At 31.9% G+C, this 69,005-nt stretch overlaps 2 protein-coding genes and 3 pseudogenes across 3 annotated transcripts; all 5 read right to left on the bottom strand.

The window, feature by feature from the left end:
- Positions 1-21,211: 21,211 nt before the first annotated feature.
- On the bottom strand, positions 21,212-22,422 carry LOC149878181 (uncharacterized). Its single transcript, XM_090072499.1, has 2 exons — positions 22,353-22,422; positions 21,212-22,206 (listed from the first exon to the last, which is right to left on the bottom strand). Exons 1-2 carry the CDS (start codon positions 22,420-22,422, stop codon positions 21,212-21,214), a joined length of 1,065 nt encoding a protein of 354 aa, XP_089928625.1.
- An 8,937-nt stretch (positions 22,423-31,359) lies between these two features.
- Positions 31,360-39,689, bottom strand: LOC149878180 (uncharacterized). Its single transcript, XM_090072498.1, has 4 exons — positions 39,407-39,689; positions 37,373-38,563; positions 37,018-37,044; positions 31,360-32,027 (listed from the first exon to the last, which is right to left on the bottom strand). Exons 1-4 carry the CDS (start codon positions 39,687-39,689, stop codon positions 31,465-31,467), a joined length of 2,064 nt encoding a protein of 687 aa, XP_089928624.1. The 3' UTR covers positions 31,360-31,464.
- Positions 39,690-40,606: 917 nt separating this feature from the next.
- LOC145180916 (uncharacterized) lies at positions 40,607-45,617 on the bottom strand (annotated as a pseudogene). Its single transcript, XR_016447719.1, has 5 exons — positions 45,221-45,617; positions 44,969-45,111; positions 44,580-44,745; positions 44,104-44,536; positions 40,607-40,954 (listed from the first exon to the last, which is right to left on the bottom strand). The product of XR_016447719.1 is annotated as an uncharacterized LOC145180916 (transcript).
- Positions 41,231-43,819, bottom strand: LOC149878179 (uncharacterized; annotated as a pseudogene).
- Positions 45,618-55,562: 9,945 nt separating the features above from the next.
- Positions 55,563-58,179, bottom strand: LOC149878178 (uncharacterized; annotated as a pseudogene).
- Positions 58,180-69,005: the final 10,826 nt, after the last annotated feature.

Genomic DNA, 69,005 nt, shown 5'->3' with positions numbered 1-69,005 from the left:
GCTGAGACAATATAGTTCATAAAATTAAATCCGCATTTCTTCCATGTACCATCTGCAGAACAAAAATATGATGGATATGGGTAGGTGGACCCTGAAAATAAGCTTTTCTTATAACTGACTTTTTGCATAAATTGCTGTCCATGTTTTCGAAAGTTTTTCATATAATAATTCTGAAATCTAATTTAAAGTTTTACGTTGAATTGAAACCTTATTCTTAAAGCGAAAATCGCTTCCTAATGATTAATGTTCCCTTAGCAGTCTCCATTTTTTCGACCATGAACTTTGTTATTATTGAAACATTTACTGGATAAAAAAGTTTCTGAATTACATTTGCATGCTTTACACATAAAACGAGAGTATCTTGATGAAAGCTGTTCAACTAAACAAATTTCGTTTGAGATACATAGTAGACATAAAAAATGTCATGAAAAAATGACTCTTAGAGTTTAAAGTCAATGATAAAATTAGGATTATCAAAGGGGCAACTTGATTGAGATTCAAGTTCTCAATCAAGTTATTCCAATACCTTTTTCTCCTAAGACTTTTGGTGTGAATTTTATCATTATTTTCAGAAGGCGAGTACTTTTTATCTTTTATTAAATATTCTTTTCATTCCTCTTGATAATTTCTTCAAACTTCTCATTTGTTCACTTCAAAATAGTGAAAGAAACAGTTAAATTAAACAAACTTATTCTAACAACAGCACAACGTCACTGTAGAAAGTAGATTGCTGTACAAAGTTTATATGTTGATATATTCCACACATCAAAAAATAAAATGTACTTCACAAAATACATTAAAAAAATGGTTATAATTCAAACATCTTTAAAAAAAGAAGTTTAGCAATTAGCTAAATTATTTTGATTTTGAGATAGTAAACAAGATGTTGCTGAAGATTTGTATTGCTAATAGGTGAGAGTGTAAAATCCAAAAATACATAAAACACAAGGTAAAACTTCTTTCAAAAGCTAAACAGAATGAAACTTTACTTCTTTTGCTTTTGATTCAAATTTTTAAATTTCTTTTAAATTTTTAAAATCTCCTTCTTCTTTTTTAAAATTCACATTTTTTTTTAATTGACAAATTTGTGATTGCTCATGGATAGCACAATAAACAGCATAACAAAAATTAAATCTTAAATGAACTGCAAATCATCAAAAACTAAGATTGCTTTTACCTTTCTTAAAGCTTAAAGTAAAATGAATATGAAAAACGAAAATTTTGAAAATTTCTGAGCGCTTTACCAGTTTTAATGACAGAACACTAACTAATTATTAACCTTATGAATAGATATATCGTCTTAAATGAAATATACTACACAAATAATACATACTCGTAAATAAGTTTGATTAATACCAACTTTACTGATTCCTGAATTTTTTATGTAAACTTTAAAATCAATTAATGTCACCCTTTGTTTGACATAAACCTTAAATAAATGAGAGACGACCTAAAAAAGTATAAATCTGCTACTTTTGACTATATTGAGTTCAAAGGTACAGCTGATCAATACCTTTTTGGAAAGGAAATATTTCTTGCGAGTGGAACTTTCTTTATAGATAAATGTACGATCACATAAAATGTAATCATGATGTGGAATATATTTCTGAAACGAATACTGTTAGATTTACGTTCTAAACTAAGTATATGAATATGTGCTAAATTATTTGGAATTCGTCGTCATTTAGTTACCTTGCATTTCCAAATAAAATTTGACTCGAACTTTCTCGGAAACTCTATTATCACTTAAACCTTGAATTTCGTGCAAGTAACTTTAAATAAATCAGGTTTCATTAATATTTGTATATTATATGAAGGAATTGCAATTGAACTAACTGAGATTGTGTCGTTAGTTTAGAAAAGCTGTTACTATATAAATTTATTCAAGCTAGTGTAATCACGTTTCTCGATATGATTATGCTTTTCATCATTTGTATTGCTTTTTTACATACAGATATAATCTGCGGAACATCTAACTCAGGGTTTTTCTGGTGAACTGTTATTGTGAGTAAAAAACTTTCTATTCTAACTATAATATTCCCAGTGTTTTTAATATTCCGTGTCATGCAAAAGTTGATCAAATTGCAATTTTCCTATTTAGAAAAAAAAATACTCCTCCATTCAACTTATGCAATTGATATGTTGCTCAAAATGCAATGTTTTAAAATTGATCTTTGTATCCTTCCTATCGGGGATTTCCATAATAAATTCATAACTCTACCATTATTTACTGTTGCGATAAGACTGCATAAAGGATTGCATAACACATAATCCGTAATGTTTTTTGAAAAGATTGGCCCTAAAGCTTTAAAAGACCATTTTTTTAATGTCACTATGTTTCGGAAAAATAAGGTTAAACATTAAAAAAAAGGAAGCATGCAGCTTCAAAAGAAAAATTCAAAAACATTCATGATTAAAAAGTTGTAATGAAAAATGTGTTCAACAAATGTTCAGTAGAGTATGCTGGATATTATCCGAAGACAGCTTCCTCATCATTCCAATCTTACTTTTTGGTAGTGCAATTTCTCTCATGATGTTATTGCAGCTAGCGAAGACTTAGTTGTGCAACTCCTAATGCACAAATAAGGTCGCAGTGAAACAAGTTGGCATGAAAGAAATGACCATTTTGTATTTCTAAGTTTCTTGAAACAAGTAAATCCATCAAGGCATTAATTCTTTTCTATCTTACTTTTTTGTGGTGCAACTTTTGTCATAATGGCGTGACTCGGAAAGTTTTGAAACAGATTTTAAAGTTTAAAATCCGAGACAACAGTCACAAAGTATAATTAAGTTCCGTAGTAAAAAAAATTCCCATTAGTTTTATAGGATTACTTTATATGAAAATTGTGAAAAAATATCAAAGGACATATTAGTAGATGTAAAATGCGGGTTCTGGCGAATTGCTGAAATTCCCATTATAATTTTTATAATATTTTATTTCATCAAACAATAAAGTAAAAACTTTTTTTCTTTGAATGAGGTTTCTGGGGCATTTTTTTGTTGATTTATCTTTTTTAAAAAAATTTCTTCCCGCAATATATATTTGTGTTGATTATTTTTGTTAAGATATAAAACTTTTTCTTCTTATGTTGTGATAAAAATTTCTTCCCGCAATGATTTAAATTTATTTTCTTCTTTTAAAAAAATGTTTCTAGCGAGAACGAAGCATGCAGGTGAAGTGAAAGCGTTGTTTGATCTTTTGTTCAATAACATGAGGATGGTGTGTTTGAGAATAAGCAAAGACGGAATTTTTGTGAAAACCAAAACAACGATAAATTTGATTTTTGAAGTGAATCTTTTTGCAGATCGGTTTGATGAGTACGTTTTTGATTTTGAGGATCCGTTGCATGTGGGGCTTGAAAGTTATGTGAGCAAGGTTTTTAAAACGGTAAAAAGTGGTAGCGAGTTGACTGTTGATTTTGAATGCGGGAAGTTTGGAAATCGCCGTGAGATCTTTAGACCAGTTTTCGTATAATATTAAGGTGACGACGGAAATCGTTCAAAACCTGAATTTGAGTGAGCGCTATACTTTTCGGTCAAAGAGAAGAATTTTGGCTTCTAGGTTTAGTGATATGTGTAAAATGATAAAGCCAACCTCGGAATTTAGAGTGGTTTTAGAGAAAGGAGCGTTGGTATTTTCAATGGAGACAAGCGGCGTTTTTTGGGAGAGCTTTAAGTTTGTAGAAGAAACAGAGGATGAAATGAAATTTGATTTGGTGCGTCAGTCTGATCAGCTGCATCGAGTTTCAAAAATAGTTTCTTTTTCGAGCGTGTTAGATGTGTTTATGGGAGAGACGTTGATGATTTTGTCTGAAGGAAAATTGGGAACGGTAAAAGTGTATTTTTTGTGAGAGATTTTTTATTCTTGTCAAATAAAAAGTTTTTTAGATTCCTGGAAAATTTACGATTTTTTGTAAAATGGCGCCTAAAAAGGGTATGCTTGAAAAGGGTGAATTGGGTCCGAGCAGTAAACCGGATCCAACAGATTCGTAGCCTTTTCCAGTTTTTAAGAAGAGTCCGTCACCGTTTACGCTTTTAGGCCAAGGTCTTAAGGATAAGCCAGAGCCAGCAGCGGTTAATTTCATTCCTTTACCGTTTTTGTTTAAGTAAACTATACCGCGTCCAGCAATTTTGTCGATTAAGGTGGAACCGGCAGAAGCTCCAACACCTAAAAGCAGGCCAGTGGCAAGAGTGCTTCCGAGCATGCCGAGCAAAGGGAGTAAAGCCTCCTTCGACTTTTGTGTTGCGCATGAGTTGTGTTTTGCTGAGTTCGAGCATGATTCCTTTTTTTTCGTCGTATGCTTTTTTAATTTTGATGAGTTGGGTTTTTCTGACAGCAAGAACATGTTCACCGTCTAAATCTGTATGAGTGAGTTTTATGCTGACTTTGGTTTTGTTTTGAATGGCTTTTTTAATTTTTTCAGCTTGTCCTTGCGAAATGTTTATTTTGATATTCTGATACATTTTTAATAGAAAAAGAAAAAAAAAAATTTTTATCGATTGAAAGCGCTTCCGGAGAAAAAAATCGTGTAGAATTGAGGAAATGGTTTCTCTGACGTGGTATCGGACGATGATGTCTTCTCCTCTAAAATCGATTAGTTTTCCATTTTGGTCAACAATTTGCGTTTCCATTCTTGAAATTTTGCTGACAATGATGGGAAGGTTAATAAAATTAAAAGGGTTTATAATAATTTTTGCGCCGGGTACAGTAGTTGGATAAAAGGAATAAATGTCGTTTGTTGTTTTTCCGTCTAAATAAGACGAGCCGATAACGTCGTTGGTGATTCGGATCACCGATGTCTCTTAAATTCTTACAATGTTTTCAGACTTGTAAGTGTCGATGACGCTTGTGACTTTATTGGGATCGGTGGGGTCTTCTTTTTTTTCAACGTAGGTGTATTCGTTTTTATCAAATCCGAGGAGCGATCCAATGATGTTATTTACGTTAAAATCGACTCAGTATTTTGTCGTTGCTGTAGGCTTCCCAAAGGTTAATACGGATTTTAACGTAGACTTGTCTGCCGTAATGCTAACTCCGTCTACTTTGTACAAGTTTCCAGTTTGTTTTTCCATTGCAGTTTGAATGTATTCGTTGATCTCGTTGATTTCGTAGGATCCAATTGGAATGTAAATGGTGTAGCTGTTTGTGCCAGCGTTTGGACTGTATCTGAAAACGTTATTTTCAGAAGTGACGTTTGGGAAGCTGTGATAGGTTTCGAGTCCTACAAGAGCCATTTCGTACTGTTTGTTTAAATCCAGCTCGATGGGTCTTTTATAGTATGTTTTGATGGAGCTGTTTGATACGGTGGGTATATCATTTTTTGATTTTGCAAGCAAATAAAATCCTGACATGTTTTTTTATAGGTTTGGAAAATAAAAATCGTCAAATCCGCTTCTGTATTTTCCCTCGTGCTTTTTGGAAGATAAATCAATGACGGCAAATCCGTGGGGTTGAGACCAGCAGTGTTTGCAAAAGGCTTTAAATTCTTTTATTCCCATGTCGCACGAAACGTGGTCTCGATAAATGTGATCGACGTTTTTATCGTCTTGTTTAAAGAGGCAAATAAAGTTGGAATTTTCTCGTATGGTTTGTCTCGGGAGCATGAAATAGTTTTGAGCGAGATAAAAGCAGTCGACGTTGGAGTGTCTTCTTGCATATAATATGTTTCGCATTTGTTTTGTTTGGCGTCTAGCAAGTCGTCAAAGATCATTAAATTGTTTTTGGTTGAATCGAGATCTTTAGGATCGGGAATGTCATCATCCGTTTTGAAAAACTGACATTCCATGTCTGTTTCTCCGTTCCATTTTTTAGAAATTTCTTCAATGACGGCATCAGGATTCATGTCTTTTTGATCGGTTTTGTTAAAAATTTTAAACAATTTGAGAATGATTTCTTTTGGTAGTTTCTTCTCAAAGGCGCTTTTGAGTATTTTGTATTCGGGTTGGTAAAGGGACTTGCCAAAGACTTGTAAGCGGTTATAGTCAAGCCATCCAGGTCTAAGCATCAAATGGAGAACCATCGTTGTTTTCCCGCATCCGGATTTTCCAACGATGAGCCCTCGAATGCTTCTTGGGAAAAGCTTGTTGTTGTTTCTTTTGATTTTTCCAATGTTACATGACAAATCAAAGAGATCCATTTTTAATGAGCTAAAAAAATTTTTTACTGTATGTAAAATGTACTGCGTCAAATGCAAAAGAGAAACTGAAAACATTCATTTAAAGAATGAGATGACAAAAAACAACGTTGCATGTTCCTTTCAACATATGTATGTTGTAAGGAACATGCAACGCTTGCGAGACGACCAAATGCAAGTTTGTTTCTTCGGATGCGCTCAAGTCTTCGAATGCGATCGGAGGTTAATTGAAAATGTCTGAGAAAAAAAAAAAAGCCTCTGAAATGGACGGATCAGCTTACAGAGGAGCTTCATAAACCGGTCATTCGCCATTTTAAAGAAGAAAAGTGATTGTAAACGGCGTCGATGAAATATGGGCTGCAGATTTGGTTGACATGCAATCGTTTTCAAAATTTAACAACGACGTGAAATATTTGCTTATGGTGATTGACGTGTTTTCAAAGTATGGACGGATTGTTCCGTTAAAAAGCAAAACGGATCTTGAAGTGGCTGAAGCGTTGAAAAAAATCTTCGAAGAGAGAAAATGCGTCAAAATGTGGGTGGACAAAGGAAAAGAATTTTACAACAAGCACGTAAAAGCGCTGGGTTTTCAACTGTATTCCACTGAAAACGAGGAAAAAAGTTGCGTCGTCGAGCGATGGAACAGAACGATGAAAGAGAAAATGTTTAAATATTTTTCAGCCAACAACACTAAGAAATATGTTGACATTTTAGATGAAATGGTGAAAAATTACAACAACACAAAGCATTCTTTCATCAAAATGACGCCAGTAGAAGCCAGCGAAAAAAAGAGCAAGATCTGGCTAAATGAGTAAACAGAAAGAAAAGATCCAAAATTCTTAATGGGTGACAAAGTGCGTATCACAAAAAAGAAGTCCAATTTTGAAAAAGGGTACACGCCGAGATGGACCGAGGAGGTTTTTACCGTGTCAAAAGTTCAGTATACTGATCCACCCACGTATAAAATCTCTGACGCCAACGGAGATGAAATTCAAGGCACTTTTTACGAGCAGGAAATGCAAAAAACGCATCAGAACATATTCAGGATTGAAAAAATCATTAGAAAGACCAATAAAAACTCGTTGGTCAAATGGTTGGGATACCCGAACTCGTTTAATTCGTGGGTGGAGAATAAAGAATTGATCAGTTTGCTTTCGAGCGACATTGGTCATTTCCTCATTGAAAAAAATTTTCAGGTTCATTAAAATTTTCAGGTTCATTAAAAATGAGCAAGATGATGGTTTAGTTTGAACCCTTTATAAATGAGTACCTTTAGACGGAGGATTACGAGGAGTCATATTATTATTCTCCTTATGAAGAAAAGTATCATTACAAGATTTACAGCTTTGAAAATGATTTCGATTTTACCATTATTCGTCGAAGGGATGAATTTGAGTTAAAAATAAAATGCGGAGGGGTTCGTTTTGAGAAAAGCGGCATGGTGATGGAAGACGTGTTCAAATATGCTCGAAGAAAAATAAATAAAGTCAAAGAGCAGAGTCAAAGCGTCGGATTATGAAATAATCTAAAAAAGTTTCATTTCCATTAAAAAAGATGAATTTTGTAACGATTGAAAATTTTGACGAGAGCAAATTATAGGCTGGAGAAATTTATTCTGCAACCAAACCCATTCAGTACCAAAAGATTCCGTTGTATTACGAGTACGCAAATGGAATAGGTCCTTTTATTTTAAGAACCCCCGTTTTTTTTTCTCTGGGTGTGTTTGAAAACCGCAGTATGGAAACGAAAGAGCTGACGGGATATTCCATGTCTTTTGTTGCTTTTGACGATAAAAAGGGAATGACAGCAGCAGAAGAAAAGTTTATGGAGGTGACTGAAAAAATATCAAAGTTTCTTCGCGAGCAAGTCATCAAATTGGCACCGTTGTTGAAAAAAGGAGGGAGAACCAAAAAAATACTGACAGAATATTTGTCCATTTTTAAAAACAAATCTGAAAATCCAAACGCATCCCCCATTTTTTTCGGAAAGTTGTATACAAAAGAAGTGAACATCACTTCCTTGTTCTGCAAAAAGGAGAACAAAAAGCTGGTAAAAGCAGATCCATCGGCATATGTTCGTCAAAGGTGCTTTACCGTTGCGCCTTTGAGAATCGAAGGCGTTTTTATTAGCTCGCAGATCGAGTCCATTCTAGCCGAGCTTTCAGAAGTGGCGATTGTTAAAAGCTCTCCTTCAGTTCAAAGCATCATGGACGATTTGGATTTGGGAGAGGCTGAATCTGACGAAGAGATTTGAGCAATAAAAATGATCTAAATAAATTTTCTTTTCATATAAAAAGATGGATTTTGTATACCGATCAGTCATTGAAAAAAACGCGCAAGATAATAAAAATTGGACGTCGCTGCACTTGGCATCTGAAAATGGACATCTTGAAGTGGTTCAATCGCTTTTGCAAAAAGGAGTCAATGTTCGGAATGTTGAATATTGAACACCATTGCACTTTGCATCTCAAAACGGTCATGTCGAAGTGGTTTAATCGCTTTTGAAAAAAGGGGCTAAGGTGAATGCGCCAAATATTAAAAATTGGACACCGTTACACTTGATATTGATATTGTCAAATTGTTGGTGCAAAACGGAGCCGATATCAACGGTCGCATGGGTGATGATTTGGAAGAGTCTGAATCTGACGAAGAAATGTAAAGTCTTTTTTATATTTTTAAGATCCTTTGGATTCATGGAAATTCATCGAATTTTTAAATTTTGCACGAATTTAAAAATGATCAACGTTGAAGGAGTAAATTTACCCAACAAGGCTTTAACCAACTTTCAATTGATAGAGGATGTTAAAAAGCTAAAAATAAAAACTTTCGAGGCGTTTTTGAAAGAGACACATTGTCGAAAAAACCGAGAAGAAAAGAATGCGGCATTGTCAACACGGGAGATTCGAGCACGGGAGGTTTTCATTGGGTGTGTTGGTACAAAGAAAATGATAAGAAATGCAGTTTTGATTCTTACGGTCAGCCACCTCTCGTCGAGCTCGTCGATTATTTAAAAAGCCCTATCTTTTACAACAGCGACAGGATTCAATTTGGTGACACGACTTTTAGTGGTCACGGGTGTCTTTACGTTTTGAAAAAATTAGATGAAGGAAACGACTTTCAAGACGTCGTCAATAGCTTGTGGTAAAAAATCAAAGATTTTCCAGAGATCCTTCGGATTTAGTCCAAAAATAAAATCTTGAGCATATAAAATAACTGATAAATTTGGTAGATCAGAATTGGGTCGGTATTTATACAATCCTTATTGCAGATCTAATTTAAGCAACGTTTATGTTAAAACGGATGGGTCCAGCACCATCACTGCAGATTTAGATTTCAATTCTCAAAAAATAATCAATTTGGCAGAACCGACCAACTCACACGACGCCGCCACAAAAAATTACGTCGACACGCATGCTTCAGGAGGAGGAACCTCAGTGGGAACGGCTGACTTGGATTTAAATTTTCACAAAGCGATCAATTTGAACGAGCCGACTAATCTTCACGACGCCGCCACAAAAAATTACGTCGACGTCAGCTCGAACATGCTCATCTAAACAGACGGGTCGAGCACCATCACGGGAAGCTTGAATTTAAATTCTCATAAATTGATCAACGTCTCTGATCCAACCACTTCTCACGACGCAGCGACAAAAGGGTACGTGGACACTCGAGTGGCTTAATCCAACATTTTGTACACAGTCGTCAACATGACGTCACACAAATTGACTAACCTGGCAGAGCCCACTTCGTCCACAGATTCAGCCACAAAAAATTACGTGGACACGCATGCGTCAGGCGGGACCACACTGGGAACCTCCGACTTGGATTTAAATTCGCATAAACTGATCAACGTGCTCAATCCAACAAGCGCGCAAGACAGAGCAACGAAAAGTTACGCAGACGCTTTGTCTCAAAAATCCAACTTTTTAGGTTTTGTTCCAAATTCAAGCTTTTCATCTTTGGGATTAAAATCTCAATTTGTCGCAGGATCGACCACCGCGCCGGTCTTCAGCTACGTAAACGGTCCTGGCGTTCTTCGAAGATTATGGTTGGCTCTTTACGGAACCGGAACTGGTGTTCCCGGAATGGTTTTCCTTCAAATATTGGCTGACGGAGAGCTTGTTGTCGAAAACAGCTCAGCATCCACGGAAGGAATTGGAATAAACACCACTGCCCTTGCTTGCGACTTGCTTTTTACCCCTCTCGGCGGACCGTTTTACTCCAACTCTTTGCAAGGATGCAACGCGTACAATACCACCTCGTTGGGAGGATATTTCACGCTCGACTTGCCGTTCGCATCAAACCTAACCATCAAATTGGTCAATAATAATGCTGCTGCCATCACGCACTGGATTCACCCATTCATTTCCACATTCGCCACCATCCCTCCTCTCCTTTCCTCCGTTAAGTTATACTCGGAGACGTTCAGGTACCTCAACACCACTTACTGAAACGAATATGTGCTTTTGAACACCAATGTAAAAGGAAATGGCGTTTTTCTAAAATACATCCGGATGCACATCATCGGAGCATCTGGAAACTGGTGGGAATCCAGAGTCAGAATGTACGACGGATATGCATCTCCAGGCAACGTCCTTAGCCCATGGACGCCATACAGCGCAAACAATTACAACACCTTTCCTGGTTATGACGGAAACAGCACATGCTTCTTTTCTTCGTCTGGATTGGAAGATTTTTATTTGTCCTCGTGGAACGGATCAAACGTGTCTTCGTTCAACAACAAATCGACGGGACTGCTGTATCAATCCAACGCTTCCATTGGCTCTACCACCACCATTTCGTTTTACAGAAATTTTGCAGAGTCAGATTCCATGCCCGGTGTCACAGCCGGAAGAAGGCTCGTCGTCACGCTCAACTCGGGTGACGCGCAAGTCGGTCAATATGGAAGCTTTTACCTTCTTCTCGAACAAGCGTTTTATTACGCTTAGCTGAACTATGAAAAATATTATGCAAAATGAAATAAATAAATTTCAGCACAAATGAAAAAATGTTTATTCGAGAAAATTATTGCGTTGAAGAGTTTGAGCCAGTGCTTCAGAGAAATGTCTTTCGCGTTTACCCGACAAAAGAAGGAAACCTTTTGCGAATGATGAGCATTAAAGAAAGGATTTTTTATCGACATTTTCTTGAATGCAAAAAAGAAGACGAAGAGGAGGAAAAAAAATTCCAAGAAAGAAGAAAAAAGTTTCCTTCACTGTTAAAAAGATGAGAAGAATCGTTTATTATGAACAAAAAAAGTTGAAAGGGACAGTTTTTTTTAACGAAAATTTGAATCATCCTCCTAGAAAGGTGCGTTCCAAATGCGAAATATTTGCTCAAAGAGACATTAAGCTGAATCGTTCATCAAAACAAACGATTGTTTTTATGTTTGGAATTAAAGTGGACAGCGGGATGGCTTTGGTAAATTTGAGGCACGGTTTGAATTTAAAGCTGAATTATTTTAGTCACTTTTTGCTTTATTCTAAATTGGTGGATAACGTCGTCATCGAAATTTACAACAGAAGCGACAAGGACGTCGTGATAAAAAAAGGAGAAAGTCTTTGCCTCGTGAGCTTTATTTAGATTACATCTCCGTGGAAAAGAAATTTTTTTATTTTTCCTTAATAAAAAAATGGATCAAGAGAGTTATAAAAAATTATATCCGGTTATTCCTTCTGCTCCTGCAGATGAAGGAGGACACGTTTACCGTCTTCAAAAAATAAGCGAAATCCAAAAAGAGATGGATAACGAGAGGAAAAAAAGGGTTCATCTTAGCAAAAAGTACCATCGCGTTTTCAGGATCATTTTGAATGTGGACAATACGATGCGAGGGCTGTGCATTGTTTTGGGCGCAACGGGAATTGGGCTTTTGTCAACCTTTATTGCCAGCCCAGTGGCGATTGCGTGTGAAGGCGTGGCTATTGGAATGGGTTTTTTATCCATTGTCGGAGGTCAAGTGAACAAAAAGATGTCGTTGAAAGCGGAAAAGGATGAAAAAAAAAAAGTGTGTTGGCCGAGTCGAAATTGAACACGATCAGCGAGCACATTTCGAAAGCGTTAATGGATGGAAGAATAAGCGATTCAGAGTTTCAGTTGATTCTTGGCGAGCTTCAAAAATTTAAAACCATGACGGAGGAAATACAATCCAAAAACAAAAGCAACATGGACGAGTTGGCTAAAGAATCGCTGATCCAAAAAGGTCGAGAAGACGCCATACAAGCGTTCAACAATTTGTTTAAGCAGGGATCCACGGCGATGTAATCGGAATCTTAAAATTTTTTCTAGCGTATTTTAAAAACCATGCACTTTTTTAAAATACAAGACCCGAACAAAAGGTATGAAATTGCGAAAAAAATTAATGAAAGAAGAAAAAGGACTTATCAGAACAGCATCAACGACAACATTTTGGATGCAGATTTTCAGACTGATTTGAGCAAGCTGTACAAACCGCTCATCGAAAGCAACGAAAAGCTGATAAAAAAAATAGAGACCAAAGTGGTAGAGCCTGTTGATGAGCCAAAAGAAGAGTCTATGAATTTAGGTGATATTTCAACTAAATATTTGAGCATGTTCGACAAGGAGGCTTCCAATTGAAGAAAAAAAAGATATTTTGAGGTGAATAAAGTTGGAGGTAAAATGTACATTGGAAAATCGGAAATGACAGTGGACGGAAATGACATCACTGTTGGCGGAGAAAGCTATAAGGGAACCGAAGGCCTTTGGGACCTTGTGATTAAATTCTCCAAAAGAAGTCACTGAGGAAGATTTTAAAAATTACAAAAAGGTACTCATAAACACTGGTGCTATAAATCACGGACCCACGGGAAGCAGAAAATTCAAACAGATCATTGCGCCCATTTGGGAAAAATTTAAGAGTGAAAATAGAGGAAAAAAAGGTTCGGGAGTCGTCATTCTTCCAAGCGATCCGGATGCGTTGGTGGAAAAGCTTCAATTGACCGTGGCTGCTTGTCGTGCGGGAAATACGGGATCGAGAAATGAGGCCGTGAGCATTTTCGATGAGCTGTTGAGACAAAAAAAGATTAGCAAAAACCAGTACAAATCGATGATGAAGAGCATCGATGGATAAAAAAAATTTTTTTCGCATGTTAAAAAATGATCATTTACAGAAACAGATATGTTAAGAAACACGTTGTTGGAGGAAGTGGAATCTTCGACACGTTGCGAAATTTTTTTAAAAGAGCGGCTGCGTCTGGCGCATCGACAGCAGCGTCGACATTGGCTGGAAAAATTGCAAAACGCGAGTTGGGAAAAGAAGCGATTACGGCAGCAAAATCTTCTGGAAAAGAGCTGGCTTCTTCGGCGATTGTGACTGCCAGAGACGTGGCCGTTGATCAAGGAAAAAAAGCGTTAGGAAAAGTTTACGACAAGATGGGAACTCCGAAACCAACCATTCAAAAACCCGTCGTTGCTACAAAACCTCCCGTCGCTCCAAAACCAGCCCATTCAAAAAATCCTATTCCGCTCACTCAAAAAAGCAAAGGCATTATTTCTGGAATGGTTGCAGCTCCAACGATTAACAGTGATTATTCTTCGCTCGGGGGTTTTTTGCGGTTGTCCAGGAAAAACGCCATCCGAATCCAAGACCTAGTAAAAATATCGCAACCAAAAATGGGAAGCGGTCTGAAAATTGCATGATGATCCAAAGACCAAAAAATTTTTCTTCTTTTGTATAGAAAAATGGCAAATTACGATGTTTTAGACATTACAAAAAAAATTATTGTTGATGAAACAATTGAGAGACATGAATTTCACGAATATGAACCGATCAGCACCAATTTAAATACGCCCGGGGAGATAAGAATCAACATTGAGCAACAAGATTTATTCACGCGATGGAACCTCCTATGCTGATGCGGATGCGGTTTCTCTTGCAAACAACGGCATCATGCACCTTTTCAGTCAGATTTCTTATCAATTGTCAAATCAAGAGATGGAAACCGTATACAGCCCAGGTCAAGCTAGCACCATGCTGGGTTTCCTGAAATATCCGGTGGAGTTTCAAGGGGGGGGAAGGAATGAATCAACTGTGGCAAAGAGACACCACTGCCCTTGCCGATCTTGCAAATAACAGCGGTTTTAATCAAAGGCAAGATTATATCATTAAAACCCTGCCGATAAAGGCACATTTTCATTTTGCATTCTTTTGACTCACATTTTTGGCTTTTGCGAAGATTAAGAAAAAGTTCTTTACGGATTCAAGCACACCGTGACCCTTGTGAGAAAAAGCGACGTTGACGCGATTTTTAAGAGCGCTGAAACAGCCGCAGGAAAAGTGACCTTGAGCAAACTGTCTTTGTTCATGCCTCATGTTACCCCATCTTTTATGGCAAAAAACAACCTTTACAAACTGATCGAGGCAAAAGTGGACGTGCCGTTACCGTTCAGATCTCGACAGTGCGACACCATTGCCGTGCCAGTGTCCAATACGTTCAGTTGGAGGTTGAGCACTAGATCTGCAAGTTAACGACCGAGGTACATCATTGTCGGATTTCAAACCAATAAAGACGGAAGTCAAGATTTAAACCCATCCGTTTTTGACCACTGCAATTTAAAAAACATGTACGTCACCTTAAACAGCGAAAGGTATCCTGCCGTCGATTACGACTTGAATTTTAATAACAACAAATTTTCGAGGATTTACAGGGATGCGTGCAAGTTTGACAACAAGATTTTTGGAATCAGCGAAATTATCGCCCAGCCGAATTTGACAGCGCTGAATTACAGGTTCATTTGCCCTCTTTTCGTTTTTGACGTGAGCAAGCAACCCGAAAGGTTAAAATCGACCGTTTTGGACGAGCAAGTTAAAGCCACTTTTAACGCTGCCGTTCCTGCAGGCACTCAAGCCTTTGCGATCGTCATTTCTGACAAAGAGTTCCGAATCAAATCCGACGGAAACAAAATGAACGTTATTTACTAAAGTGCGGAGCACCCCCGAAGGATAGAAAAATAAATTGGATCCTTAATAAAAGGATGAATTTTACAAAAAAGGATTTGAAAAATTTACTTATCGAAAACGGCGTTTCAAAAACGTCGAAAAGCAAAATGGGTTTGGCGATGATTGCGTTGGAAAACCATTTGATCAATAAAAACGCGATGATGGAGGACGTCAAGCCGATAGATTCAAAATACGAAAGGCTCCGTTTGATCCGAAACAATCCCGTAACCATAAAAATGACACACGCTGAAACGGGGAAAGTGATCGAATACGGATCCCTTTACAAAGCGATGAAAGAGACGGGACACGGCAACAATTATTTGGAGAAGCGAAACGGTAAAGTCGATGAAAATGGATTTAAAATAGAAATTTTCAAATAAAAATGACGTTTCACCCGTTTTTTCTGGAGTGTAGCAAAAGAGAACCTGATGCGGTTAAAAAAAGACAGCTCTAGGCACTTGCGTTTAAGGCTGAAAGCGGTCCGTTCAAAATTCCAAAAATTTACAGCGATGAAAAAAGAGACGAGCTTTACGCGATTTTGTGGGAAGAAAAAGAGGATGATTTTTCGCGAATGGAAAAAGAAATCAAAGAACATAACAAGGAATAGAGCAATTTGAAAAAGCGAGAAAAGATGAGAGCGATCGACAGACACGTTTTTGCATTGGACTGCGATTTGGAAGAAAAGAAAAAAATGTCTGGAAAAATGAAAATGGACGTTCTGTTAAAAAAAATCGAAGATTTTCCACATCCAAAAATTTGCTGAAAAATAAAAAAAAAAAATTGAATTTGAGTTAAATAAATTCCAGCGAATAAAAAAAGATGGGTAATAATCAAAGTAAATTTTCAAAAGATGAATTTTTTGGCGGATATGAATTTTACAAGCCAAGTGATGAAAAAGAAGAAAAATATATTATTCATGGCAGAAAAGAGTTGCCATTGAATAAATTGGGGCGCTTTCATCGAATAATTTTTTATGAAAAGCGTGAAGGACAGTTGGAAGAAGGTCTGACACCCACTTTTAATTTAAGGGTTTAAGATGTGAATTTTTTAAGATCCCGATTACATTGCCATGGAAAATCTTTGATTTTTTAATTCTTTTTTAAGAATCGAAAAAGTTAATGAAAATGAAAGATTTTCCAGTGTTCAAAATTGTCCACATCCAAAAAAAAAATTGAATTTGAGTTAAATAAATTATTTCCAAATAAAAAAGATGACAACACTGGAAATAAAGCAGATAAAAAGAGAGATGGAAGAATCGAGAATAGAAATGGAAGTAGCGAGAATAGAAATGGAAGTAACGGAAAGATGGTATACAAGAGAGATGGAAGAAGTGGAAAAACGGATTATAAGAAAGATGGAAAAAGCGAAAAGAAAGATGGATATTTTTGAAAAAGAGGAAATAGGGACAAAAGAAGCGAGAAGGCTGTTTGAAATAGATATGAAAGAAGCGAAAAGAAAGATGGAAAAAGCGAAAAGAAATTATAAAAAAGCAAAAAAAATGTTAAAATATAATTTACCGGAACACGATTGAAGATTTTGCGCTCCTGCTGCTTAAAATTTTTAATTCTTTTTTTCGAAGAATTGAAAATAAAAAAAGATGACGCTCGACGTTGATGAAAAAATTTTTTTTTTGCTGAAAAAAATAAAAAAATTGAATTGAAGAAAAATAAATTCCATCGAAAAAAAAGATGGGCGAAAAAAATGATAGTTATAAAATTTTGGAAAATGTGATAGTTATAAAATTTTTGAAAATTCTAGCAAAACGGATGAATGGTTTAAAATAAAACAAGAATTGAAAAATTTGCGAAAATTGTTAGGTTTGCTTAGATTTAGTAAAGAAATGCGAAAAAATTTGAAAGAGAAAATTTTTAAAAAATTGGAGGAGGAAAAGGGTGAGTTGGAGGAGGAAAATCGTGGTTGTAAAGAAAGAATAAAAAATATGAAAAAAAATAAAAAATTGTTGGAAGAAGAAAAAATTGAATTGGAGGAAGAAATTATTGAATGGAAAGAGGAAATGAAAAGAAACAGAAATAAATTGTCGCAAATAAATAAAAAATTAAAAAAATATCAGAGAATGAGAGAGGTAATTAAAATGAAAAGATTGATTGAAGAAAAAATAGGAAAGTTGGACGATGAACAAATGAGAGAGACAAGTAAATGGTGTCGGTTGAATGAAGAATTAGAAAAATGAAATGGATTGAAAAAATGATTCAAATTTTTTAAGGTCTTTGGATCTTAAAAAGTTACTGAAAAATTTAAAAAAGTTTCTGAAAATAAAAAAAATGAATTTGAGATAAATAAAATCTTTCCAAATAAAAAATGCATTACAAGAAAGGTTTTGAAAGATTTGCTGGTTACAAACGGCATTACCCAAACGGCAAAAAATTTGATAGCTTTGGCACTGATCGCGTTTGAAAACCATTTGAATAATAAAGACGATTTTATGGAAAAGGTGAAAGAAAAGAAACCTGTTGGGAGACCGAGATTGTTTGAAAAAAAACCACCAAAAGAAAAGAAACCTGTTGGGAGACCGAGATTGCTTGAAAAAAAACCACCAAAAGAAAAAAAACCCATCGATCCAAAATGGCAAAGACTTGAAAACATAAGAACCAACCCTATCACCTATAAAATAACCCATGTTGAAACGGGAAAAGTAACCGAATATAATTCTCATTACAGATTAAGAAAAGAGACGGGGCACTATTGGAAAAATTTTAATGAAAGACACGGACTTAAATTTGCTTAAAATTTTTTTTATTTTTTTTCAGATAAAAAAAATTGAATTGAGTTAAAGAAATTTTCTTTTGTATATAAAATGGAAAAAATGACTGATTAAAAATTTAAAAGAGATGGCTAAAGACCGAGCCTTCTGTTGTGATCCGCTTAAGCATATAACCCTTGTATATGTTTATTTATATATATTATTTTAAGATAAGTCAATAAAGATATTTTTATACAACTTTTAATATAACGCGAATTCTAATCTCCTTTAATGTCTCTATTTTCTATTTTTATGCACGTTTTTATAATGTGTTCCACCTGAACGCACTTACGTAATTTGTATTACATAACTACGTAGTTATCATTCTCAACAGTTCCCCCTGTTTGGGAAAGACTTTTCTTATCAGATTAGTAGATCTTGATACTTAATGATAAAATTTCACAAGTCTATGATTTCGCTTGGGATACGATTTTCTATCAGCTTTTGTTCTTTCGTTATCATTAACTTGTACTTCCTTTTGTATAAACTCATCAGGTTTTAAAATCTTTTTTATAAATTGTATGTTACGCGCCAACTCGTTTCCTTCTTCATCTACTACAATAACTAAACTTTGCCTTCTTTCTTTAACTATGTATTTCTTGTTTAGATATTTTGAATCTAGTTTTCCTCCACGTTCATGACGTTTTACGAGAACCTGGTCTCCTACTTTAACATCATATCTCTCCTTTGCGTTGTGTTTCTCATCAAAGTATTTTTTTACTTTTGCATACTTCTTATTTTGACTCTCTCTCACTTCTTTATCGTATGGTGATTTTTCAACTATTATTGAAGGAAATTTATTTTTGATGTTTCTATTGAATAACAATGTGGCTGGTGGTTTTCCGGTTACAGCATGAGGAGCACACCTATAATTTCGAAGCATACATTGAAGTTCCTCTCTCCAGTTTCTGCCCATAAAGTGAGTTGTTTTTATTGTTTTCGCTATTACTTGCATGAATCTTTCTACTATACCGTTTGCTTGCGGGTATCGTGGTGTTATTTTAATATGCTTTATATCAGCATTTTCAAAATACAATTTTAAAGCCTCACTTTGAAATGGTGGACCATTGTCACTTCTTATTTTGTTAGGATAACCAAATATATAAAACAGTCTTTCTAGTTTATTTATGATACTTGGCGCTGTTGTGATTTTCATTATGTCAACAAATGGGTATCTGGAATATATATCTTCTATAACAAATAAATACTCTCCTGATGGTAATGGTCCAAATAAATCCATTGCTAATTCATCCCAAACATGTTCTGGTAGAATTGACATTTTAATTGGTTCAGGACCTGGCATGCGTGAGTTGGCCTGACATCCAAGACATTTTTCAATATGTGATTCAATATCACTATTCATAGTGATCCAATACACTTTTTGACGCAATAATCCTTTGCATTTTTCAACACTTAAATGTCCTTCATGTGCAATTTCTAAAGCTCTTTTTTGAAGAGACTTTGGTAAGACAATTCTTGTTTCTCTTAATATAATCCCCTCATGATCAGTTAACTCATTTTGAAATCTACGATATGGTTCCAATATTGGGTTGTCATGCCATTTACCAGACACTAATGCATTCTTTACTGCAACTAAACTGATGTCTCTTGCTGTCTCCATTTTTATATCTTCAATTGATATTGTTTTGGGTGCCATTTTTGTCACTAAAAAGTTTACATAAGCCGTCACTTCATTTTCATCTGACTCATTGGGTACCTCATTTGGGATACAGTTTCTGGATATAAAGTCTGCAATGTTCTCTTCTCCCTTCTTATACATTATGTCAAAATCATATGCCTGCAATTTGATTTGCCATCTTGCAATGCGTGCATTTATTTTAGAACTGGATGAAAAAATAAACTTGAGCGGTTTGTGGTCCACTACGACCTTAAAGTTTTTTCCATACAGATACAAATGTAATTTTTCAATTGCCCATACCAAAGCAAGAGCTTCCTTTTCTGTAATGCTATATTTTAACTCAGCTGCTGTCAGTGACCTACTTATGTAGCAGATTGGTTTGATTCCAATACCTTCTTTTTGTAAGAGTATTCCTCCTATAGCATGATTACTTGCATCAGTAATTAACTGTACTTCTTTGTGCGGATCATAAAAAGCCAAAACCGATTCACTTGATAATTCATGTTTAAGCATATTGAAAGCATCATTATGTTTTTTGACCCACTTAAATTTTGTATTTTTTTTTAATAGTTCACGTAATGCTGTTGTTTTTTCACTAAAGCCTTTAATAAATCTTGACACATATGTGCATAAACCCAGGAAACTACGAAGCTCACTTAAAGTTGTTAGTGGTCTTGCATTCTTGATAGCCTCTAATTTGTTTGGATCAGGATTAATACCATTTTTGGATATTTCAATACCAAAATATTTTATCTTCTCTTGAGCAAAAATGCACTTTTTTTTATTTCGCTTTAAACCTAATGCACGTGTTTTGATAAACAATAATTCTAACTTCCTTAACAAATCTTGTTCATTTGATGCATATATTATAATATCATCACTAATAAACTTTACTCCATCTATTTTACCATAACTTTGTTCCATCGTTTTTTGAAAAATCTCGAATGAATTGTTAATACCATATACTAATCTTTTGTGTCTATAAACTCCCTCATCTGTCTGAAAATTTGTGATCTTTCTGGACTCGACATCTAACTCTAATTGAGTATAAGCTTCTTTCATGTCTAACTTAGCAAATATTTTTGAACCGTACATCTCATCTATTACGGAATCCAATGTAGGTATTGGGTATCTTTCGCGTTTAATTGCTTTGTTGATGGTTCTAGCATCAAGACATAATCGTACTGTTTTACTTGCTTTTGGTACAATTACAAAATTACTAATCCATTCTTGCGGTCCTTCAACCTTTTCAATAATGTCAGCCTCTTCAAGACGCCTTAGTTCTGCTCGAATATCTTTTCGAAGGTGATAAGGATAGCGACGTAAATTTTGTGCAACTGGTTGTATGTTTTCATCTACATGCAGTTTGCATTGAAAGTTTTTTAGCTTACCATGTCCTTTGAATATATCTTTATAATCTGCAATCAACTTTAATAAATCATTTTTGAATTTCAAAGTCACTTTACAATTTGCATCAAAATAATGCAAACTATTATCTTTTTGATTTAGTGGAGATTTAATTTCATCATCAATATTTTTACACACATTAAAGTGCTGCTTGGTTTCATTTGATTTAGCCACTGAATTTACACCATTATCTTTGTTGAGCACAAAGTTTCCATTTTCATCAATTTTTAAAATATTCAGCTCCTTTGCCGTTTCAATTCCCATGATATTTCCAACATTATTTTTATTTACAACATAGATTTTGTTGGTAGTTATTTAGTTTTTTGTTTCAATTTCAGCCTTTAAACAACCTATCAACTTTAAAGGCGTTGAAGCATAGGGAAATATTACTGTTGATGATTTTTTTAGTAATAAGTTTGGATTGTGGTTTTTAATCCTTTCAAAAGTGTTTTTGTCAATCAAATTCACACTAGAACCTGAGTCAATAACCATTTTTATTATAACATTTTCTACCAGTACATTTATTGATTTTGTTTTATAGGATTGCCCTCTTTGTTTTGAACTAAATGTTAGGGCAAGAGCTTCCTCTAATTCATTTTCTGAGCTGCTTTCACTTTTGTTTTTATTATTTATCTCTTTAACTTGCTGTATTGCCCTGTAAGGCGTTTTTGAAAAACTTCTGCAACAAATGGCTAAATGATTTTTCTTTTGACATTTATAGCATGTTTTTCCATTAGCTTTGCACTCTTTTTGATGTCCAATAAAATATTTTTCCCCACATCGAAAACATAACAAGTCATTTTCTCTTTTACCTATATTTTCACTTTGATTACTTCCTGATTTTAAATCTGTTGCTTGTTTTTGTCTTCTGGAAAAAGTTAATTTTTTTAAATGATCTACCACATCACTCTCCTCTGTGAATTGATTTGTTTTCTTATTTGACATTTCTTTTGCTTGTTGTTTTGATATTTCCATGTTGCGACCTATTTCAACACATTTATCAATGTTTATTCCTCTATCCTTGAGAAGTTTTTGCTTCAGTTTCACAGATTGACATTCTGATATAAATTGATCCTTTACTGCCTCAGCGACATCTGAAAACGCACAATACTCGGCTTGTTTTCTTAACCGAGTAACAAAGCTCACAGTACTCTCCTCTTCATTTTGTTTTATGTTCTTAAAAATATATCGTTCATACGTGATGTTTTTTTTTGGTTTAAAATATTGATCGAGTTTTTCACACATTACATTGTATTGATCAGTATCGTTTCCTTTTAGAGTTTTGTATATTTCTTTTATATCTTTTCCAGCTAAGTGCAACAATAATGCCTTTTTTTGCGCCTCTTGCGTAACTCCTGTTGCCAATATATATATATATCAAAATCTTCTCTCCATATTTCCCAGCGTTTATCTATATTTGTTGTGTCATTTTTGTTTATAATAAATTGTTCTATACCTGGTAAATTACTAATTGCTTTTGCCATGTTTTTATCTTCGTCGCCAATTGTTGTGATCCGCTTAAGCATATAACCCTTGTATATGTTTATTTATATATATTATTTTAAGATAAGTCAATAAAGATATTTTTATACAACTTTTAATATAGCGCGAATTCTAATCTCCTTTAATGTCTCTATTTTCTATTTTTATGCACGTTTTTATAATGTGTTCCACCTGAACGCACTCACGTAATTTGTATTACATAACTACGTAGTTATCATTCTCAACACCTTCAAAGGCTACTCAGAAATGAGAAAAGCCGAGCTCATTGAGGTTATAAAAAATACAAAACCCATCATTGCGTATGGACCCACGCCAAGGCCGATAGGTCGTAAAAGACCGTTGCCTTTTCCTATTAGACAGACCCCAGGTCCGAGGACGCGTGAAAGGCTGACAGATCGCAAAAAACAGCGTGAAAGCCCCGTTTTGAAACAAACCGTAGTTAGGTTTGTTCGACCACCTGTTAAAATTTCTGTGAAACCTACAAAAGTGCGGTTTGTTGTTGGACCAGATACGAAACCGAAAGGTCGTGAAAAACCATCCATCGCTCCAAAACCTGCCCATTTGCAAAATCCTCGTCCGATTGTTCAAAAACCTATTCCCGCTCCAAAGCCTGATTGGTTTTCAAGAATTACAACGGCTGTCTCTAACGGTTTCAACCAAATAAATGCTCTCGTTGATCCATACGTTCCGGCTGCTGTAAAAAATGCAGTGGAAAAAACGATAAAGTCTCTCAAAGACGTTGTATTTGGTAAACCCGAGTCGTCTCCTCGTCCGGTTCCTGCTCCAAGAATAAAGTTTGTATTGACTGAGCATGCGCTAAATCACATCACTGAGCAATTTTCTTACGCTCCATCTGTTATTAATCAAGACCCTGACGCCTTTTTAAACATGGTCAAAGAGGCTGCGATCAAAGTCATAAAAAAAAACACAAAAACAAATCTTGCATTAACCTGCGAAATGACTCGCGTAAATATTGCCACTGGAGAAGAAATTCTTCGCACTGTAACCTTCCTGTCAAAATACGACGTCGTTCTCGAATCGACCGACAAAAGAGAAAGTTTTGAAACATGGAAAGAAAGAATTCTTGAAAACATGGTTGATTACAACAAAGAAGGATCCAATTGGAAAGTTTCCAAAATTTTGAAAATTGAAGTCAACATGATCGATTACACGCCTATCACCGGCTTATCCTACATCGATCTCCCTTCAGAACTGAAAAACAAAAAGTCCATCATCAACATGGAAAACGAAGACAACCAATGCTTTAAATGGTCTGTCACCAGAGCACTAAATCTAAAAAATAAAGACAACGAAAGAATTGACAAAGACTTGATTAAAAAATCAGAAGATTTAAAATGGGAAGAAATTGAATTTCCAGTTTCTCTTACTAAAGGTATCGACAAGTTTGAAAAAATCAACCCAGACATCAGCGTCAACGTCTTTGGGTATGATGAAAAAAAAGTTCATCCTTTAAGAATATCCAAAATTTTGGATCGAAAGCACGCTGTTGACCTGCTGCTCCTTTCAAACGAAGACACTAACCATTATTGCCTTATTAAAAATTTCAGTCGGCTTGCCGGTTCTTCAGTAACAAAAGGAAAAAGAAAACAACATTTTTGCAAAAACTGTCTCCAAGCTTACGATCTGGAAGAAAAGCTCCAAAAACACCAAGTCGACTGCTATAATCACAGATCGGTCCGAATCGAACTTCCTAAAAAAGGGACAATCGTTGAATTTAAAAACTGGAAAAACACCATGAGGGTTCCGTTTGTGGTTTACGCCGACTTTGAAAGTTTTATCAAACCTATCAACACTTGCGATCCTGACTCAAAACAGTCGTACACCAAACAATACCAAAAACACGTTCCGAGCTCGTTCTGTTATTACATCAAATGCTTTGACGAAACCATTTATAATGGAAAACCTGTCACGTACACAGCAGAAAGCGATGATGACGACGCACAGTGGAAAATTTTAGAGCAATAGCATATCATAAATGTTTTTTACTAATGTCGCTACTGTCATTATATTTCAGTTTTATTTAACAGTTTAATAGTCAATCATTAATATAATGCAGGAATTTCACATAATTTTATGTAAAAATAAAAGTTTTGAAGCCCTACTGTTTATTACTTTTGCGGATGTTCATTTCAAAACTGTTCGCTTCATCACTTTAAAAGTTAATTTTTTATAAAACTTTCTAGGAATAAATATAAAGTATTATACATTTTTGAAAAGCTTATGTTATGGAGATTAAAAGAAAATTATACATTTTTACTTAAATGGTTCAGTTTAGGAGTAATTATTTGAACAATAAAATAAATGAAAAAAAAAAAAAATTCTTTAAGTTCACTGAGACTTTTGGCAGTTACCCACGCTTCCCCACGCTTTAAATTTAATATAGTATTGTAGCCTTGGTGCTTATTAAAAACATGTATAAGAATCAGTTGCAGAAACGTGCGGTTTCCGAAATTATCGAGAAAAAAGTGATAAAAGTAAAAAAAACAGAAAACCGCTTTTTATCGTGGTTTTAAATTTTGTTCATTTATAACAATAGCTTGGTATATGTTTTTTAATTTATTATCAATTTTTTATTGATACCATGGCATTCTTGTATTTTTACACTCATTTTGTGGTGAATGTACACTGCCAATATATAAAGAGTTGAAACATTTATATCAGTATAACAAATTCACAGTGGAAATTAAACCGACACTTTTGACTATTGAATGTTATGTACATTACTTTTGTGACTTGTTAAAATGACAAATTTTAAGTGTTCGAAACGTAAATTATTGCTTTCCTATATTGATGGAGGAAGGACAGTTGAGTCACTGTCAACATTTTTAAAAGAAAATTATCAACTTTCTGAGGACAGCTTGTGTTTCATCATTAATGATATTCAAAGGCACATTATTCCGTCGTTTAATAAACGATGGATACAGGCGTCACGGAAAAAGGATGCTTTTTTATCTAAGAACAGTGATTGGTTAGATTCTGAATATTGTATACCTTTACCTAGCTCAGAAGAGGCAATTACCGACTCCACGCCATCTACTTCTATTGAAAAACGCGGAAGACCGTGCGTGTCTTATGGAGATTCGTCAGAATCCAGCAAAAAAAGAAAAAATACCATGTTACTTAAGGAATATGGATTTGATCACATCTTTAATACATATCTTCAGGCGTTGCGTTCAATAGGAGAAGAAGCAGAAGCAAAACTTGTGGAATCATTAAGGATGGCTGATAAAGACAAAAAAAACTTAATATCGAGTTTTATGCAAAACGCAAGCCAGAAAAATATGCTAACGGATGAAGAAGCACTCAGCGTGTTTATTGACTTAGATTTAACAAAAGCACAATATTTGTACATGAGGAAGGTGACAAATGAACGAAACTGTTCCATATTCCCACCATATTGTAAAATTCAAGAAATTAAACAGACCTGCTATCCACCATCTTCTGCAATAGAAATTACGAACACGCATGCGAAAATTCTGGAACTGCAAGATTTATTGGATCACACTGTAGCTAGAGTTTTGACCATAGATTCCGTGTACAGTATTGAATTCAAACATTTACTTTTATATACTAAATGGGGCTGTGATGGTTCTTCTGGCCAAAGCCAATACAAGCAGAAACTTCCAGAGGAACCTGAACTTATTTCTGATGCAAATTTGTTTACTAGTTCTTTGGTGCCTATCAAACTAATTGATATAGTAACTGGCGCAGTTGTTTGGCAAAATCCGGCACCTTCATCAGTTCGTTTTTGTCGACCTATATGCATAGAGTTTTGCAAAGAGACTCCCGAGAAAACTAAAGCCGTTGTAGATGAAACAAAGAGCCAAGTAAACTTTTTGCGGCCGTCTATAATTAATAAAAATGGTAAAAGTATTCAGGTAAAACATGAGCTTTTTCTAACAATGATAGATGGAAAAGTGGCTCAGATATTAACGGATACGCCTTCTGGATCTACATGTACAATATGTGGAGCTACTCCACGGCAAATGAACGATTTGACTAAAGTGGCTACTAGGCCTGAAAATGAAAGTTCGTATCAATACGGATTGTCTACATTACATGCCTGGATTCGTTGTATGGAAATGATATTACATATTTCTTACAACCTTTCTTTCCAAACATGGGCAGCCACAAGTGAAGAAAAGAAACGGCTAAAGCAAGAGAAGAAGATCTTGGTGCAGAAACGTTTTCGTGAAGAGCTAGGGTTGATCATTGACAAACCAAGACAAGTAAGTGGTAATACCAATGACGGTAATGCTGCTAGAAGATTTTTTTACAATGCAAGCTGCTCTGCTGAAATCACTGGAGTGGATGAAAGTTTGATTAAGCGATTTTACATAATTCTGCAAGCTCTCTCCTCAGGTGTTATGATAAATGCTGAAAGTTTTGGTAGTTATGCTGTAGAAACTGCCCGAATCTATGTGACCAATTATGGATGGTACTATATGCCATCTTCAGTACACAAAATCTTACTTCACGGAGAAAACATCATAAAGCATTTTGCAGTACTTCCTATCGGTCAACTTTAAGAAGATGCCCAAGAATCCCGTAATAAGGATTATAAAAAATTTCGCCTTCATCATGCCAGAAAATGTTCTCGATCAGTTACAAATGAGGATGTATTTCATACCCTTCTGTACACTTCCGATCCGTACATCACCAGCATTAGAAAACCGTATAACAAAAATGTGCAAGAACTTGATGAAGATACTCTGCAGCTTTTGAAAGTCAACGAATTGATTTCAGGAACTAAAAGTCCTTATGTAGTTGTGATATAGTACCTTTAACATACCTATACATTATTTCATAAAAACAACTATTTAAAAATTGTTCTTTAGAAACTGTTTTAAATATTTCTATAATTAGTAGGTAAGCATTTTATGTACTTTTCGTCGTTTCTAATAACTTTAAGATATTTTCATATATTTGTAAAGAATTATGTTAAAGTGTAAATTATTAAACTGCCAATTTTGAAGTTTTTGATTTTTATTTATTTATTTTTAATATTGTATTACAAAAAAATTCTTACAAAAAGTATTTCATTAGAAGCGTCATATACTACTTTACATTTTTGCAAATTTTCAAATCTCTATTTTTAGTAACAAAAAAGTTATCGATTTTTGGTCCGAAACATACCTTTATTTTCCACTGTGCGACGTCGTGCAAAAGTTTGTCACCATGCTTGAAGCAGACATCACAAAAATTTGGAACAAGATTGATTTTAAGGAAAAGGTGGTCATGACTGATGAGGATAAAATAAATTTTGAAGCTTCAATACAATGCCACATTTGCAAAAAAAATCTTGAAAACGATAAAGTGCGCGATCACTGCCATTTTACTGGAAAGTATCGAGGAGCTGCGCATGACGATTGCAATAAAAAATATCAAATTCCAAAATTTATTCCCGTTGTCTTTCACAACTTGTCTGGTTACGACAGCCATTTATTCATCAAAAAGTTAGGCGGAAAATTAAAATGCATCCCCAACAACGATGAAAAATTCATCAGCTTTACAAAAAGCATCAAAGTGAGAGAATTTATCGATAAGAAAACTAAAAAAATTCGGGAGGTGTGGAAAGAATTGAGGTTTATTGAAAGCGTCAGGTTCATGTCTAACAGTTTAGAAAAACTGGCTAAAAATCTAACCGATGACCAATGCAAAAACGTGGCTGAATATTATCCCGAAAAGAAACAGTTCGACTTAGTAAGAATAAAAGGCATTTACCCTTATGAATGGGTGGACTCCACTAAAAAGTTTTCTGAAACGCAATTGCCTTCTATCGAAGCATTTTTTTCCAAATTGGATGATGAACCAGCAAAAGTTGAAGACTATGCGCATGCTCAAAACGTTTATAAAGAATTTCGATGCAAAACGTATAAAGATTACCACGAGCTATACAACGTTTCAGACGTTTTAATTCTGGCGGACGTCTTTGAAAATTTCAGAAACGCCTGCATGGAATATTACGGTCTTGATCCTGCTTGGTATTACACCTCCCCTGGTTTGGCTTGGGATGCAATGTTAAAAGAAACTGAAATTAAATTTGAGTTGTTAAGCGACCCTGACATGCTTCTCATGGTTCAAAAAGCAATACGAGGTGGAATCACCATGATCTCCAACAGACATGGAACTGCCAATAACAAATATATGGGCGACTCGTACGATCCAAGCAAACCATCCAAATTCGTTCTGTATTTAGATGCCAACAATTTGTACGGATGGGCGATGAGCAAACCTCTTCCCGTTGAAGGATTCAAATGGATGGCCGAAGACGAACTCTCCAATTGGAAATCGGTTCCGTGCATTTTGGAAGTCGACTTGGATTACCCCGATCACCTTCACGACAAGCACAACGATTACCCTTTGGCGCCTGAAAGAATGACCATTGGGAAAGTTGAAAAACTAGTTTCAAATTTAAACAATAAAGAAAAATACGTCGTTCATCATGAAAACCTAAAACTCTATGAGCGAATGGGACTAGTCATCACCAAAATCCATCGAGGGATCACCTTTAAAAAAGAACCTTTCATGAAAACGTACATTGACCTCAACACCGAGAAAAGAAAAGACGCTAAAAACGAATCTGATAAGGAATTTTTCAAACTGATGAACAACTCCGTCTTTGGAAAAATCATGGAAAACATCGAAAATCATGTCGACGTCAGACTTTTCACTACAGAAAAAGAAGCTCTAAAATTATACAAAAAAACTCAATTCGAAAGTCGCACCATTTTTGATGAAAATTTAATCGCCGTTCAAATGAAAAAAACAATGTTGGTTTACAACAAACCCATTTATTTAGGAATGTGCATCCTCGACATCAGCAAAATTTTAATGTTTGAATTTTATTACGACTACATCAAAAAAAAATACGGTGACAAAGCAAAATTATTAATGACTGACACTGACTCGCTCTTTCTCAAAATTGAAACGGATGATTTTTACAAAGACATTGCTGACGATATTGAAAACAAATTTGACACCAGCAACTTTCCAAAAAACCATCCTGCTATTAAAAACGGGTTCAAAGTGGGCGTCAACAATAAGATTATCGGAATGTTCAAATTCGAGACTGGCGAGATAATAATTATAGATTTTGTTGGGCTTCGACCGAAAATCTACTCTTTCAAAACCCTTGAAGATGAAGAACAAAAAAGATGCAAAGGGATCAAACAGAACGTTGTTAAAGATCGCCTCACTCACCAAGACTTCTACAACTGCTTAATGAGTAGAATTGAAAAACACACAACCATGAACGTTATCCGATCCCATCTTCTCGACATGTACACCGAAAAAATCAACAAAGTGGCTCTCAGCGCTAACGATGACAAAAGAATCGTATTAGAAGACGGCATTCATACCTTGGCTATTGGACACTACAAAAACAGACCTTGCCATGAATGGATTGATAAACCATGTTTTAACTTGATCAATTATGACTAGTTTTTCGGTACAGAAGAAAAGATTTAAAGAAGAAAATAAATTTAAATCATTGCGGGAAGAAATTTTTATCACAACATAAGAAGAAAAAATTTTATATCTTAACAAAAATAATCAACACAAAAATATTTTGCGGGAAGAAATTTTTTTAAAAAAGGTAAGTCAACAAAAAAATGCGCCAGAAACCTCATTCAAAAAAAAAAAAATTTTACTTTATTGTTTGATGAAATAAAATATTATAAAAATCATAATGGAAATTTCAGCAATGCGCCAGAACCCGCATTTTACATCTACTCATATTTCATATTTCAAGGACATATATATAATTCATAACTTCTGCATCAATAAAAGAAACAACAAAATGTTCAACATTTCAACTTTTTTAAAATAAATTTTCATTTTTACTTAAAAACATTTTTACTTTATTTGTGATCCATACAGTTAACTAAACTTGAATAATATGTTGAGATGTAAATGTACGACGCGATACTTTTTAATTGGAGGATTCTATACACAACCCAGTTGCTTAACGTAATAAATTCATTTAGCCTCCAGACAAGTGCAAACAAAATCAGCTTTAAATAATTTTTTTCCCATCAAATTTCAAGCTGCATAAATTCAAGTAAATTTATGAAACGTTTTACTTTGAATTTTTATATTTTTCGATTATTCCTCTCAGATTAGTTAAACACGGTTATTGAATTTTGGCTATATATAGCATATATATGGAATACTTCTAGTCAAGTGTAAATTATAAAAGTGTATCCCTGATTAAATGAAAACTCATTAATAAAGACAGTAAAAAAAGGGAGTATTTCTATTCATTCTTGGATTTGTTTCCACATCAAGCTAGAACCTGTAAAATCAAAGTTACATTTGAACTGAATTATTTGAAACAATTACAGACGCAATACCTCTTTCAAAAAATGTTATTTAAATGGTAAATGCGTTAACTAATACTAGATATATCCAATCATGCAAAATAGATTCTACAATTAAGAAATTTGTTAAATCAATAAAATATTATTAATCAATAAAATATTATTAATCAATAAAATATTATTAAATCAGAAAAATATTATAAATAGATTCTACAATTAAGAAATTCTGATGAGAAAACGAACTTTTTAGAGGATTACATACATAATTGATATTGGAATATCTCCAATATCAAGTATTGGCAATACTTGATATTGGAGAGGCATAACAAGACAATGTTTTATATGTGTCGCTTTCACGGAATAATTTTTCATATTTCCTTTGATAAATTATCAACAGGTAAATGCATTTCACGCATAAAGTTTTAAAATGTAAAACTTTTACAAAGAAATTTGAATCTAATCCTCTTTCCTCAATTAAATTCCTTTTCTAAATTTAAAATCAATTTTTCATCTTTGCAACCAACTTTTCAAATAAACTATGAAAAGTTTCAAAACTGTTTATACTATCCGAGTCACAAAAAAATTTTCAAGTTTCTTTAATCATATTATTTCGCAACACAAAGACATAGTTTATCAACCAACCATTTAATATCGAACAACTTTTTTATATTCGATATATCAGCACAAGCTTGGAGCGTAATCTTAAACTAATTATGAGCTTGACTAATATGTTTTCTTCACAAATGATTTAAAGTCTTTAATGCTGTTAATTCCTTCATCACAGTAGCGGACTTTCAACTTCCTGATATTTGAGCAATTTTTAATTGTTTCATAAATACATTTGATGAATGGAATTTTCCTGGTAATGTGAAGACGCAACTTTTTGCACTGCTTAATCCATGGATAAAAGCATTCGAAGTCCGTCTCTGTGACGTTGCTATCTATAAATATCCACAAGAGTTTAAATTGATTGCTTGGTGTCCACCCTTCGAACTTCACCGGGGATTTTAAGATGACCCTAGAAACATTTGTCGAACACTCTATGATTAAATCCATTTCATTCGAAGATAAACAAACTTTCTCAACACACAAATACTTCAACTTCATTTTTTCAGCAAAAAAGTTGCTGAAGAAATACTTTTTTTGAACTATTTTCCATGGTTCGCTTTCATTGGATATGAGAAGCAACCACTCTCGCTGTTTCATCGCTCTCTTCATTTTATCGGAGATGGTAGCTTGTGCTTCGTAAAAGCATTCTATGAAAAACTCACTATCGTCGTTTTCACCTGTACAAGATCAAAGTTGGAGGAAAAAGACCTTATTATCCAATTCTATTCTAGCTTTTATTAAACTTTTGCTTTATATAAAACAAGTCGTAATTATATGTAAGTTGTAATAAAATTATAAGAATAAGTTTTGTTGATAATTATCTCACATTAATAATATTTTATTGATTAAACAAAAAATTTAAAAAAAATTTTCAATTAACAAAAAAAAATTACAAGTTCGTTTAAAGTATGAAAAAAAAGATGATTTTATGTAAACGATTGAAATCAATTAACCAATAAAAATGCTATCAACTTTCTACCAATCAAAAGTTTAAAAAATATAAACAACCTTGGTATTTATAAAGAATCTAAAAACTCAACTTGGTAAGTTTTTAACTTTGTTTTGATATTTGTTGTCATTTAATTATTCAAAGTTTAACCATTTGACTTACTGTATGACTTTAAGGATTTTGTGATAAAACACATGGAAATTTAGAAAGTTATTTACAAACTACTGGCATGCTCGAAACAGATACTTTTTTTCCACGGAACAGATGGCACTACCTCTTAAAGGGAATTAGACAAACTTTAAGACTTTTAAAGGTCATTAAAATAACATACTCTTTTTAAACGTTTTCATTCAGCATTTATTCAGAAATATTTCTGTTTTGTCTGTTTTTACTATGGAAATAATAAATCTTTACAACCACTAATAAAAAAGATTTTCTTTTATCATTTTCTGAAAAGTTTAATCAATATCTTTATTGTTTTGTTACATGCTATAAAACACTTTATACAAAAGTGTTTTATAGCATGTAACAAAGATGAGACTTAGTCTACCATTTGTTTAAAGTCTTAAAAAATGGTGCACTTTTTCTGGTAACCTATTATAAAACTTAAGTTTTAGAGCTACTTTTTGAAGTAATTCGTCCCCATTACTTCCGTATATATCAACTGTAAGAAACTTGTTTTGACTTTTTAACTTTTTTAAAACTACCAATGTGGATACAGTATCGTAAATTAGATTGGTTCTATCGATGATCTAAAACTCAATTAACAAAAGAATTGAATGTAAGAAATTCAAACCTTTCTAGTTGGTATGTCGACGATCTCAGTCGTAGAAATAGCATCTAATCTGTTGTTTACATTTTTATCTAGGGGAGATTGTGGCCATTTGGCAATTGGAGTAAGTTGACAAACTGCTTTGAACTTTGGATTTTTCCACCAGATGTTTCGAAACTCTCATCGAATATTCCTAACTAACTAACTGATCCTCCTGTGAAGTGTCAGGGCTGTGAGCGCATGCGGATAGAAGTTATAGCGGTTTTAGTTTTTTTTTTACTAATTTGATTACTTTTGTGACTATATTACTTTTTTATTTTAAAATGTAATAACATTAGCTACTAAAAATATTGAACAGATCTGTTATATTTTTTACTCTAATTATTGGCCGTAATTTCAATTAAGCTGCATGATACTGAAGATCTACTGATATGCTAGTTTATAAAAAAAAGCAAAAAACTTCTCAAAATATTGCAAATAATGCTGTTGGTGGTATTTTGATAGAAGGAAGGTCTATTCAATCAACTTTTCAACTTTCCACGATGTTCAAACTTAAAAAAAGTCTTTCCATTTCCTTGAAATGCTGCAAGCATGGCATACACTTTCTTACTTTTTGTCACTAAGGCTTAAATGTTTTTAGCTAAAAGTAAATGTCATCGTTATTCATGAAACTAGGGAGCATGGGTGCCCTTCATTCCCAAATCATTCTCACAAATTAATTGTAAATCACTTTTCACATAAGTCTTCACATAAGGCTGATTTTTAAGGTCCCAGTACCTTAAAATTCAGACTTTGATTTGTGTGCCGGGATGTTGTGGTCTCTCGGGCTATTCCAAAAGAGACTTGTTAGGAAAATCAATTACTTTAAAATCAGTAAAAATTGTCATTTTTTTTCTCCTAAAATCTCTTTGACGTATTTGGTTTAACAAACTAAAAGTATTATTTTATAGATCTACTTGCGTTTGCTTCTCTTTCTTTTTTCTTTTTCGCATCATCTATCGTTATTTTTTTGCATTAAATAATAACAAACGACTCCGGAGACAAAACGTCTTATTTTTTACTTAAAGAATTTAGAGTTTAATTACGTTAAATTTGAATTATTTATATTAAGTCGAACGTGTGAACCACGCAAACAAATACTTGTTTATATTCTCGTCTCTTTTGTCTCTACATAAAAATATTGCAAAAGATATCTTTGAAAACATTTATTATTGAAACTAATAAACTCTAAATAGCTTAAATTAAATTTGAAAGATTTTTCGTTTTATTGTTATATTTCGATTAATTAATCTCAGAGTAGGTACGGTAATCAATTAACTTCTTTTAATCGATTAATCGATTAAAAAGTTAATCGTTAATCGATTAATTTCCGAACGATTAATCGAATAATTTCAAAAATCACTTTAAGCGTTTTAATTTTTAAAGCCGTTCTAAAAGTCAAAATAATTTGGCGCTTTTTGACAACAAACTTTTTCTCGTTCTGCTGTGAAACGTAAACAAATAATATACAGTACAATCTCTCCAATTCGAATCTCCATAATTCGAAAAACTCCGTAATGCGATTAAATGTTAAGTCACCGTGAAATGCGCTTAGGAAGACTCAACATTCTATAAATCGAAAATCTCTCTAGTTCGAACTTTTCCCCGCAAAATTCGAATTAGAGAAATTGTACTGCATTTTCAGTGCGGTAGTATAAATAGCCTGGTCGCCATTTACGATGTCTAAAAAATTTTGTTCTGAAGTTTGGAAGCATTTTTTATCAGAAAATAAAGACAATTCAATATTCAAGTGCAAATATAGTTGAACTTAAATTCCATTCCTCAACTTCAAGTTTCTTGTATCATTTAGAGCACAAACATAAAATTTTGCGAACCAAAGCTGTTTCAAAAACGTCAAAAACCATCCAGCCAAGTTCTGCTGCCTACTTTAATAAAATAGGTAACAAAGCTGAAGAGGTATTAGCTCGTTTAACAGCTGTAGATCGTATCTCTTTTCTAACTTTGGCCAATAGTAAGGATATTAAAAATGGCTGGAGAGCTCAAGGACTAAAAATCCCTGATGATCGACATGCTATAAAGGCAATTGTTATGAACCATGCAAACTCAATGAAATTAAAAATTACTCACGAGATACAGCAAAAAAAAAATTAAACGGAGAAAGATTTTTAATTTCTCTTGATGAGTGGACTTCAGGTGGAATTAGAAGATACTTGTGTCTTAATGTACATTGTTCAGATAATTGTCACTATAATCTGGGAATGATTAGAATAAATGATTCTTTGCCTTCAGAAAGAGCAGTTATTATTGTTACTGACAAAGTGAAAGAATTCGGATTGAATTTGACCATTGATATCTTTGGATGTGTTACTGATGGTGCCTCAGTTATGAAGAAAATGGGACGAGAAATGGGGATTATTCACCAACTTTGCGATTGCCATGGGGTTCATCTTTCAGTATGTGATATTCTTTATAAGAAAAAAAGTTCAGCAATGGAAATAACTCAAGATGAACTAATCAATCATGAGGATGATGAAAATGAAGAAGCTGGATCTGATCCTGGTGATGATAATGACAATGAAGAATGCTGGAATGAAGAAAATAATAGTTTTGTTGATGAGGGAACCCAGTTTAATGAGGAATATGGTATTTTTGTATCAAAGGTTTGTAAAACAGTCAAGATGTTTAGAAAATCGCCATTTAAAAATGATATTCTTCAAAACATTTGTAAAGCTGATTTAGGAAAAGAGCTTAAGCTTATTCTGGATATTAAAACAAGATGGAATTCTCTAATCAGCATGTTACAACTATTCTTGGAATTAAAAAGTGCTATTGGAAAAGCTCTTGTGGATATATCCAGAACTGATTTGATTTTAAAAGAAGAAGAAATAAAACAGATCTCTGATATTGTTTAGGCTTTTCATATTGTAGAGCTATAGTGTTATAGCATTGGGAAATAGAGACTGTAATCTGATGATATCTGAAAAAATTATTTTGTTTTTAATCTTAAAGAGCAAAATACTAATAAAAGTCAAAATTTATTTACTGTTGTCTCTGAGAGAATTAATAAAAGAAAGTGTAATATTGTTGGTTTACTTTGCTATTTAGATAATCCGGATGACTATAAGTCAGATTCAGAATCACCAGGTAATCTTTTAAAGTACCCAAACAAAAATGAAATTGCTAAAACAGCAAGAGAAATATATGTACGCTTCTTTCGACATGAGGATAACCAAAGGAATAGTGAATTAGAAATAGCATCTGAGTTTAAATCCACTTCAAAATATGGAACCAATCAGAAAAAAATTAAAGCTGAATAACTAGCAGAAATTCTATCACCTACATCTTCATCAGTACGAAGAGCTAAAGGGCTTGTAATTCATCCCCTCAAGAAATTTTGAGTTGTATTAAACGTGAAATGGCAGTACTAGAAAGCACTGGAAAAAGGCCATGGTCTTTAGAAAAGATTTACAACGCCATGCTAAGCCTTTCCCCATCTTCTATAGAAGCAGAAAGAAGTTTTAGTGCTGCTGGTTTATTTATTACTAAGTAACGAACGAAGTTTAAATGATGATACTACTAATAACTTATGTTTTTTAAGATCATATCTGACGAAAAAAGAGAAATAAAGCCTTTATGAGTAGCAATATACTTTTTGCAACTCGTAAAAATTCATTTTTAAAAGTTAATTGAATATTAATCGATTAATTTAGCTAAAATTATTCGTTAATCGATTAATTCAAAATACCGAGTAATTTACCACCCCTATCTCAGAGTTAATCTAAAGATGAAACGCACAAAATTGAGTCATAAAATCTTATATCGAACCTCACAATGGTTGTAATTATTCGTTGGAATCAAAAGCAATTCTACTTTTCACAAAAATACAGTTTTATCTTAGAGTTAGGATTTTATAACGGGCAAAAAGATAAATGTAAAAGTTGCATACCGAAAAGCGCCATCTTTGGAAGAGATTCTAAATATATCATGCCAAAAGATATACATAAAAAAATTTACTATAATCTTACTGTAACACAAACTTAATAAATGTTATAAAAATAGTAATATTTAGTATTAGTAAGATAGCAAGAAAGAATGAAGATATTAAAAAAAAGATAAACAGTATAAAGTAAGGAAACCAAAATATAAATCTTTTGTGTTCGTTTATCTTTTATTTTGCTTTAAAAAGGTCTACTGTTCGCTGAAGTTTCTTACCACAAAATTTCAATACACAGAATAGCCATTATAAAAGATTTGAACTTCTAAGAAATTTTTAGCCGATCATTAAACAATTACAAACTTACCATAAACCATGTAAAGCAACTGATTCTTTTTTTCTTCATTTGAACCCGTCGTTATGGATTGAAAATAGTCTCCAATACCTCCTTTAACTTTATCTTTTAAACTCATTATTCCACAGATCATTGATACGCAAACGCGTAAGTTTTTGTTGCCTATAACATCCTTAGGACTTAAATGAATGTATGCATGAATAGAAGCGCAAAAGTTAAAAAAGGAGTGGTTGGCAAGCTGATTACCAAAGAATGTTTCAAATTGTTTATAATCAACTTCATTAAAACTTTTCAACTTTTGTAATTCAGAATTAGAAAAACTAGCTTTGCCTAGATTCAAATCACGAAAAGCTTGTGTACAAACTTCTGATAAAAACTGTTTCGCTACTTCTACTGGTTTATTAACATGAGTTTGCAAAAAGTATAAAAAGATATCACTGTAAAAATCGGTCATGCTCTTAAAAGAATATTTGCCGTCCATTGAAGAAGCACTAGTAACTTCACATATTCTTTTTAAACAAAATGGTACAGTTGTTAAGGCTTTAACAAAGTGAGACACTCTAATAAAATCGTTTATCGTTTCCTTTCGATTATTTATCGTGTTACTTTCGACATATTTTTTTATCTCATCATCATTAAGACCTGTTACATGAAATGATGCTATGTGCGTGGATTCTTTTTTTTGTTTAAGTATAGCATTAATTTTATCTTTATACAGTTTTATAGCTCTAAATTTACCGGCAACAATACATTTGTTGTTCGGACTTTTCAACGTTTCTGCTACTGCATTGATAAAATGGGATTCGTTTGAATAATCATTCAATCCATCAATTATAAACAACTTTGAAAAGTTTGAAAAGTTGTTCCAGTCTTTTGAAATTTTGGTGTATAATTTTTTAGCTTGTTCATCTAAACTCATCTCATGGCACCAATTTAGTTGGCTAAACTCTAAATAAAACACCAAATTAATATCGCTCCATAAAGAATAATTGGCCCAATCTAAGAGACACATATTAAGAAAAGATGTTTTTCCAATACCAGTTGCGCCAGAAATCAAGAAAAGTTTAGTTTTCATATGAAGTTCTTTACCAAAACCCACATAATTTGATTTTTCTGTATTAACAATGGTTAGTCTTAAAAACCGACTTTGCATTGACTGCTTGTAGTTTTTATGGTAAAACTTCTTGAGTACTACGCGCTTATCTGAAAGAAAATATACTTAAAAAATCAGTAAAATTTGATTGACTTAAAAAGTTTATACTGGAAATAAAGCAAACATACATGGATCCATCCACTGATACACATCAACATGGTGCAGACATTTATACATACTTGGAAACATACATAGATACATACATAGATACATACATACATAGATACATACATACATAGATACATACATAGATACATGCATACATACATACATACATACATACATACATACATACATACATACATACATACATACATACATACATACATACATACATACATACATACATACATACATACATACATACATACATACATACATACATACATACATACATACATACATACATACATACATACATACATACATACATACATACATACATACATACATACATACATACATACATACATACATACATACAACTTTTTTGAGATAATGTTTACCTTAAAGTTATGACCAAAAAACTATACAAATGTCTAGGAAGCAGCAGCTATTTATGGAAGAAGTTTATGAGGATCGCAGAAAAACTGTTTCCTTTTTATTTTAGAAAACTATTTTTGAGCTGTATACATCTTTTTTTATAATGAAACTGCATATTTGCTGAGTCGGTACATAAGAGAAAGAGCTTAAAGAGTTAATCTTGTCGTACAGCACGTGGAGAAACAAAGATTGATAAAATGCTGAACATTTATCCATTTTCAACTTCTCAAAAACTAACACAATGCTTTTGGATGAGTTCTAATGGATTGCTAATATTTGACTTCTCTGAATGGTTATTTCAAATTGAATATAAAAATACATGCACAAGAAATGAAAAAGTGAAACCTTACCAAGACCTAATTTATCAAGGACATCGTTTCTTTCCAAATATCTCAGCGATTTTTCAATTAAATCCATATAGTCAAATGGATGAACCTGGTAGAGTTTATCAAGAAAACCGCTCATTTTACTTTTATAATCATCCAAATCATTTTCAAGGGAATCAATGATAGGGCTAACATCACAAAAACCTGTGCAACGTGCAAATACTTGCCAATCTAACGAAATATCTTCTTCTAATATTCCCCTTATTATCTCACGTATATCTAAATCAAGATATAACTTATAAAACATATATATATATATATATATATATATATATATATATATATATATATATATATATATATATATATATATATATATATATATATATATATATGTATATATAATTAAAGTATAAAAGAAAACGCAAAGTTAAAAATATGTGACCTGAGTTTCTTTGGCACTACCCGGTGGGAAATCGGCTAGCGAATAGCTAACGATATTCGTAACGATTAAGACAGCGATTTGGCCACGAGGATCGCTAGCTTTTTAAGCTAGCGAATCGCTAGCGACAAGTCGTTACGATAAAGACAGCGATTTGGCCACGAGGATCGCTTGCTACAAAAACTTGCGACTAGCTAGCGACAAGTCGTTACGATAAAGATAGCGATTTGGCCACGAGGCTCGCGAGCTTTTTAAGCTAGAGGATCGCTAGCGACAAGACGTTACGATAAAGACAGCAATTTGGCCACGAGGATCGCTAGCTTGATAAGCTAGCGAATCGCTAGCTAAATAAGCTAGCGAATCGCTAGCTAAATAAGCTAGCGAATCGCTAGCTAAATAAGCTAGCGATTCGCTAGCTAAATAAGCTAGCGACCCGCTAGCTAATTAAGGTAGAGAATAGCTAGTGAAAACTCGTAACAATAACTACACTTTTAGGCTAGAAAATATTGGTTAGGCTAGAAGATATTCCTGAAAAAATCGCATGCTATATTTTTCAGGGGAATGAATTATAACCATTGAAATAAGATGGCATTTATAACAAATTAAATACAAAATGTTAAAACTGGTTTCAATAAAAAATTATAAATGTTTAAGTCATAATAAAATGTTAAAAGAAAATGTATGAATTGTTTTTAAGTAAAAAAAGTCATTGACAACTAAATGATTTTGCTAAAATTAAGTTAATAATATTAAAAGTTATTTAAAAATATGGTAGAAAAATAAAATAACTAAAAAAAAGAAGGTGAATAAATAATAAAACAAATTTAAAAAATAATTTAACTGGAATCACTACATGAGTCAGTGTTTAATTTTCGAATTTTTCTAACAGGACTGTTTAAATCACTTGTTAAAGAAGAATTTCTCTTTCTTGTTAGAAAATATTGATCTTTAGATTTTTTCAAGTATTTCGCAATTAAGGTAGTCATACTGGATTCAATGGCAGTTGGAAATAAACAGTAAGCTGCATCAAAAATCAAACTTTCGATTGGTCCTATAAACCTACACTTTTTATCTGCTCCAGTTTTTAAAGTGTTTTTTAAAAAGTCACTTACATTTTTCCCACCAATTCGCTTCACACGGTTTGTAGATTTAGGGTCCTAATATCAATGAAATACCCTATGGAAACCCTTTTAAAGGATGATAGTGCATGGCATATGGAACACAAATAGAGTGATTTGAAAATCCTGGATTAAAATCCAACAGAATTATTTAGCTTTGAATGTTTTACTATGAAGTACCCATACATTTAGGCTATGAGTAGCCCAAAAAGTTTGTTGAAAAAAAATTTTTTTTTGCATTTTTTTTTACAAAACACAACATACTAGCCTGTAAAATTCAAACCAATATTCTTTAACTAATTTATTTTCTAAGTGAGTTTGTTTTCAAGTTCTGTTACAACCTTGGATTTACATTAATGGATAATAGAGAAAAGGCATGTTCTGAACAAAATTTTCTTTTCTAAAAAAATTAAATTCTCTTGCTGTTGTAGTCAATGACACATTTTAAAAAGTGACTGACATAATCTGGGTGCAATCTCTCCCAGTGAGATTTGAAGTTGGAATGTAGAGCTTCTGTTGCCTGTTCACTGAAGAGACCGAGTCCAATTTGTTTCATCTTGATGAACTGTGGCACGTGGTAAAACACTGCGTGCACTTTGGGAGTCACAGAAATAGGAAGGTTGGTGTAGCTAAGTTTGAACTGTTCAATCTTGGATTCTTAGTCAGGGTTCAGGCTTTTTCCAAAGCACGAAGTGACCACTGTCTTGAATAGTGTGAGTGTTTGAATGAAGCCAAGAGCTGGACTGAAACCTTCTTTTTCTGAAAGCTGTTGAAGCTTATCCAGACCTCTTAGAAGCTTCATGCAATCGTTCCCATTGAAATGCCCCCCATGGTATGGCTGGATAGGGATATGAAGTGATGGAGGCCATTCCTTGGCCCTTGGCCACAGGTCGTAAAGATTTTTAAAGATGTAGTTCACAACTCCAAGTAATAAGTGGAGCTCCATTGGTGAAATAGCCTCAAGGACAAACTTGTCATCTTGAAATTCAATCAAAGGCACATGAATGACATTTTTGAATTCCTTCGACTTTCTTGAATCTCCTCCTGCCTGGATGTATTCAAAATGCTGTCTTCTGATCTGGCCAAAAGTCCGAAGTTGTCCACAATTTTCAAGACCTGGAGATGCAGCATCACACCATCAACAAGGGTGTTTGCTTCTGTGAGACTGAATGCCACAAAGAATGTTGGCCAGCTTTAGGTCACAAGTGACAACCAAAGAACCTGTTTGGCATTTTTCTTTGATTTGAATGAGGTCGAAAATGGCCTTCACATTCTGGTAAATCTCTGGAGTGTTTTGTGACAGTGCTATCAGCATCTGCTGCTTAACACTCGTTTTTTTGGTTGATCCTGGTGCCATCAGCTTGATTGTCTTCTGTACTGGGCTGTGTGGAGGAGTCTTATCTTCTTCCAACACAATGTGAGTGAAGCTCACTTTCAGAAATGATCCACTACCATCAATCCTGAGTTTTAAAATGGAAGATTCTGATAGTTTTCGTGATGCTCTGAAAACATCACTGAGATTGCTGAGGCTCTGGCAGTGCACAACTAGACAAGTTTGACCATTCTCAGCCAATCTGATGTTGCTGACCATGAACTGATCATTAAGTTTCTGGCCGGCTTGAGCAAACTTCAAAGGAAAACTTGGCTCCACCAATCTAATTGGGCTGATTTGATTTAGTGCTGAACCTAGTTTTCGCATGCCATTGTTTGAAAGTCCTGTATTTTGCTGAATTTGAACCATATTTTCTGTTGTGAGTGGTTCTTGGAATAGCTGCTGAGCCGATGACGGACCTTTAAAAACAATAAAATAACATCCATTAGGAAAAAAAAATTTATTCTTGCAATGAGAATGATTTAAAGTAAAATTAGGTTGATAAAATAAAATTGAAGCAGGGTAATTAATTAAGAGATGAATTTTCAATAAAAGCAGTTGCAATTAGCATTTTAATTAATATAAAAGCATTCTGGTTTCTTTTTCTCATAACTAATTATTACAGGTCATAAATTAAATGTTTGTGAATCAACATTTTGAGTGCCTTTAATTTAGCATAATAATACTATGATAATTAACTAGACAATAGAAGTAATTACCTCTCCTCAATGGCAAAAGTTTTCCACAAGGCTGACTGAGTCTAATAGTGCCTTTGGAGATGCGCTTTTAGATGCTAAGACTGCTGCAGCTACTTGCTCTGCACCTACGGGATCATCTGTGGGCATTCTTCTCAGGTTTTCATGGCGAGTTCCAATGGTGCAGTTGTGAGGAAGTCCTCGGCCAACAATTGACAAGCACTTTGTGCAGCGCTTTTCAGAACTCTGAGAAGTTTGCTTTGGAATTTTTTCCTCGGATTCTTTGACTTTGTCAAACGGATGCTTCTCCTTTCCTTTGATCTTGGCAATTTGGCATAAAAGGCACTCACAAACTGATGAAACTCTGGTTGTAGGTTTGATAGAAATTGACTTGAAGTCAAAAAGTTTAGGCACATGATTGATTTTTCCAGCATGGAAAAATCAATCATGTGCCTAAACTTTTTGACTTCAAGTCAACTTCTATCAAACCTACAACCAGAGTTTAGGCACATGATTGATTTTTCTGCATGAAACACAAGTAGCCAAAGGCACTCTTTCATCACTGAAATCTATGTCTGTTTGAATCAGTTGAAAAATTTTCAACTTATAGTTTTCAGTCAACTCTTGATCACCCTTTTTCATGCATATAACACAAACAAATTTTCTGCAATCGCTGTGTTTAAATTTGCTTTCTTCTTTGAATAATTATTGCCATTTCCCGAAAATTATTGGCCGGTAATTTTTTAACCGAGGGGCAAAGTTCGAACTTGAGAATTTCTCATGATACATCGGAACAGCAATAAGATGCATATTTGGATAAAAGCTTTTAAAATAAAAAAGTTTTGTTTTTATGCATTACATTTTATATTATATATATTGTTTAAACAAAGCATGTCTTGTAGCATTTTAAGCACTTAAATAGATCGCATTATGGTATGCAAAAGCTTATAAACTTCTTGACCAAAATTATGCTTTGGATGTTAATGAAGGATTTCAAAACCCTTTATTTTGGGCTCCCATAGACATGCACTATCACCCCTTAAAAGGATTTTCATAGGGTTTTTCATTGATATTAAGACCCCAAATCTACAAACCGTGTTCATCTTTCTGCAAATGATATCTTTATCATTAGAGTTTTTTTTTTTTTTTTCTAGTGAGTCAAACTCTTCAACTGAATTTGCTGGTAAATAATCTATTTTTATATTTTCGCTATTACCACGGTTAGTGTTTAAAAGTGAATGTATGGTATGCATTTCTGTTTCCAACCCACAAACTTTTCTGTACATGGCATTCACTATAAATTGAATGCCTTCAACCGTATTGGGTTCGACATTTGCTTTCAGAATAAAGTTATTTATTTGGTCTATCCCATTTTTTTTGAGATAGTAACGAAAAGGAAGAAGATGAATGCAATAGTGGTTAAATTTGTGAAACAGACTGCAACTCTGATGGAAACACTGTCTGTGTAACTGGAGAGTCATCTACTTGATCCATTGAGGCAGAGACAAATAAAACCAAATAAAAATTCTTATTTTCACAAATGGGATAAAAAATTGTTAAAAATGTATACTGAATTGGAATCAGGGAGCTTTGGTGGCTCCCACGATGGCCATGATGATAACGACGGTTCTTCTAAAAGGCTTTATCTTTTCACTCTCTGTTTTGTAGATTTATAGGAGTTGTTTTTTTGACGTATTAAAATCAATTTCTACTTCTGATTCTGCAGAAAGAATGTGCTACAAAACAAACAACTTTTTTAGTATACGTACAATCATAGTTTTATATGTACAATAAACATTCACAAAAATCTATATTAATAAGAAAGCACACCAGAAATCAAAATAAATACAGATCATAAAAATTAAAATACCTAAATTAAATACTGAACACATTTTCTGCAATACTTAGTGTATTGATTACAATATAAATAATTTATTAAGTTGGTTTAAAAACACTCACATTCAAAGGTGGAATGCTCTGCCTTTTGCTTTGACCCACACGAACAATTAGTCTAAGGAGCCCATTAGTAGGAGTAAAAATTTTTTAACTACAAATTTTTGAATTTTTTGAATAAGCGATTTCATATCAATTCCAACTGAAATGTATAAAATAAACAAAAAATACAATTTTGTAACATTAATTTACTTTTAAAAAATGTTAATACTGAAACCTTTTTTACCTTTTAATTGCAACAGGGTATAAAATACTTATCTGCAATATGCATGCCGCATTTACATCATCCTTATGCATTGCTTTTATTTGAATGTCATCTTCTGTTAAATCGTCCATAGACCAATTTTTTAGTTTCTCTGACATTTTTATGTCGCAGTTTTTTAATTCCAGAACTTCACTGTTACAATACAAATATAAAATATAATTCATTTGAAATAAAGCATTTGTAATATGTAACAAAAATTGTACATAATATATAACATAAAAGTCAAAAAACTTTTGATTTATGTTGTTGCATTTTGATGTCACGCAAATGTTATTGTCTTTATCAGATGACTCATCTGAACTCATTACATCGCTAGACTCAAATAAATACCATTATTACAACTTGCCTTACATTCACAATCATCAAGTATTTTATTTTCAACTGCTTTAATGTTATCAGATGACTCATCTGAACTAATTACATCGCTAAACTCAAATGAAATAACATTATTACAAATTGCATCACATTCTTAATTATCAAGTATTTTATTTCAACTGCTTCAATGTTAGCATCTTCAATTAAAGATACTCTAGCATTTTCAAAACCTTTTTGACGAGCTGTTCTTAACGACCTGATGAACTAAAAATGTAATTTGTTTATTTCATTATAAGCCGGGTGAATAAAAACGAGGAAATGCTTTTATTTAGTAATTGGTCAGCTTTACGTGAAAAAAAAATTCAAAAACTTATCTTAAGTTTTTACTCACGTAAAATTGAACAATTACTGAGTAAATTGCTTACTTTTACGCGAATAAAAATATGAAGAAAACTGCTGAAGTTTTTATTCACGTAAAACTGACCAGTTACTGAGTAAAAGAAGTTGCTCATTTTTATTCACCCGGCCTAATGCTTTACATTTATGTAAAGTGCATTTTTGCAACAGTGCGCCGAAACTACAACTGTATAAAACATTTCGACTTAAAATCGGTAGCTAAAAAGCTGCGATATGTCGCAATCAAATCAATAGCTACAAACTGCGATATGTAGCTATCATTTTGTAGCTATCATTTAGCTAGCTACAAAGCTACGATATGTAACTAGCGATAAATCGTTGTTAAATCGATAGCTAAAAAGCTGCGATATGTAGCTTTCAACTAGCTATCGATTTGTGGCTATCATTTAGCTAGCTACAAAGCTACGATATGTAACTAGCGATAAATCGTTGTTAAATCGATAGCTAAAAAGCTGCGATATGTAGCATTCGACTAGCTATAGATTTATCGCTATCTGGTAACCAGCTACACAAATGCGATATGTAGCTAGCGTCTTATCATAACAAAATTGCTTTCTTAAAAGCTGCGATATGTAGCTATCAACTAGTTATCGATTTGTGGCTATCATGTAGCTAGCTACAAAGCTACTATCGTAGCTAGCGTCTTATCATAACAAAATCGCTTTCTTAAAAGCTGCGATAAATAGCTATCAACTAGCTATCGATTTGTGGCTATCATTTAGCTAGCTACAAAGCTACGATATGTAACTAGCGATAAATCGTTATTAAATCGATAGCTAAAAAGCTGCGATATGTAGCATTCGACTAGCTATAGATTTATCGCTATCTGGTAACCAGCTACACAAATGCGATATGTAGCTAGCGTCTTTTCGTAATAAAATCGCTTTCTTAAAAACTGCGATATGTAGCTAGCGACATATCGTTACAAAATCGACATGTTTAAAGTTCAATTATTTTCATAATTATAATAGATCCAACACTAAAAATCGAATTTTTGAAAATGTTAAAGACATTACGAAAGAGTAAAATAAGAAAAGAAAAATCGCTAGAAAATCGCTATAAACCTAGCTAATCGCTCGCTAGTCGCTAGCTCACTTCCCACCGGGTATTTTGACCACTTGGATTATAACAAGTTTTTAAAAATTTATGCAAAGGTTTTATTTTCTTATATGAAATTTATTTAAAAATTAAAAATAAATTTTAAAATAGGTTTTTTCCATTAGTAATATAAAGCAGGGAACTAGTTAGCGAATTCTTTGCATAAATTATGAGTAAATAGGTCGTTTAGCAAAGTATAGCAAATAACTTCACGTATCACATAAATGATTTATCATAATATTACATAAATCCAAGAAAATAAGCATAACTTAATGAATTTATCTGCCGAAATGCTAAGGCCAAAATACCAAAACTTAACTTATAAACATACCAAAAACATTATAAGATTTCAGCTAGAGTTATCTAAAAGTTATACTCAACCATAAATAACCCAATTCCCCACGATTCAAGTAAAGTTGTAAGAAATTAGTTGTCTGAAAATAGTCGGAGAGATTTCTTTAAATTTTAAATACCCACCTGCCGCCTTGGTTTAGATTAGAAGTTAGCTGGTCAATACGACATGTCCTTGATTGAAAGAATCTATAGTGACAGTAGCCATGTGAGGCTGGAAATATGTGGCCCTGCTGTAATAGTATAAGTCACTACCAGTTGATTGGTTTGAGAAGGAAATAAAGCCTTTGTATGATTATTGTAAATATGTCATGAAGTACATTGGAGACTACATACATGGAAATAACACTCTTATGTTATTTCTATGTAATGAAATCCTAAGATTACGTAACTTCAGTTTATTTTTAAGTAAACTGTCATAACTGTCTTTTTAATCTTCAATTATATCAATCTTTGAAATACTTTTAAGCACAAGAGTAAGTGAAAGCAATATAAAGATTTTGAGCATCCACCCTTGTTAAAAATGAGAAAGTTCACACTAAAAAGGTTCTCAAACAAATAATTGCTTTGTTTTTCACGGAATTAAAAAAAGAACAAAAGCAAGAAAAACTAATGAGATCGCCTAGAGACAACTGATAGCCACAGATTCACTCGAAATCTATCCGTAAAATAAATCTCCATAAGCAATGAGCAATGCTACGTTATTGCTAAATTGTTCATCTTAAGAAAATACTAAATTAAAGTTTTACAGCCAATAAAAACTAAATACATTAATTGATCACAACAACACAACAACAACAAAGAAATCCTTTTTTAAATGAGAAAAAAAAGAATCTATGCTGGAAATATTGGACATATTAATGGTGTATATACTGGACATACTAATAAAGTAATAGAATTAATGAAAGCCGAAATGATAGCAGCTACTTACTTAAAACTGAAACTAAAGTTATATTAAAATTAGATTAAATTTTTTTTAAGTGGAAGGAACCATCTCCCTGAATCTCTTATCTTCTCTGAACGATTGGAGAAAAAATTTGACCGAATGAATGAAAACTCTTAATGTGGTTGGTTTACACAAAAGTGAGCTTTAAAAAGCGAGTTTAGTCATACTCAACTCCAACCTTGTTTTCGAGCCGGTTGATAATTTATAAATCATCCCCCTATCGCAGTGAAACTCTATATGCGAGTTAAGAACAAGTTACGTCAACTCGTGATAAACTAAAAATACAAATTGCTTTCTTAGAAAGAATTCAAACTCAATTATTCTGTGATCCATACAAAACTTACCTTTGAGACGATTTCTCAAAAATCCTTTTCCAATACGTCTCTCTATTGCCATCATTATTTTAGTCATGTTATTTTCTTTATCTTCAAACAATTTATAACATATCTCGCCAGCTATATATAAACGCAATTCGGAACCTTGGACAGGGTAGTACTTTTCCACCTGTATGGGCATAATTTTTTTCTTGTTGTTATGAGCAAGTCTGTATTCCGCTTTACAATAATGTGAGTTCTCATACTTTTCTGAAATCAGGAATAAAATAATTTCGGAGTTCGCAATAGCGTTTGATGTTTCCACTGTTAAGTTACTCTGTAAAACATTTTCATCCATCCAAACTGCATAACCATTAGCAGTCAGAACCTTGTACAAGTCATCTGCGTAACTTTTACCTCTTTCCCAATGATAGGTCACCGTTACGTCCCATTTTTCATTTAAAATAGCCATTTTGAATAAACAGCAATCATAACCATATGTTATTTGTACCAATCTAGGTAAATAAAGTAAATTAAAGATTGCTTATTTCAGTTGCATAAACATTATATATATAATTGATGTTTTTTGGGTTAAAAAAATAGCTAAACAATAAATATTGGTGTTTCATCTTTAAACTCTCAATCTGCGTTTCCAAATTGTGTTTTGGATCTTTATCAAAACAGCATTATCAGAGAAATGTGAAATTTAGAAATGAATGCATTTGAAAAAGAATTTTAAATGAGAATTGAACTGTTTGAAACTAATTTAGTTAGAATGAAAGGTATTTAAAGCAGCCGTGGTAATTATTTAGCATATATATTGATCATTTTTAGGTTTAGATAGGCTTTTACAGCAGAAATAAAACAATAAGTCGGCACTGCAACTTGATTTATGTCCAGCAGAAAACGTTAATGCATGCAGCACTGAGTTTGAGATAACGTACCTAGTTTGGGCTTAATGCAAGCGCAGTGATACTTACTGCATTCCTTGATGGTTGCACAGTTGCTCTAGCATAAGATATTTACACCGCATAACAATTTGAAGCAGCACCACAAATAAAAAAAAACACTTTTATATTTTTATATTTATAATTAGATACGTTTTAATGCCATTACTTGTCAAAATTCTTGATTTTTTTCTGTTAAAATAAATTTCAACTGCCATTAAGATTCCATTTACACAACTCACTTTAAACCTCTATTTAAGCCGTTAGATAGTAAAAGCTTGCGTTTCAGTAATTTCTTATCATGAAGAACATATATCTCAGTCCTTTCGCCAATGAATGAAATGAAACTTATAATTTAACTTTTATTCAATTTATAAAATATAGAAACTTGATCCCTTGCGCCCCAACCACAACTAAAAGTAGTTTGTTAAAGAAAACTATCGAAAAAGTGATGAAAATTCAGAAAAGCTCTCTTCCTTTATCTGTTAATGGCTGTAAATTAACTTTTTTCAAAATAAACTTCGTTATTATAATAATGATTCTGTTTTTCAGTACTATTCTAATGCCACATATCAAAATACCGTATTCAAAATAATTTCTGAAAACTCAATATTGAACCAGCAAATATCATGGTATCAAATCTAAACTGATGATATTGACACAAATAACTGCACAAAGTTAGGAAACAAACATCAGGATTTAAAACGAAAATCCTTTAATTAAGTTGAAATGGAGGTTTGAGCAGAATGCATTCATTTTAAACAATGCAAAAAATGAACTACTTTAAATGAGTAAATCACTAATACTTGCCATCTTGAGTAAAGTAACGGTTGGTTTTGTTTAAAAAAAGCAAAACATTGCCAGCCAGGTTTTTTTTAAAAAGACTTGCTTTTTTGTTTATTATAGGCGCGAAAGTTCTATCGAGTGTAATCAGACAGACAAGGTATAAAACTTGTTACTCTAGCAAAACGTATGATTCCTTCTTTCAAATATTAGTTTTCCAACGGAATTCACGACTATTTTTCCAATAAACATTCTTATTATTATCAGAGAAAGAAAGTAATTCAAAAAACAAACCTTCGCAGTATAATAAAAAAGGAATTCGGTTTGTTCTATGCAAAAAATTTGTATGGCGATGATAATATTCTTTTTAGACTAAAAAAAACTTTGCGTAAAATAAAACGTACGTTACGAGCGATGCGCACAGAAAGCCAAACATGTTTGTTGTCAAACAAAGTATGATAATACAACCTAATCCATACAGTCTCTGCAGCCAAATAACATCGTATAGATGATAAGAAACCGTTTCGCAACAAGTTAGCCTCATCATTTACCTTTGCTTGAGCTCAACACCGCATAGTTCCACGAAATTTGTTGTCGCGCCTATCTGCGGATCTAAAAAGTTGAGGGTGTGGTTAACGGTGCCAAGTAAAAATGCAGGAGCTCGGAATTCATCATACACAAACAAAATTACTCTAAGACAATAATACCGAGAAGTATCGAGTTATGTATGATCGGAATCAATCTTGAAGCGTCGCGAATATGGACAGAAATAAAAGAGCCTCTCTGAGTTGCAGGTTCGTACCAACCAAATATCCAATTCTGCCGGATTATTCTACCAATTAAATACTTTCTTCGACAGAAAACAGATTCATCTCTATCAACAGTTTACCCGCACTTCTACTCTTAACGTAAGGAAAGTATTGTACTTGCCAGAAATGTTGGTAGGATTTCTTATAGACATTTCCGTTTCTTTAGCTGAAGGTTTTTTTGCTGCGCCTAATAAGACATCTCCAAAATGATTTGAGCAATTGATCCATTCTTTAATTGCTGTGTAGAGGGCATCTTACATCCACTACATTTCGTATTAGCGACGAGTAAACCATAAGTTCTGCACCAGCGAATTGTACCTTCTTTATCGTTCTTGAACTTTTATCTTTTTTTTGTCAGAAGAAGAAAGACAAAATTGTTTATTTCTAATCTTCGAAGAGTCACGGTATGTAGCAAAATGAAGAATCATATACTTTTGTGAAATACTCTTTTTTAATATGACAGGTATAATAAAAATGGATGTTGACGGGGGCTTAACTGAAAGTAATAAAAGAATGTAATTATTTTTAATCAAATATATTTTTGATCATATATATCATCAATATTTAATCAATAAATGTTTTTTTTTCAAACAAATATTTCAAACAAATATTTCAAACAAATATTTCAAACAAATATTTCAAACAAATATTTCAAACAAATATTTCAAACAAATATTTCAAACAAATATTTCAAACAAATATTTCAAACAAATATTTCAAACAAATATTTCAAACAAATATTTCAAACAAATATTTCAAACAAATATTTCAAACAAATATTTCAAACAAATATTTCAAACAAATATTTCAAACAAATATTTCAAACAAATATTTCAAACAAATATTTCAAACAAATATTTCAAACAAATATTTCAAACAAATATTTCAAACAAATATTTCAAACAAATATTTCAAACAAATATTTCAAACAAATATTTCAAACAAATATTTCAAACAAATATTTCAAACAAATATTTCAAACAAATATTTCAAACAAATATTTCAAACAAATATTTCAAACAAATATTTCAAACAAATATTTCAAACAAATATTTCAAACAAATATTTCAAACAAATATTTCAAACAAATATTTCAAACAAATATTTCAAACAAATATTTCAAACAAATATTTCAAACAAATATTTCAAACAAATATTTCAAACAAATATTTCAAACAAATATTTCAAACAAATATTTCAAACAAATATTTCAAACAAATATTTCAAACAAATATTTCAAACAAATATTTCAAACAAATATTTCAAACAAATATTTCAAACAAATATTTCAAACAAATATTTCAAACAAATATTTCAAACAAATATTTCAAACAAATATTTCAAACAAATATTTCAAACAAATATTTCAAACAAATATTTCAAACAAATATTTCAAACAAATATTTCAAACAAATATTTCAAACAAATATTTCAAACAAATATTTCAAACAAATATTTCAAACAAATATTTCAAACAAATATTTCAAACAAATATTTCAAACAAATATTTCAAACAAATATTTCAAACAAATATTTCAAACAAATATTTCAAACAAATATTTCAAACAAATATTTCAAACAAATATTTCAAACAAATATTTCAAACAAATATTTCAAACAAATATTTCAAACAAATATTTCAAACAAATATTTCAAACAAATATTTCAAACAAATATTTCAAACAAATATTTCAAACAAATATTTCAAACAAATATTTCAAACAAATATTTCAAACAAATATTTCAAACAAATATTTCAAACAAATATTTCAAACAAATATTTCAAACAAATATTTCAAACAAATATTTCAAACAAAACAAACAATATTTTTTTTTAAATTCATTAAGTAAAACTTTTTACTTAGTGAAGTCAAAAAAAAGATATTCTAAACAATAAAGTAAGAACCAGGCTAAGATTAATTGCCGTGATAATAATTAAACGCAATAGAATACAAACAACGTTCCATTATTCGAAATCTTCAATAAAGTAATAATAAAAAAAACAGAATGTTAATACTTTTGAAAAAAAACAAAAAAAAAACAAATGATCATTACTCAAGATATCACAAATTAGCGATTTGTTGTTTGTTCTGGCACTTTCAACTTCAGAATAGAATACGTTACATTAATTTTAGACCTGAGTTATTTATGCAATTCTTACACAGCATAAAAGTTCTAAAATTACGCAGCATAAATTTAATTATGTGACCATCCCAATATAGTAAATGAAAAACTGCTTATTTTTTACCGCGCTCAATTTAGGAATTAAATTTAATTAAAAGACCAATCTAACAACATATCAGGTTGGAGCCTTGAAGCTTAGAGGGGCAGTTTTCACCAACACTGGTTATGTAATCTACAGCATAAATTGGATTGTAAGTCATATAAAATGTGCTTCTTTAGATGAATCCTTCTTGGACTTTTAAATTTTCAAGAATTAAAAATTTTAGATTCTTAAGGTCACAAATCACTCGCACTAAATTGTTTTCGTTTGAAAGAAAAGATATTTTATGATAAGCAATTCCAACATTTCGAAAACATGGTTTCTATTTCTTCGATCACTATTTATATCGACAATTCTGAAACAGATACGATGCTAACGAGAAATACAGAAAACCAAAGACTCATCTGCTATTGCTGAGTTCATACATGACAAGCATGCATTAAATCATTAATATGATTCAGAAAACATTTTCTCACTTTACAACTATCTTTTAAAAAAACTAAATTTTTAATTTAATCCAGTTTAAGTTACTCGCAGTTTTTCCATATCACCTGTTAGTCTGACAATGACTACTTAGACAAACGGATACGGAAATTCTCACTCGCATTCAAAACAAAAGACAAAGACATTAAAGCCATATCAAAATAATTTTTATCCCTAGCTTCGGGTTCAGATCTTTTTCCACAAAAGTTTTGCGCTTCGCACATTCCTTGCAATTATATTTTGCAAATACTTTTGCCATTCTTTCAAACGCTTCAAATTGATCACGTGTTTCATGAAAGTGTTTTTTGAGACTGACTTACACTTTTATGATAGTGCACAACACTGTGACAGGTTGCTGGTAAGTTTTGCAAGTTGGGGAACAATATTTGCTCTAACTATTTAAATATACAATAAATATTATATGAGAGTTTTCATACAACCTTTTTTATAAATCATCGAAGCGTTAACAAAATTTATAAAAAAAAAAAAAAAAAAAAAAGCCAAAACAAAAAGAAAGTAACAATGCGAAACAAAAATGAAATAAAGTTAATGCAAACATTTGATCAAATAAAAATGAAAAACTCTCGACAAAATTTTCAATAAATTAAAACCCTAAAACCCCAAAAATCATTTAATATTTTTAAATGGACTTTGTTTTCACGAAACAAAAAAACTGATATTTATTGAACTTTGATAAGGGAGTAAAAATTTTTCAAAAAACAAAGGGTTGCACCCTACATAACCAAATTCGTTGAAATTTGGCACAAAAATGTAAAGATGGGTAAAAATTTTTCAAAAAACACAAAAAACACAAACCTGCACCCTATATCACCAAACTTTCTGAAATTTGGCGCTAATGTTTAGACACATAACTTAGGAAAGACTGTAAATTTTTTTTATAAAATTCTTATCTGTTTAGGATTTACAGCAACTTGAAGTTTGTTAGATTTTGACTGAAAAATGAGGGGGGAAAAGTGCTGGAAATGTGTCCTTTTCTTATTACCCTTATAAGGTGCTTGTAGTAATTTTGCATAGCTAAAATTTGGTACCAAAGGAGTTTGAATCCTGTTTAATCTGAAAATTATAGATTTGCATCTCTCAAAACAACAAAATATAGTTTATTTCAAGATCTACAAAACGCACCATCTAATTATAATAAAAAAGAGCATTGACAACTATAACTCTAGAAAAAATCTGACTGATAGAAAAAACTTTTGGTTTTAATTTTCTTAAAGATTAGACATATATCTACTTTACAAACCAATTTTGTTTTGGCCTTACGTTTACTTGAGGAGGTGTTAAGGATTGATATGAACACAAAATTTTTTGATATTTTAAAAATCAGGCAATCTATCTCAATTTTCTACAAATTAATCAAATTAGAAATTAATAGTTTAGTGACTTAATTATTTTTATTATTTTTTTAGAACAAAATAATAAGGTATAAAAAAACCTTTTGAAAAATGAATACTCAATTTAAATGATTTTATATATGCTTTTCATTCACATTATTTATAGATTGTACAAAAAATAAAAGGTTAAAAAAAAGTATGGATAGGACATATCAGACTCAACAAACTTGAAATAAGTTTAAATATAAAAAATCTCTATTTCCTAAGGAGAACAATTTTTTTCAAGTCGTCTTTGGCTAAACCCACCACTTTTGCTCATAGGAAACACAGGCATAATCACCTGGTACTAAGTATACAGTTGTTACAGGGATGTTTCCAAAATCATGAAAGCAAAATCTTCATCAACACTGCATAGCTTTGCACCTATCTAGAAAAAAAAAGCAACATTTATTCCGTTTTACTTATTTTGTCAAACATGTTTTTTTAAAGGAATTAAAAAAAAATTGTAAGTCCAAAATAAAACAAAAATACTTTTGAGGATGATACCACACAAATAAAAAATCTATTCGAGTTTATCAATAAAAAATTATGCATATTTTTTAAAGATGATAAAAGGTATATTAAATATATATATTTTAACCTTTTGATGACCAAGTGGTACAAACTGATGGAAACTTCCAGGTATGGTATTTGCAGTATCCAGTCATTCCTTAAGAGTGTTTCTCACCAAAGTTAAATCTTCTGATGATATATAAATGAAATGTACAACTTCAACGTTTTCATTGCAATATTTGAGCATTGCTTGTGGAGATAAATATGATTACCCATATCTCTTTGCAAACTTGCTAGTGTTGCTAAACGTTTGACTGTAACATCTATCCCATCACAAGGTTGCTTACCGTGACTAGTTGCAAAAAAGTTCCATTTAGCAGAAAGACCAAAATCTTCAAGATGTAAACAAAGATTCAAAATATTTTTACAATTCTTGTATTGACCTGCACACCCATCCGAAAAGTATTCAATATTTTTTATTTGAGGTAGATTTGTTTTAATATCATTGCTGACAACATCAATAATTTTGTAAACCATGTTCACACCATGTATTATATCATCTGAAATAATACAAAAAGATTTGTGATTGAGAAAACCTTCTTTTTTGAAATAGATAATCACAGGATCTAGTGTACATTGTAAATTTGTCCAATGAAAGCTTTGTACTTCATCCTGAACTACAAATTTATAGTTTTCTGAAAAATCACCCAGAAATAATGATGTTAACTCATTCATATCTTCCTTTCTTGATCTCAGGTATGATGCTTGATTCTTAGGTAAATATGAGTGTGGTGCAAGTTTAGTCAGTTTTTTACATACTAAGTCAATGTATTCAGACACTGGCTCTTTACTATGTGTTAAGTTTGACCTATCTGTTGTTGTCCACTGATCAAGTTCTACTTCATCGTCATCTTCAAACTCTCCAATTAAATTATAAAGTTTTTCAACCAATGCATTCATAGTTGCTGGGCATCTTTCACATTTACACATCATACAGTCTTTATTAGTCATGTCACATACAATATAAGGTAACAGTTCTTTATATGCCACACCAAGAGGATGTAAAAGCAGTTTTAAATTCTGATGAATAGCACAGACACATACTGAATGTGTTCCTGAAGCACCAGCAGTAATACACCATTTTTGTCGCAATGTGCAAAACCTTGAAAACCCTATTTTTATTTCTGGGTTCATGGTTTTGAAAGCAACAAACAATTCCTTTAAATTACATAATAGCAAACGTTTTTGCATGTGAACATTTTTCTATATGCTTACATAATCCTTTTTACCAGGCATTTTACAACTATATTCATCATCTTCATAAAAAGACTTGACCAGTTGAACTGTTACATATGGAAGAACTTTCCCTAATTTAGGATTAGGCATGGCTAAAATACCTTTTTCTAATGCTAATTTACAAGCAGTTCGAGTTACATAGTTTGTTACATGTAATATTTCAGAAACTATTTTTATTGACCAGTCAGTTGGAGCAAGTGTTGTCAGTTGTATTTTTTTAGATGTTGCTGTAGACTCTGCAATTTTATTAGCTTACAATACTATCATGTTATCAAACAAGTTTGCCTTTTCCATATACTCATTACCAAAACCTGACTGTTCTTCAAAACTTTCTTCTGGTATATTAAGGGAAGTGGCTACTTTTTTTTTTAATGGAGGTTGTTAATGCTATCAATTTTCGTTTACTTTCTCTAATTTTACCTGACTTATGCAACCCTTTGACCTTAATAGGAGATATTCCAGCAACTGTAAAGTGTGTATTTACACCCTCTTTTTTATTTTGAATGGATGTTTCACTAGCAATATCAAAATCTTCATCATTTTCACTCATACTTTTTGATAAATGTTTCATAACTTTACTTCGATAGCTTGGACACAACTTTTTTCCAGGTATAAGATTTAAACCTATGGTTTCTGCTTCTAATACAGTATGCATTGTAATCACACGTAGAGATGCTGAAAAGAAAATGTACTATATTACTCAAATACTATAACATTAGTTATACTATTATTATAAAACAATGAGCAAATCCTAATAAACAACTTATTAAGAATGGTATTACCCATTAAAATGTAAATGGATAAACTTTTACCTCTACACGCTTTTTTGTGAGTCAGAAATGGATTACAGCAACTTTTCTGATTACTCTTATATCTCACTATTAACATATCACGATGATGTGTGCATATACTAGTTATTTGTTCTGCTTTCAAGTTTGTTCGTTTTACAAGTAATTTAAGATTATTCCTCTCAATATCTTCAATCAGACTTCTTACTTCGGTATATGATTGTTTATAACAAGCTCCATAATCATTTACAAATGAACGATTGATTTTGTTATCCATATAAAACTATAATGAGGAATTGTAATCTAAACACTTAAATAGAAGAACTCTTCAATACAATATTCCTAATGAGCAAAGTACACTTGAACACAAACAATATGATTAAAATGAAAATAAAGTTATACTTATAAAGAACATTTGCTTGAACAAATAGCTATTAGTTTTAATAGACATACTTTAAATGCCTAATTATCTACTAATTATTGTCAATTCTCTACTAATTATCTACCAAAAATTAGGGTGAAAGTTGATTATAACTAAATATAATTTAACAAGGTAATATTTATTGGATATTATTATGTACACTTGTCATTTTATTACTTAGTTTATTGATGAGATAATCACTATTTTATTACAATAAAACAATTAATATGAAAAAAAACATTACATAATATTATTTAATTTAATTACATAACTACTATGTAATGAAAATAACAATGGAAATGGCATAAGAATTATGTAATGAAAATAACAATGGAAATGGCATAAGAATTATGTAATGAAAATAACAATTCAAATAACATAACTGTTATGTAATGAAAATAACAAATTTATGTTTACAAAATATTTAACAATATTTTGTAACAACTTTGTAAAAATTTAAATCACATAACACACATTGTGTTGTTTTTTTAATTAACTGACTCAAAATTTGATTAAAAACAAATATAATTGTATTTAGTTCGAAGCCAAAATGAATTTGCTCACTTATTTTTTTGTAAATTTCTTCATAAAAATTGAAAAACCAAAACATCAATAACTCCTCAGCAAAACATAAGGCCAAAATAAAATTGGTTCGTAAAGTAGATATATGTCTAATCTTTAAGAAAATTAAAACCAAAAGTTTTTTCTATCAGTCAGATTTTTTCTAGAGTTATAGTTGTCAATGCTCTTTTTTATTATAATTAGATGGTGCGTTTTGTAGATCTTGAAATAAACTATATTTTTGTTGTTTTGAGAGATGCAAATCTATAATTTTCAGATTAAACAGGATTCAAACTCCTTTGGTACCAAATTTTAGCTATGCAAAATTACTACAAGCACCTTATAAGGGTAATAGTAAAAGGACACATTTCCGGCACTTCCCCCCCCCCCCCTCATTTTTCAGTCAAAATCTAACAAACTTTAAGTTGCTGTAATTCTTCAAGGAATAAAAAATTTTTGAAAAAAATTTGCAGTCTTTCCTAACTTACATCTTTACATTTTTGTGCCAAATTTCAACGAATTTGGTGATGTAGGGTGCAACCCTTTGTTTTTTGAAAAATTTTTACTCTTATTCAAGACCGCGCTGTGCAAGACAAACCCTAGAAAAGATAAATGATTTAGGGTAGGAGCCGCTGCCACACCCCTCATGCTCGCCCGGCATGTCTCCATCGGATTTCCATTTGTTCAAATTGCGAAAGCAATTTTTATTTGACAAAAAAATTGAAAACTTGGATGTTACCCAAAATACCATCTTGAGATATTTTTCTCACAAACTAATTGCTTTTTATTTATTTTGCATTGAAATGTTGCGCACTAGATGCCAAAACACTGTTTTATAAAAAGGATAATTGCATCTTCAATTCAAAACAAAAACGAGTTAAAAATTTATTTGCATGAATTTAATGTAGGAAAACGACATTACTTTCCAGTCCCCACAATATTTCGAGGCAAAGGTCGCAAAGCCAACTAGGCATAGTTGAATTGAATGCTTGATAAACTTTTGCTCTCAGTTTTCTGCGCAATCGACATTTCATGCCTAATTGACAATTTTAGAGAGGATGATGCTGCTTACAAGAATGCTTGTGATGTCCGAGCCAGCTGTTTTTACAAATTCATTTTGTGTTTACTTTTTCAAAAACGAGTTTCTCTTTCAAAGTTTTGAAAAAGAAGCTCTTAAGCTGATAGAAAGAAGTTGACCAACAAAGTCAGGTTTAATTGACAATTTAAGAAATCTTTAAAAGCAAATCATTAGATAGCTGCAACCATTTTTGTTGCTTGTATTATCGGAATTGGTGTTATCATGCTGATTTCATCAGTAAATTTATGCTATTGCTTCGCTTGATTGTCTTTTAAGTAATCTTCTAAGGTTCTTTTTTTACATGTTCACTGATAAGGCATGCCATCTGGAAAAAGATGAATAAAATACTTTAAATGTTTAAATAAGAAGGTGTTTCGTTTCAAAGAGCGGACCGTTAAATGTTCGAGCGCAGAGGAGAACTCTAGTTTCGCAAAAAGTACCATCACTTGAGTTTTAGCCCCATTTACACGGTGAGACCACAGATACCTTAAGGACACTCATCATTAAAGAAAATCGTATAAACGCCACTTATAGCCACTGGTCTATATCATAATAAGTTTTTACAAGAGACATGACCGCGATGAACTTAAAGTTTCCTCTCTAGAGCTGATCAAGACTTTTTCATGTTTCCTCCTAGACCTTTTTTCTCCATTCTCACTTCATACTAGAAGTTGAGAGCAACGGTCACAGATAAAAGTGAGTAATTAAAGTGAGATGGAGCTAAGGGAGAATGCTTTATTCCTTCTTAAAATCAATTAAAGAATGTAAAAAAAGTTCGGAATTTAAAAAGCTTAAGTTTTGCTATTGTGCACTCGGAACGTAATCACGTTTTTGCAATCCAACGTTAGTTCTTGGAAATGTTGGTTATTCGTTTGCGTTTTTTTAGAAACAGCAGGTATACTCCAGTACATGATAAAAGGGACGTAAGAAAGAAAATAGTATATATTAATATTGGTTTTATTAAGTTTATAAAAAAAAAAAAGGTTAATATCGTTAAAAATTCAAAACTTTAATTTTAATGTGTAAATATTCTTTATAAAACTAATGATTAAAATTGCATGTTTAATATGAACATTTCGAAGTTGTTTTAACTAACATTCCCCATTTGGTAAACATTTTATGGAACTTATAGAGCGAGATGTATCAACATTCTCAGATGGTGAGTAGTTTTCCTCTTATAAAAAAAAGTGCCTTTTTCTCATTAATTCACTTCAGAATAGCCCTAGAAACAGTTAAAATCAATAAAATTGTTTTAACAATAAAAAAACAACTTCACTGTAAAAAGTGCATCGTTGTACAAAGTTTTTAAGTTGATATATTACGCACTTCAAAATTAAAATGTTCTTCAGATAAAAGATTAAAAAAATGATCATAATTTAAGTATCTTACATAAAATAAGTTTAACAATCAGCTGGATACTTTTATTTTTATTTCAAAACGGTAAACATAAAATTGGTGAAGATTTGTATTTTTAATAACTAAGAGTTTAAAAATCCGAAAATATTTAAAACACAAAACAAAAAACGTTTTTAAAAAACTACAACAGCATTAAATTTTGCAGTTAATGAATTATTCTTTTGTTTGCGTGTGTATCATCGCTTGAATATTAAACATGAAGCAGCTTAACAAAGTTTCTGATAAAATCTTTAAACCAATCCAATTCAAAAGTAATTTTGAGATTCTTCAAGTTTAAAGTAATAAAAACATAAACAAAAAATTTCTTGAAAAGTTTAGAGCGCTGCACCAGTTTTAACAACAGTAAATCTAACTGTTTGGTAACATTATGAATTGATAAATAATCTTAAATAGTTATTCTTTTAATAACTTTGATTAACGTAAATTTTACTTATTCCTGACTATTTCATGTAAACTTTAAAATCAAAAAACGTTACGCTGTGTTTTATAAACCTAAAATAAAATGAGTCACGACCTGGAAAGGAATAAATCTGCAATTTTTGATCATCTTGAGTTCAAAGGCACAGCCGATCAATACCTTTTAGAAAAGAATATATTTCTTGAAAGTGGAAGTATCTTTATATTTAAATGTAATATCTCAAAAAATGTCATGAAGATGTGAAAGTTGTTTTTAAAAGAAATTTGTTATATCTACGTTTTAAATTAAATTTATGAAATTGTGTAAATAACTTGAAATTCTTCGTCATTTAGTTTTCCAAAAAAATATCACCCAAAATTTCTTAGAACACTGTTATAAATTATGCCTTAAATATCGCAGAAATAACTTTAAATAAATCAGGATTCAGTAATATTTGTTCATTATAAGTAGCAATTACAATTGATCTTACGTGTATCTGTATTATAGAAATGCTATTGCTTAATAAACTTCTTCAATTTAGTGTAATCATATTCCTGGATATGATGACTACAACAGTTTTCACATAAATTATGCTTTGCATTATTCGTATTGCCTTTTTTACTCATAGATATAATCTGCAACATATCTAACTCAAAGCTTTTCTGGAGAACTGTTATTGTGAGTTAAAAACCTTCTTATTTACTATAATATTCCTAGTGTTTTAAAGGAATACTCCGTGCCTAACAAAAGCTGATCAAATATATTGCTATTTTCCTCATTAGGAAGATATATGCTCCTCTATTTCACTTTGTCTGCTGATTTGTTCTTGAAAATGTAACTTCTAATAATGCTCTTTGAATTCTTCTTATCGGGGATTTCCAGGTTAGCTTCATAACTCAACCATAAACTGCAGTTAAAATTAGACTGCACAATAAATTCACTAGCACGGATTTAAGAGTTTAATCAACAATTCCTCTTATTACACATTTTTCTATTCCATCATTTCATGAGTTTTTGCTTTTGAGGTGGACCTGTTTTTATCATCAAAAATGTGCGTTTGGTTAGATACTTTCCTGATACTACTAATTGACTACTGCCGCAATTAAACAAAGCTGAAAATTACTTTGAAAAGCATTAGTCACAAAAGACTTTTGCAACAAATCTTCTGAAGAATCTGGGGAATTAACTTTTTTGCTTTTAAAAAGGTGCAAAAAGTAAATGCTAATGTTTCAACATTAATGACGATCGGTTTACCATACCGTTCTCTGCGGTGTAAATTCAAGCTAAAGTATTTTAAAGGTCTTTTTTTTCAAAGTTGTAAGAACTGTTTCTTTTAAATGCTAAATGCAGGCAGATATCTTTTAAACGAGGAATTCATTTGGTATGAAGAGAAAGTTAGAATTTAATATGGAAACAATTTTTTACTGTTAAAGAAACAAATTATATTTCATTTAGTTCCATAAAGAAATATGTTTTAAGATCATAAAGAAATATGTTTTAAGATCATCCTGCTTTTCGTTTTGCTTACCAATTTTATTAATACTATATGTAGATATTAAGAGATAAACGCATAATCCAGAGATCTCAAGCTCACTGATTTGTAATCAATTTTATCAAATGAAGCTTCAATAAGATCTCAGTAACAAGTATTTTATTTGTAACATAAACTTGCTTTCACTACCTGGTTGGATTGCTAGTCATCTATCAAATACTTTTAAGGACCCTTAATTTTAGCGAAGAGTTTAATTGAGTTTTAGTTTTTACCATTCCGCATATTACAGTTACTTACGTCCCATTATCTCCCTCACGTGCTTAAGCTTTTGAGATGAACGTGTTTTTATCACCAAAAATGCATTCTTAATTAGTTGACTTTCTTGAAGCTTAAACTTCATTAATTTCTTAAAAGATATGAAAAAAAACCAATATTTTTGTTTTTTTATTGTTAGCAATTGGTTTACCGTTCTGTTTTCCGCGTTTTTAAATTTAGTTACAAATAATTTAAAGAAGAACAAAATTTTTAAAAACATTTGGTGAAGCATCAACAAATATTAAATTTTTTTTAGGAACTGAAAAAAAAGAGAATGGCTTCATATTGAAATAAAATATATTTTAATACAAAATAAACAACAATTGAGAATGGTATTGAACGCTTTATCCTATTTTGACTGTCAAGTTTTGCTTTTTTAAGCACAATAACTTGGAAATACTGATGTAAAACCCATGAAACTCTTTACACATGTTCAAGACTCGTAAATTAAGGTATTCTCATTCGGATCTAAAAATCATTCGAGCCCTTCAATTAAAATCATAACTTATATATATAAAATTTTAAAAGACTTCTTTCAATGACTGAAAAACTCGAAAAATAAAGAGTTTGGAGCAGAACTTTAACATCAGAGTATATGACTCCCTTAAAAATAGAAAACTTATTGTATTTTGAAAAGATTAACACTAATGTTTTACAATACATCATTTTTTTAATATCACTATGTTTCGGAGAAACAAATTTTAAATATTAAAAAAAAAGAAACATAAATTTGAATAAAACTAAAAAAAGTTAAAAAGCTGAAATCAAACCATGCCAGCATATTAAGCAGTACATAATTCGAGTTCAGCTTCCTCATCATTAAAGTTTATTATTTTGGAGCGCAACGTCTGTCGTGAAGTTTTTGCAGTTAGCGCAGAAAAAGTTGTGCATTTTCTAATTCAACATTTGTCGCAGTGAATCAAGTTGATATGAGCGAAGTATACATTTTAAATTCCCAAACTTCTCAAAGCAAATGAATCCATCAGTATATTTATTCAGTCCCAGAGAAGACTCGGAGAGTTTTAAAACAGATCTGAACGTTTCAAATACGAGACAACAGCCACAAAGTATAATTAAGTTCTGAGGTAAAACTAATTCGTGTTCTTTTGTTCGGACAATTTGGTATAAGATTTATGAAAAAACGTCAAAGATCAATTCATAACCTTCTGTGTCATTAAATGAAACAACCAAAAGTTCATTATAAAATTGAAGTCATCAACAATAAAACGCACCAGAAGATTTAAATCCTTTAACAATAAAAACAGCAAGTTTACATGTAATGCACTCACATTATTTAAACTGGCTATTGCTGTTGTACAATGATTCTGTTCTTCTGGTGTCACCGAGCTTAGGTTTCACAATTTTCGTGCTTTTTCTTAACAATAAATGCCTTGATAGTTTCTTTTTTTCTTCTTCTTGCAGGGGACGTGGCAGTTTTAGGCATACCTTTCTTGTTTGTTTAAAAGATTTGAAACACCCGAGTCTTTTAAACAGAAAAAAACCGTCTTCCCCATCCGTTAGTTTTTTTTTAACATTAAATTGAAAAAGTGATAAAAAACCAAAATAAAAACTCATTTGAGCTTATAGTTCTCCATTTAATGAGGGAAGTAATTATCATTTACTTTTCCTATGGATGTTTTTCAACGTAAGCAAACTTATCTTGATTCTCTATGTCCATTTGGAGACACACATAATCAATTAATGAATTCCTTATTCACTATTTGAAATCAACATTTCATAGCATTATTTCAAACTATATTGCCAATCAAACGAGCTAAAAACTGATATTCATACTTTTTGTAGACTTTCAAAATATAATTTGTGGTATTCCCCCTTAGAAACGGTTCTTTTTTAATGTTAAATATAGTCAGCAACAGTTTTCAGAAAAGTAATTCTTTTTGATAAGGAGAAAGTTAGAGTGGAATAAGGATTTAATTTGTAACGTTTTAAGATAATAAAGATATTACATTTATCTTCTCATGACGAAGTTAATGTGTTATTAAAGGTAGAAATCTAGAGAGAGTTTTTTCTTGAAATGCTTTTCCAAAGCTTTGAAATTGCTGTTAGACCCCAGATAATGCTACTCGGCATTAAAACTTGCATTTGAGCAATTTTACACTCTGTGGAGTTATGTAACAATACTCAAATTTAGCGCCACATTTCTGAGACTGTGGTTTTTGCTTGCGAAACAGCGTTTTTCGTTTCTTAAATTCCTTTTTCTTTTTTGCTTAAAAACTGTTTTACTTTATACGTGACATGCACAGTTAAAGGAACTTGAATAATATGTTAAGATAAATGCACGATGTTATACTTTTTAAATGGAGGATCCCAATTACTCTACTTAATAAGTTCATTTAGCCTTCTGGAATTAAAAACAACTTTATAGAAATTTTTTCTTCATCAAATTTCAAGTATAAACATAAAAATTTACTTAGAAAACTTTAAGGGTTTTAAACTTGGATGTTTACTTTTTTAATTACTCCACTCAGACTTACTAAACACAGTTTAATGACTTCTGGCTATAAACAGCAGATATATGGAATACTTCTAGTCTTAAACTTATAACTGTGTAATATCACTCAGATAAAATGAAAACTCCTCAGTGAAACAGAATGCTTCACTTCAAATTTGGATTTGTTTCCGCATCAAGACAGAACATTTGTTATCAAATTTCCAAATGAACTGAGTAATCCAAAACTTATATAAACGAGAAATACTTCTTACAAAAGATATTTTACCACTAAAATTGACTGTTACAGATCAATTTATTTTGAGCAGCAAAAATACATACAAACACTCCTACAATTAGTTCATTTGCAAAGTAGAAAAGAGACCTAAGAATTGTGCACATTTAATAGTGAACGGAAGATGAAGATTGACTAGCATGATCTAGTTTGAAGATTGAAATTATATTGACGTAACAATCTTTGTTGTTTAAATGGTATATGCGTTAACTTACACTACATCTAGCTAGTCATGCAAAAGGTTTTCTGCTCGAAAAGTTGATAAAAAATCTTGCTAAAATTATGTCAAAGTACATATCAAAGCAATTCACTTGGGTCTGTGTACCCTTCATTGCTTCAAGATACAAGTGATTTTAAACTCTGCAACTAAAGAAAAATTAATCAAAATATATTTTTTGGGCAATTTAAACTTAGCATGATTAGATTGAAGAGTTAAATGCTTCAAATTTCTCAGCTAAGTATTATCTAAGACTAAAAAACTATGAAAAAAACTTGGTTAACATCCTAATGAGAATACGAATTTTTTAGGGGAATCTAAATATACATACATACATATATATATATATATATTTATATATATATATATATATATATATATATATATATATATATATATATATATATATATATATATATATATATATATATATATATATATATATATATATGGAGACAAAATTTCTTTCAGTAAAAAGGATCTAAAGTTACTTTTGTACCGTTTCTGAGCCAATAAACTCGTATGCGAACTTGCGCCATCTTGTTGAAAAATCCAACTATCACTGTGAAATAACCTGCTACCATTATGTTAACTGGTACCCGACAAAAAAGAGTTAGGTAATACTCTTATTCCCTAATCTTCTTTCCTCACTTTAACTCATTTTCGAAACTTAAAATCAATTTTTCATTTTTACAGCTAATTTTTCAAACAAACCTTCAAAAAATTCAAAACTGTTTATACTTTTCATGACTAAAAAAAATTTCAATTTTCTTTAATATTAATATCCAGTAATACAAAGAAAAAGATTATAATACCAACCAACCAATTAAAATAGGACTAATTTTTTAAATTCGATTTATTTATCAGCAGAAACCTGAACATAATCTTAAATCAACTATGAGCTAAATTGAGATATTTTCTTCATATATGATTTAAAGTCTTTAATGCTGTTAAAAGTCTCATCATTGTAGCGGACCTTCAACTTCCTAATATTTGAGCAACTTTCAATTCTTTCATAAATACGTCTGATGAAAGCATTTTTGCTGTTAATGTAAAGCCGCAGCATTTCGCATTGGTCAATTCATGGATAAAAGCATTCAAAGTCCGTCTCTGTGACGTTGCTATCTATATATATCCGTAAGTGTTTAAACTTGTTGCTAGGTGTCCACATTTCAATCTTCACTGGGGATTTAAAGATGACCTTAGAAATGTTTGTTGAACATTCTTTGATTAACTTCATTTCATCCGAGGATAAACGAAATTTCTCAACACACAAACACTTCAACTTCATTTTTTCAGCGAAGAAGTTCTTGAAAAAGTACCTTTTTTGTATTATTTTCCATGGCTCACTTTCATAGGATATAAAAAGAAGCCACTGTTGATGTTTCATCGTACCCTTCATTTTATCGGAGATGGAAGCTTGGGCTTCGTAAAAGCATTCCATAAAAAACTCTTGATCTACGCAAAACCATTCCATAAAAAACTCATATTTATCTGAAAAAGATCATATTTAGGGTAGAAAAGTTATATTATCCATTTCTATTCTAGTTTAATCAAACTTTTGGTTTATGCATTACAATGAGTCGAAATGATATGTAAGCTGTAATAAAATAATAAAATCCGTTTTGTAAACAAGTTTCTAATAATGATTTTATTGTTTAAACAAAAGATAAAACAAATGCTTTAAACAAAAAAAAAACTATAAACGTATCTAAAGAAAGAAAAAAATGGAAGATGATTCAATATAAACTATTGAAATCATTTAAGCGATAAAAATGCTGACAAGTTTCAAACAATCAAAAACTTAAAAAATATAAACAATCTCGGTATTTATTAGAATAAAAAATTTCAACTTAGTGAAATTTTAATCTTTTTTTGACTTAGTTTTGGTTTAACTATTTAAAAATTGACCATTTGATATTTTACCTTAAGGATTTTGATAAAGCACAAGAAAATTAAGAAAATTATTTACAAACCTTTAGCCTGCTTGAAAAGGAAACGTTTTTTCCGAGGAAAAGGTGGCGCTACCTCTTATAATGAATCAGACTCCAAGAAAAAGAGTCTAAGGCTATAATATAGGCAGCAATTAAATGTTTTCATTTTTATTTAATTTCAAGTGTTTATTCAGAAACACTTTTGTTTTGTTTTCACAATGGAAATTATAAATCTTTATAGCAACTGTTATAAATATAAATCTTTATAACAAGTATTAAAAACTTTATTTTTTTAAGTTCAGAAAAGTTTTATTTTTAGTTAAGTTTATAGATTTGAGAAATGCTACTTCCTCATACAAAAGTATTTTTAAGATAGTAGCAAAGATGAAGCTCAGTTTAAAAACCACTCAAAAAGTTTATTGAAATTTCTGTATACAGTGTATGCACCATGTATTAGAAGCCTGCTAAAAAGATAAACTTTTTTTGGTAATCATGTTTGAGTTTCAGAGCTACTTTTTGAAATAAATT

The sequence above is a fragment of the Hydra viridissima genome, unplaced genomic scaffold, assembly GCF_058129835.1.
Source record: "Hydra viridissima isolate aposymbiotic clone 2 unplaced genomic scaffold, HvirCarnegie_v1 scaffold_15, whole genome shotgun sequence".
Classification (NCBI taxonomy): Eukaryota; Metazoa; Cnidaria; class Hydrozoa; order Anthoathecata; family Hydridae; genus Hydra; species Hydra viridissima.
Note: the sequence above shows the minus strand (reverse complement) of the source record. Positions and strands in the feature narration are given on the sequence as shown.

Excerpts from the sequence above, each read along its gene's own strand:
- LOC149878181 (XM_090072499.1), bottom strand. The coding sequence starts at position 22,422 with ATGCTTAAGCGGATCACAACAATTGGCGACGAAGATAAAAACATGGCA. Across the intron at positions 22,207-22,352 it reads AGCAATTAGTAATTTACCAG|CTGGAAAAGATATAAAAGAA; the intron begins GTATAGAACAAT and ends TGTTGCACTTAG.
- LOC149878180 (XM_090072498.1), bottom strand. The coding sequence starts at position 39,689 with ATGTTTTATAAGTTATATCTTGATTTAGATATACGTGAGATAATAAGG. Across the intron at positions 37,045-37,372 it reads GTTGCTTTACATGGTTTATG|AATCTCTTCCAAAGATGGCG; the intron begins GTAAGTTTGTAA and ends TGATATATTTAG. Across the intron at positions 32,028-37,017 it reads TCCAAAGATGGCGCTTTTCG|GTGAAAACGACGATAGTGAG; the intron begins GTATGCAACTTT and ends GATCTTGTACAG.